The 72,089-nt window shown below is 37.0% G+C and overlaps 1 pseudogene; it reads right to left on the bottom strand.

Annotated features, from left to right (window-relative positions):
• Positions 1-15,486: 15,486 nt before the first annotated feature.
• On the bottom strand, positions 15,487-62,331 carry LOC138446795 (E3 ubiquitin-protein ligase Hakai-like; annotated as a pseudogene).
• Positions 62,332-72,089: the final 9,758 nt, after the last annotated feature.

The following is a 72,089-nucleotide window of genomic DNA, read 5'->3' as shown; positions in this document are numbered from 1 at the left end:
AAGAGGCAGGTCAGGTGGTATGGTATTCCCATCTCTTGAAGAATTTTCCGCAGTTTATTGTGATCCACAAAGTCAAAGGGAAATCCTTTTGATTTTTTGTTATTAGTTAATAGTATTGCATTGTAATTAGATAATGCAATATTTCTACCTGTTGAGTCAAATACAAAACTACTTTAAAATGCCAACCACCTTACGCATATTCATTTTATATAGTTAATGTATATATAGGTAATTTTCCATAATATACATGAAATCAATGTTTTAAAGTATATTCTTCAAACTTATCATGTTCTGTGTTTTTAAAATGATCTAGGAAAGATTTAATCTTTTGATTCCCTGGTGGCTCAGATGGTAAAGCATCTGCCTGCAATACAGGATGTCTGGGTTTGATCCCTGGGTTTGAAAGATCCCCTGAAGAAGGAAATGCCAACCCACTCCCTTACTCTTGCCTAGAAAATTCCATGGATGGAGGAGCCTGGTGAGCTACAGTCCATGGGGTCACAAAGAGTTGGACACGACTGAGCAACTTCACTTTATTTACTTTATTCCTTGAATTTATATTTTTTTGAATATATTTTTAACTATCTGTTCAAATTTATAAAACCTTAGAATTCATATATTCATTGTAAATTTTGCCCTTCAGTATAGCTCTCATAATTCCTTTTAAATTTTCTTTGAATTATCTTTTTGTTCACATTAATACTGAAATTACTACTTTATTGATTTTTTCCATAAATAAAAATAAAGCAAGTACACTATGTATTTGGATTTTATAGTCTCACCATACAAATTTTTGTCAGTTTTTGGTGGTTTATTATTTTATCTTATCATTAACTATTATGATTGATCTTAGTTCTCTGTGTTGGTTCTAACTTAGTGTTATATGATTCAGCATATCAAATTACATACAAATTGGTCACAGTGTGATTTACCACAACTGTAATGTGAACTTATGTTGTATGTATCATCTTCTGATTTTACTGTTATTTTAAAGAACTTAGCTAAAGTATTTTGGGCTTTCCCAGTGGTTCAGTGGTAAAGATTCTGCCTGCCATGCATGAGACTTGAGTTCAATCCCTGGGTAGGAAAGATCCCCTGGAGGAGGGCATGGTAACCCACTCCAGTGTTTTTGCCGGGAAAATCTCATGGACAGAAGAGCCTGGTGGGCTACTGTCCATAGGGTGACAAAGAGTTGGATGTGACTGAGCGCAAAGTATTATTTATGAATTAAAAGAATCAACAAAATTTATATTTTTGAGTTGATTATGCTAATTATATTTTTAAAGTTATGCTTTCAACATCCATGAAATAATACATTATATATTATGTAGAAAGGGTGTCCAGTTTTACATTGCTACCTGTTATGATTTCTGATGGACATATTGGAATATTAAGATCTTCAATATCAATTTATCTTTCATAGGTTATTTCTTTCCCTTTCCTGGTTGGTTTGTGTATTGGTTTTAATTTTAGTTAGGTAGCATTTTTCTCTCTTTTTAGTCACGTTCATGCGGTTTTGAGTTACTATAATAGTGTGTTTTCCCTGGTGGCTCAGCTGGTAAAGGTAAAAAATCTACCTGCCATGCAATGGTCTTGTGTTCAGTCCTTGGGTCAGCAAGATCCCCTGGAGAAGGAAAGGGCAACCCACTCTAGTATTCTTACCTGGGACATCCCATGTACAGAGAAGTCTGGTGGGCTACAGTCTATGGGGGTGGCAAGAGTCAGACACGATTTAGCAAACTAAAACATCACAATCACTTTGAAAACAATGGAATAAAACCAGTAATGTTTTGTGAACATATTTGGGCAATACAGAAAACTATTTCAATAAATGATAATAGAACAGCAGTTATACATAAAGGTAGGGCTTCCCTGGTGGCTCGGAGGTTAAAGTGTCTGCCTGCATTTGCGGGAAACCTGGGTTTGATCCCTGGGTGGGGAAGATCCCCTGGAGAAGGAAATGGCAACCCACTCTAGTATTCTTGCCTGGACCATGGGCGGAGGAGCCGGGTGGGCTACAGTCCACGGGGTCGCAAAGAGTCGGACACGACTGAGCAACTTCACTTTCTATACATAAAGGTGTATATATATATATATATATTTTTTTTTTTAATTTTTTTTTTCTCAGTGAGTATTTAACTTTAAGAGAAATCAGTGATATGTTGCCTAATTCATGCTGGTGATCCTGGTGTTCTGTCTGCAGTAATGCAATCAAAAAGAAGTATGAGGATCATTTTCAAATTGTAAAGGTAGTCAAAATTGATCAGACTTTTAAACTTGATCTTAATATACTGACTATTTTAATCGTTGGCTTAGATTTATCATGCTAATAGCATATTAGATACTGTAACCTTTTGCTGTTGTTAACATGAAACACTGCAAAGCTGTGATACAAAAATTATTTTGACAGACTAGAACAATAGATCACATTGACAAGTGACATTTAATAACTACAAATGAAAACCACAAAATTAATTTCAAAGTATCATGGCCAAAGAAGCAGATTGTATCAAAAATTCTTAGGGATTTTAGTTGACACAAATCTCAAATGACTTAATATTTTGATGCAAGCATCAAATAGCTCATGTGTTCCTAGTCTAAATTATTAGAAGCACAGTGGTCAGCATAAAATACATAATACATAAAATATAGTTTATTCTTAGAAAACATTGCATAATTATTTTGTTGTATTCTATTATTAACACTGGTAACACAAGATGTATTGTGGAGTAATTGGATTTAATGTAAGGGACTTTAAAGATTCCAGGAAACCAGTGACTAAGGGAACAGGACTAGCCTCCTCTGGGGGAAAAAAAAAAAATCAAACAAACCAGTAAATCCATATATTCAAAGAGAACCACAAACATTGGCACAATGCCCATAGTTTGATGAAACTGCAGAGAGTCCAAAGTTCTAGAGAAAAATCAGCTATCAAGTGGAATGAATAGACTGAATGAAGAAAAATTTGGAGAAAACGAGTGACTAAAATATCTTTCAATGGATCATAGTAAAGGAAAAAGTTTTCTAGGCAGATACTATCCTGCTTCAGATTAATAAATAGTATCAATTCTTCTCACATTATCCACTTGACTTTTCTTCATCCATTTTCACAATGTCTACAACACTTTAGCTCTTAATTATAGACCTTAGATATTAACAGTTTCTCTCTTCGTGCTGATTTCTTCTGTTTATTTAATATCTCATCACCAATGGAGTGAGGTCTGAATTATTAATAATGATGTAATAAGATACAGTATTCAATATAAAAATGAAATTATATAAGTCCTAGAGGGAGAAGGCGATGGCACCCCACTCCAGTACTCTTGCCTGGAGAATCCCATGGACAGAGGAGCCTGGTAGGTTGCGGTCCATGGGGTTGCAAAGAGTTGGACATGACTGAGTAACTTCCCTTTCACTTTCATGCATTGGAGAAGGAAATGGCAACCCACTCTGGTGTTCTTGCCTGGAGAATCCCAGGGACGGGGAAGCCTGGTGGGCTGCCGTCTATGGAGTCACACAGAGTCAGATATGACTGAGGTGACTCAGCAGTAGCAGCAGCAGTAGAGGGAAACAAACAAGCAAAATTTTATTTAAGTTTTATGTATGAAGATTCTTTAAAACTAAAGTCAGTGGGAAAAAATAAAAATTATAAATTTGACTACATAATTTTTAAAAGTAATAAATATTAAATAATAACTGGCAAGAACATATTTTCAACCTATGTCAACATAGGGGCTCCCCAGATAGCTCAGTTGTTAAAGAATCCGCCTGCAATACAGGACACCCCAATTTGATTCCTGGATTGGGAAGATCTGTTGGAGAAGGGATCATGGGCATCCCTTATGGCTCAGCTGGTAAAGAATCCACCTGCAATGCAAGAGACCTGGGTTTGATCCCTGGGTTGGGAAGATCCCCTGGAGAAGGAAAAGGCTACCCACTCCAGTATTCTGGCCTGGAGAATTCCATGGACTCTATAGTCCATGGGGTCACAAAGAGTCAGACATGACTGAGTGATTTTCACTTTCACTTTTCTTCTAATCAGTTCAGTTCAGTTCAGTCGCTCAGTCATGTCTGAGTCTTTGCAACTCCACGGACTGCAGCAACCCAGGCTTCTCTGTCCACCACCAACTCCTAGAATTTACTCACACTCACGTCCATTGAGTCAGTGATACCATCCAACCATCTCATCCTCTCATCTCCTTCTCCTTCTGCCTTCAGTCTTTCCCAGCAAAAGGGTCTTTTCCAGTGAGTAAGTTCTCCGCATCAGGTGGCCAAAGTATTGGATTTACAGCTTCAGCCCTTCCAATGAATATTCAGGACTGATATCCTTTAGGATGGGCTCGTTGGATCTCCGTAAATCCATAAAAATAAATGATATTCTATAGACATTACTTTGAAAATATTTGGTGGCTTTTCATTAGATCATAATTTTTTTTTTAATTGGAGGAAAATTGCTTTACAAGGTTGTGTTGGTTTCTGCCATACAACAGTGTGAACCAGCTGTAAGTATACATATGCTCCCTCCCTCCTGAATCTCCCTTCCACCCCTCTCACCCCATCCCACACCTCTAGGTTGTTACAGAGTATTGGGTTAAGCAGAGCAACTTCCTCAAGAGCTATCTAACTTACATATGGAAATAGATATTTTTCAGTGCTACACTCTCAATTCACCCCCATCCTCTCTTCCCACTGTATCTACAAGTCTGTTTTCTGTGTCTGTTTCTCTATTTCTGCCCTGCAGATAGACTCATCAGTATTATTTTTCTAGATTCCATATATATGTGTGCATGTTATTATACAACTTTTTTCTCTTTGTGACTTACTTCACTCTGTATAACAGGCTCTAGGCTCATCTACCTCAGTAGAACTGACACCAATTCATTCCATTTTATGGCTGAGTAATATGCCTTTATATAAATGTACCACACTTCTTTATCCATTCGTCAATGGACATCTAGGTTGCTTCTATGTCCTAACTATACATGATGCCATGATCATGTAAATAGTGATGCCATGACATGCTGCAATATGTCAGCAATTTTGGAAAACTAAGCAGTGGCCACAGGACCGGAAAAGTTCAGTTTTCATTCCAATCTCAAAGAAAGGCAATGCCAAAGAATGCTCAAACTACCACACAATTACACTCATCTCACAGGCTAGTAAAGTAATGCTTAAAATTCTCCAAGCCAGGCTTCAGCAATATGTGAACTATGAATTTCCAGATGTTCAAGCTGGTTTTAGAAAAGGCAGAGGAACCAGAGATCAAATTGCCAACATCCACTGGATCATCAAAAAAGCATAGAGAGTTCCAAAAAACATCTATTTCTGTTTTATTGACTATGCCAAAGCCTTTGACTGTGTGGATCACAATGAACTCTGGAAAATTCTGAAGGAGACAGGAATACCAGATCACCTGACCTGCCTCTTGAGAAACCTATATACAGGTCAGAAGCAACAGTTAGAACTGGACATGGAACAACAGACTGGTTCCAAATAGGAAAAGGAGTACATCAAGGTTGTATATTGTCACCCTGCTTATTTAACTTCTATGCAGAGAACATCATGAGAAATGCTGGACTGGAGGAAGCACAGGCTGGAGTCAAGATTAACGGGGGCAATATCATTAACCTCAGATATGCAGATGACACCATCCTTATGACAGAAAGTGAAGAAGAACTAAAGACCCTCTTGATGAAAATGAAAGAGGAGAGTGAAAAAGTTGGCTTAAAGCTCAACATTCAGAAAACGAAGATCATTGCATCTGGTCCCATCACTTCATGGCAAATAGATGGGGAAACAGTGGAAACAGAGGCTGACTTTATTTTTTTGGGCTCCAAAATCACTGCAGATGGTGATTGCAGCCATGAAATTAAAAGACACTTTCTCCTTGGAAGGAAAGTTATGACCAACCTAGATACCATGTTAAAAATAGAGACATTACATTGTCAACAAAGGTGCATCTAGTCATGGCTATGGTTTTTCCAGTGGTCATATATGGATGTGAAAGTTGAAGCTGAGCACCGAAGAATTGATGCTTTTGAAATGTCGTGATGGAGAAGGCTCTCGAGAGTCCCTTGGACTGCAAGGAGATCCAACCAGTCCATCCTAAAGGAGATCGGTCCTGGGTGTTCATTGGAAGGACTGATGTTGAAGCTGAAACTCCAATATTTTGGAGGGTACTTTGGCCACCTCATGTGAAGAGTTGACTCATTTGAAAAGACCCTGATGCTGGGAAAGATTGAGGAAAGGAGGAGAAGGGGATGACAGAGGATGAGATGGTTTGATGGCATCACCGACTCAATGGACATGGATTTGGGTAGACTCTGGCAATTGGTGATGGACAGGAAGGCCTGGTGTGCTGTGGTTCATGGGGTCACAAAGAGTTGGACATGACTGATCGACTGAACGAACTGAACTGATACTTGCCTGGAGAATCCCAAGCACAGAGAAGCCTGGTCAGCTAGTCCATAGAGTCACACAGAGTTGGACATGGCTGAAGTGACTTAGCACTCACACATGCGGGGTATATGCCCAGTAGTGGAATTGCTGGGTCATATGCAATGGCGACCCACTCCAGTACTCTTGCCTGAAAAATCCCATGGGTGGAGGAGCCTGATAGGCTGCAGTCCATGGGGTAACTAAGAGTCGGACACTACTGAAGGGTTTCACTTTCACTCTTCGCTTCATGCATTGAAGAAGGACATGGCAACCCACTCCAGTGTTCTTGCCTGGAGAATCCCAGGGACCAAGGAGCCTGGTGGGCTGCCATCTATGGAGTTGCACAGAGTTGGACATGACTGAAGCAACTTAGGAGCAGTAGCAGCATGCTGGGGTCCAGCCCCGGTGGATCCAGGGTAATTCGAAGGTGGGGGGATGGTGTTGGTGTCTTTGGAAAAATACATATTTAATTACAGATATATAGAGAGAATAGAAACAGATAGTGTAGTAGGAGATAGTGTAGTGGAGAAAAGGAGGCTGAATCTAGACGGGAATTCAGCCAGAGAAACGGGAGCAAGAAAGAAGCGACATGGGGGAATCAGTCTTTCTGGAAACTGATCAGATTTCTTTATTTTGGGGTTTGCTTATATATCTTTTGTTACACATAGGGATGAATACAGAGTCACGTGGGGGTCAGCAGTCCTGACCTTTATCAAAATCAGGTGCTTCACATAAATGTATAAAAAAAAAAGGTCTTAGGGATATTACATCATTTTCTGGCCATGAGTGAGACCTGCTGACATTTTATGATCCTTTCTTTCTGATAACCAAAAAACTTATTTTTTCCAAGCATGTTTTTTCTTAAACCAGGCACCACCCTCCAAATAAAGTTACATTCCTATAGGGTGAGTGTGTAGTGAGTTACAAACAAGAAAGGAATTTATTTAACCCAAGGTTAACATGATTAATCTCAAAGGTTAATACTTATTTCTCCTATATGCTTAAAGGTTAATACTTACTTCTCCTATGTGTTATATTCATTATAAGGGCAGGGAACATGGAGATTTAGCAGCAAACATCAGCCCAACAAGTAAAACTCCTTTCACCAATGCTCCCCTTAAGATCTATTTAGTCTTAAGATAGTGATAAAGTTACATTTTTACATAGCAAGGACACAGTGATTTATAACAAAGTACAGTGATCTATTACAAAAGAGAAAATCCATTAACTCAAAAAGTCTAGTATTGCTAACCCTAAAACTACTATATTTCCTTTTCTATATTCCAAATACATTGATTAATATATTCCCAGGTGCCTAAGGATATGGAGGCCTGGCGGCAATCATTGACTCAACAAGAAGAAAAAGCCCTATGCTAATTAAGACTCTCAAAATACTCCAAAACCCTCGTGCTGTGCTGTTTATGGTTGAGAGGTAGTAAACAATCATGTGCATAGTGGCAGGAATATGGATAATCCTGTTACACAAGCTAGTCTGTCAGCAGAGAGGTTTGACCTAAGACATCCTTGTCCCACTCAGAGCAGGGAATTAGCAGCAATTATTGACACAACAAATGAAAAACCCTTCACCAATATAATTCCTAACCAACCCACTATACTAATAATTTCTAACTCCCCAAAAGAATTTGCCTTTAGTAAGTCTAAAACATCTCGTGCCTCTCAGGTTGGGAGGCTGTAAACAATCACATGTGGCCTGATGAACCTATACAGGCGGGCTAGATAACCTTCAGAGGAGTCCGTAAGCTGAAACACTCTTGTCACGCCCAGGAATTTTTATTGCCTTGGAGCTGCACGTTTACTCCTTCTCTGAGAGAAACGGTTATGGGGGAGAACCCCCTGTAAAGTCAGAGGTGTAGGTGAGAGCATAAAACAGACTGTGGTTTTGGGGTTAGATGCTCGGGAACAGGGGGTTTCCTGAGGCTTGATCACGCCTTTGCGTATGGCAAGCCTCCTTCCTCATGACCTTTGCCGTGGGCGGAGTTCCTCACGCCGGCCCCCGGCAGCAGCATGGTAGTTTTATTCCTAGTTTTTAAAGAAATCCTCATATTGTATTCCATAGTGGTTGTATCAATTAACATTTCCAGTAACTGTGTAAAACTGTTTCCTTTTCTCCACATCATCTCCAGTATTCATTGTTTGTAGATTTTTTGATGGCCATTCTGACTGGTGTGAGGTGATGCCTCACTGTAGTTTTGATAAGTATTTCTCTAATGATGAGTGATGTTGAACATTTGTTCATGTTTGTTGGCCATCAAAATCGTTTCTTTATGTTTCAAATTGTATATAGAGATAGTATCTACTTCATATTTGCTATGAAAGTGTGAGAATGTTAGTTGCTTAGTCATGTTCAACTCGTTGAATCCCCACAGACTGGAGTCCAGCAGGCTCCTCTGTGCATGGAATTCTCCAGGCAAGAATATTGGAGTGGTTGCCATATCCTTCTCCAGGGGATCTTCCTAACCCAGGGATTGAACCCAGGTCTCCTGCATTGCAGGCAGATTCTGTACCATTTGAGCTACCTCTCTAGTGAGTATATTCTCATTATACCTTATTTTTTATTATAATGGTATATATAGAAGAAAATGCCTTTTGCCTTGCAATAACTAGAAATGTAAATTTCTGCAATGTAACAGACTTATCATAAAGTAGTTCATCAAATGTATGTCATTGTTAAGTGATTCTATGTGATAAAAATATAGCTAAATATTAAAGAAATGGGGGAATATATAACATGAAAATAAACTATAATTGTCAATATGAAAGTGACTTAAAATAATATTTATTACTTAATTTAAAAATCTTCTCATACATCCATAAATCTACCTCTCTTTCACTCTGTTGTTGTTCAATGGCTAAGTTATGTCTGACTTTGTGACCCCATGGGCTGTCTGTCTTTATATATAAAGCTGTATAAACAAGAGTTCATACTGACATCTCTAATGTATTTGATAAATATTTATACACAATATATTTACTTATTTACTAAACCCTAGAATATACATAAAATAATTTCAATTCTTAAATCAAGTTCTGAGTAACAAATGTACTAACAGAAGTACAATACTTGCATACTGTTCTTTTTGGCTTCAGCTTCACATAGATGCTCAGAATGTTCTATTCCATACTTATCTAAGTTTGTCCCTTCTTTCTGTTTATATGTGTTATGGTTATGTTATTTACTTATAATTGAATGATTTGTTTACTTCTATTTGAGTTCAATTTTGAGCTTTCTTTCCCTCTTTGATTTTTTTTTCAGTATGTAAAACATGAATATGATTCTAAAAGATCTGTATGCATATATATATATATATTCAGAAAACCATTATCTTCATTTATTTTCTATTATTTTATTATCAAGTCATAATTCACATGCTATAAAATTCATTCATTTAAAAGTGTACAAATCAGTGGTTTTGAGTATATCCACCTTAGTTCATTTTCTCATTCATTCCATCATGTCTCCTATCCATATCAAATATTAAAAAATATAATATATTATTTAATTTAATTCTATTGAGTATTACACTTTATGTCAACTACTTATTTTTATATATATAAATTTCATTTATAGATGAGAATCCTGAAATTAGGAGAGACTGTGTAACTTTTACAATATCTTAACACTGTGTTTATAAATTGGATTTAGAACCCAGGTCCTCTGAGGCCAGGATCCATGTATTTAATACCTCCCAAACTCCTCCTCTATTCCTATAATCCTGGTTCAGATTTCAAAATACAACACCTGGAATTTAGTAAATGCATCCAAATGGTGTCCTTGTTTCTGTCCTTCCCTCCCTTTAGTGTGATTTTTCCAATGCAACCACAATGATCTACTGAAAGACTGTCAGATCATGTCTCTTCACTACTTGAATCCATGCAAACTTTCCTATTTCAAAGAGAGTGATTTTATATCCTCCAACTTTACTATATTCATTGATTAGCTCTAGTAATTTTCTGGTGGAGTCTTTAAGGTTTTCCATGTAGAGGATCATGTCATCTGCAAACAGTGAGAGTTTTACTTCTTCTTTTCCAATTTGGATTCCTTTTATTTCTTTTTCTGCTCTGATTGCTGTGGCCAAAACTTCCAGAACTATGTTGAATAGTAGTGGTGAAAGTGGACACCCTTGTCTTGTTCCTGACTTTAGGGGAAATGCTTTCAATTTTTCACCATTGAGGATAATGTTTGCTGTGGGTTTGTCATAGATAGCTTTTATTATGTTGAGGCATGTTCCTTCTATTCCTGCTTTCTGGAGAGTTTTTATCATAAATGGATGTTAAATTTTGTCAAAGGCCTTCTCTGCATCTATTGAGATAATCATATGGTTTTTATTTTTCAATTTGTTAATGTGGTGAATTACATTGATTGATTTGCGGATATTGAAGAATCCTTGCATCCCTGGGATAAAGCCCACTTGGTCATGGTGTATGATCTTTTTAATGTGTTGTTGGATTCTGATTGCTAGAATTTTGTTGAGGATTTTTGCATCTATGTTCATCAGTGATATTGGCCTGTAGTTTTCTTTTTTTGTGACATCTTTGTCAGGTTTTGGTATTAGGGTGATGGTGGCCTCATAGAATGAGTTTGGAAGTTTATGAATATAGTAAAGTTGCAGGACATAAAATCAACACACAGAAATCCCTTGCATTCCTATACACGAATAATGAGAAAGTAGAAAAAGAAATTAAGGAAACAATTCCATTCACCATTGCAACGAAAAGAATAAAATATTTAGGAATACATCTACCTAAAGAAACTAAAGACTTATATATAGAAAACTATAAAACACTGATGAAAGAAATCAAAGAGGACACTAATAGATGGAGAAATATACCATGTTCATGGATCGGAAGAATCAATATAGTGAAAATGAGTATACTACCCAAAGTAATTTACAAATTCAATGCAATCCCTATCAAGCTATCAGCCACATTTTTCACAGAACTAGAACAAATAATTTCAAGATTTGTATGGAAATACAAAAAACCTCGAATAGCCAAAGCAATCTTGAGAAAGAAGAATGGAACTGGAGGAATCAACTTGCCTGACTTCAGGCTCTACTACAAAGCCACAGTCATCAAGACAGTATGGTACTGGCACAAAGACAGACATATAGATCAATGGAACAAAATAGAAAGCCCAGAGGTAAATCCACACACATATGGACACCTTATCTTTGACAAAGGAGGCAAGAATATACAATGGAGTAAAGACAATCTCTTTAACAAGTGGTGCTGGGAAAACTGGTCAACCACTTGTAAAAGAATGAAACTAGATCACTTCCTAACACCGCACACAAAAATAAACTCAAAATGGATTAAAGATCTAAATGTAAGATCAGAAACTATAAAACTCCTAGAGGAGAACATAGGCAAAACACTCTCAGACATAAATCACAGCAGGATCCTCTATGATCCACCTCCCAGAATTCTGGAAATAAAAGCAAAAATAAACAAATGGGATCTAATTAAAATTAAAAGCTTCTGCACAACAAAGGAAACTATAAGCAAGGTGAAAAGACAGCCTTCTGAATGGGAGAAAATAGTAGCAAATGAAGCAACTGAAAAACAACTAATCTCAAAAATATACAAGCAACTTCTGCAGCTCAATTCCAAAAAAATAAACGACCCAATCAAAAAATGGGCCCAAGAACTAAATAGACATTTCTCCAAAGAAGACATACGGATGGCTAACAAACACATGAAAAGATGCTCAACATCACTCATTATTAGAGAAATGCAAATCAAAACCACAATGATGTACCACTTCACACCAGTCAGAATGGCTGTGATCCAAAAATCTACAAGCAATAAATGCTGGAGAGGGTGTGGAGAAAAGGGAACCCTCCTACACTGTTGGTGGGAATGCAAACTAGTACAGCCACTATGGAGAACAGTGTGGAGATTCCTTAAAAAATTGCAAATAGAACTACCTTATGACCCAGCAATCCCACTGCTGGGCATACACACCGAGGAAACCAGAATTGAAAGAGACACATGTACCCCAATGTTCATCGCAGCACTGTTTATAATAGCCAGGACATGGAAACAACCTAGATGTCCATCAGCAGATGAATGGATAAGAAAGGTGTGGTACATATACACAATGGAGTATTACTCAGCCGTTAAAAAGAATTCATTTGATTCAGTTCTGATGAGATGGATGAAACTGGAGCCGATTATACAGAGTGAAGTAAGCCAGAAAGAAAAACACCAATACAGTATACTAACACATATATATGGAATTTAGGAAGATGGCAATGACGACCCTGTATGCAAGACAGGGAAAGAGACACAGATGTGTATAACGGACTTTTGGACTCAGAGGGAGAGGGAGAGGGTGGGATGATTTGGGAGAATGACAGTCTAACATGTATACTATCATGTAAGAATTGAATCACCAGTCTATGTCTGACGCAGGATGCAGCATGCTTGGGGCTGGTGCATGGGGATGACCCAGAGAGCTGTTATGGGGAGGGAGGTGGGAGGGGGGTTCATGTTTGGGAACGCATGTAAGAATTAAAGATTTTAAAATTAAAAAAACAAACAAACAAACAAACAAAGAGAGTGAAAGCCAAAGTACTTAACTGGTCTAATATTTCAATATGATTTTCCCACTCACACTTCTATGGTTTCATCTTCTAATACTCTATCATTGATGCATCAGCTGCACCAGAATTATTCCTAAACATCAGTTTCTCCTTTTTAAAGCTATTGATATTATTATTATTACTTATTTTTAATGCTCATATCCTCATGAGTTGTCCACTCTTCTTAAATGTATTAACTTATCAGGGAATCATTTTCAGACAAGAGTCCACTTTTGCCCTGTCCCAGCATTTTTTTAATCACCTCTCTTGTTTATTTTTCTCAGTGGCACTCATTACTGACATAAATTAAAAACCTATCTTCATTCTTCTGCCTCCACCATTAGAGTGTGGCCAGGGAATATGAGGGTTCTGTTCCTAACACTATCCCCAGTACTGCTGACATATACTCTTCCAACAAAGCAAAGATTAGGCTTTCACAGACCAAAGACAATGATGTACTATGAAGTGTGGGGTAGATTTGGTTTAACTGTCTACTTCAAAAATATCAAAAGAAAAGAAACAAAATAGAGTATAATAACATCTGGTATTGAACTGATTCTTATTATACTAATGACCTTGATATTGCCATTTTCTACCATACTGAAAAATAAACAATATCTTATTTGCATGTGAGTGTTAGGTATGTTAAATCACTCAGTTGTGTCTGACACTTGTAATCCCAAGGACTGTAGCCCTCCAGACTCCTCTGTCCATGGAATTCTCCAGGCCAGAATACTGGAGGGGGTTGCTGTTTCCTTCTCCAGGGGATCTTCCCAACCCAGAGATCAAACCTCTGTCTCCTGCATTGCAGGCACTTTCTAAGCAACTGAGCCACCAGGGAAGCCCATATCTAGGCATAAATTAATACAAATAAGAAGGTAAGTGAAAAATAACTCATGTAAATTATTGTGAACAATTAATTGTTTAAGATTTTATTGTAAAGAATTTTAGAACCCTACGAACTTTGATAAAATTTGCTTATTGAAGAAAAAAATACAAGAAGTTAATGAAGCATTCTATTGCTGGGCATATAGTTCTGAATAACAGACATTCGTTGCATGAAGAGCTTTAGCTAAACGTGGATTAACAAGGATCTTTTGGAAAACAGAAACTGCTAAATATTCAAAAGTTATTTGTTCACTTCTAGTTGAAAGGTAAAGTTGAAAGAAATGATGTTTAATAGACTCTGACAAGTATTTAGAATAAAAGCATGTCATGAATTATATTACAACTGTGGAAGTGCATGGAAGTGCTTATCACTGATGAACTAAAGATAAAATTATCTTCATTCCTTTTGATTGATAAAAGGAATATTAAGCATATTTCATTAAAAATGTACCTTGATTCTTTGCTTTAAAACATCTCATATGTGGAAATTTGACCTTTGCTAATGCATAGTGACAGAGCTAAGCTTGATATATTCCTCTACTTTGTTTTTTTTTTTAATTTAGACTTCCACAGTGGAGCATTTCAAATAACTGAAAAAAAAAAAAGTCAAGTATGTTGATGAATACTGTGTTTCGTTGTCTGCCTTAGTGTAATTTGTCTATTTGTGTTTGGTTAACACAATAGACTTTCAGATCAAAAAGAGAGAGAGGGATAGTAAAGCAGGGGATTGGCAGATTAAAAGTAAGGGAAAACAATCTTATAATTTTGTAGCATTTTTAATTCTATTCCATCATAATTTGTGATGCCTGATATAAAACATTTTAAAATGTCATATGAAAAAATGAAAGATTTTTATCATTAAAAACGTTTGAAAAACAGTTTTTACTCTAAGGAGGTGGAAACCCTAAGGCATGATGTGAGATTGCATACTATTTGGAAATGCTCAATTTTGATAGAAACAACATAAAAAATGACAAGATTAATAAGAAAAATTAAACACAGATAATAAGTAATCTCTTTACCCACAATATATAGATGCACTTATAGGATGCTTTATTTTGTCTATTTTCTTTTTATATTTTTACTTTTAGGATTTTATTGTATCTCTGAGAAATTAGTGGTAAAACACATGGTTTAAAAAACAATATGTGACTGCACTTGAATTCACATAAAATAGACTTTTACAGCCATAATAAAATTTAATCTTTTTACACAAATGAACAAAATGTTTCAAAAGAAAAATTAAAGGTTGAGTTTACCTTTGAAAGTAGAACAATGGAAATTTTTTTTTCAAAATTTTTACAAATGTTCACCTGTGGGTCAGTGTACCGCAACAGGGAAACAAAGATGTTAAAATATAGCTGTGTTCAACTTAGCTACTTATCCGCACTGTAGTATAGTACTTGATATCAACCCTAAGTCAAGATTTAAAACCACTTCAAGAGACAAGACCCTAAATGTTTTTAGCCACCTCAGTATGAGGTGTTCTCCTTCCCCAGTCAAGGCTTGGGGAAGTTTTGCTTCCTCATCATACCTTCAGTTCAGAATACTATTATTATTGGTAATACGGTCTATATCTTGTCTGATACGGATGATGTAGTTCAGAAAGTGGGGTTTGAGAAGGAGGACCCTGCATTTGTGGAGGAGGTGGCCCTCTTGGTGAAGGCTACATACCAGGGCTGGTTCCCTTGGTTGTATAAATAGAAGGCTCAGGGCTCCTTGATCTTCAGTGAACTGGGGTGAAGAGTGAAGGTTATAATGGTGAGGAGGAGGTACAGTTATAGGAGGACCTCCACGTTGAGGTGGGAGAGGTCCTGGAGGATAATTCATATAAGCTGGCATCTGGGCAATGATATGCCCAGGGGAGGGGTAATTGGTGGTGGAGCAGAGGTCATTGGTGGAGGTGGATCTCAGCTATACATCAAGTGAGGAGTACCTGTGGCCTGGGGAGGCTATGGCACTGAATGGCTTATTGGTGGTGGAGGACGTTGGGGTAGTACATATTGTGGCTGTGGAGGCATAATATGATAAGAGTGAGAGAGTCATTTCCTAGGCAGGTTGATAAGAAGTCTAGGGGTCCTCAAGGAGAGAGGGGTCTGGAATTCTCAAGGAGGAAGAAAGAACAAACATTTTTGTCCCTGTACATTCCTTAAGGTTATATAACAATAACGTATCCTGCTTGAAGACAGTCTCTGGAAAAACCTCTGGCTAATCCTGTCATCTTAAGGTGTAAATTATGGGAGTAGGTTTAGTGAGGTCTTTATAACCTCCAGACATTCTTTTGATTCACTGTAATAACTACTTAGAGAGTATATAACTCCATGGCTAACACTAGCAAGGGGATACTCTTTCTGCCCCCTTCTGATGCCTATGTCAGAAGCTTTCTCTATCTCCTTTATACTTTAATAAAACTTTATTACACAAAAGCTCTGAGTGATCAAGCCTGGTCTCTGGCCCCTGATTGAATTCTTCTCCTCCAGAGGCTAAGAATCCTGACATCTTTATGTTGTTCAGCAACAACCTTTCAAGAGTGTGAGACCAGTAGTTTACCTTGATATTCAGGATGATGGTGAGCAGATGCTAGAGCAGTAGGTGGTAGTTCTTTAGCACCTGAATTGGAGTCATCCTGAATCAGGAGAATTATTAAGTTGCTGTTGAATTTTGTTGAATATTAAATTCTTGTTCAATTAGGAAGATTTCTTGACTGAGCAAGGTAGAAGTGGAACAGTTCTGCTGGAGGAGCATGAATATCCTCGTGTGACTGATTATAGTGCTCATGGAGCACATGTTGCAGAGGAGGTGCTGGCATCATGATATGTTGCTTTGATAGAATATGGCTCATGTGGTGTTTGTCTCGTGGCATTATAAAATGATCAGGGATTTCAACTGGTGGGGGGACAATCGGAGGAGTATGGACATTTTCATCCTCCGAGATTCAGAATTGCCAGGAGAAATATCAATAACCTCAGATATGCAGATGACACCACTCTTATGGCAGAAAGAAAAGAACTAAAGAGCCTCTTGATGAAAGTGAAAGAGGAGAGTGAAAAATTTCACTTAAAACTCAACAATCAGAAAACCAAGCTCATGGCATCTGGTCCCATCACTTCATGGCAAATAGATGGGGAAACAATGGAAACAGTGACGAACTTTATTTTGGGGGCCTCCAAAATCACTTCAGGTAGTGACTGCAGCCATGAAATTAAAAGACACTTTCTCCTTGGAAGAAAAGTTATGACCAACCTAGACAACCTATTAAAAAGCAGAGACATCACTTTGCCAGCAAACATCCATCCAGTCAAAGCTATGGTTTTTCCAGTAGTCATGTATGGATGTGAGAGTTGGACCATAAAGAAAGCTGAGTGCTGAAGAATTGATGCATTTGAACTGTGGTGTTGGAGAAGACTCTTGAGAGTCCCTTGGACTGCAAGGAGATCCAACTAGTCCATCCTAAAGGAAATCAGTCCTGAATATTCACTGGAAGGACTGATACTGAAGCTGAAACTCCAGTACTTTGGCCACCTGATGCGAAGAGTTGACTCCTTGGAAAAGACCCTGATGCTGGGACTGATTGAGGGCATTAGGAGAAGGGGAAGACAGAGGATGAGATGGCTGGATGGCATCACCGACTCAGTGGACATGAGTTTGGCTACATTTAGTACAGTTCTATTTTGGCCACCAGCTCAGCTCAAAAAATTGGCAAGTTACAGATGTTGGTAAAGCATATTTTACTTATTTTTGTGCATCTTTGTAGTAAAAGATGTGTGTTATCGCTGGCCCAGCCATGGTTCCATCTGTTGGAATCCATTTGTTCAAATTTTATTTCTCATTCTTATACCCAAGCTATATTTGGAGAAGCTGTTGAGGAGGAGAGAGTAAAGAAGAGGCGAAAAGAAAGAGGGGAGGAGAGAGAGACTGAGAAGGAGTATAACCATTGCATATCTCAGGATTCAGATAGTATGATTCTTCCACCAATAAGTACTTTTCCCTGTGTGTTTATTCCCTTAGTATCTTTCTTCTTGCTTCTCTTTGTGAACTTCAATTTAGTTTGAGAAGTAATATGTTCTGATCACCTTAAATCAGTCTGTGAGTGAGTGTTTCTGTTCCATTGCATCTGGGATATTTTGCTAGTGCACTTGGAGGCAAGAATTTCGCCAATGCACCACTGTCTTTTTAGCATGGAGAAAGGTCATCTGCATAAGTCCCATGTTTTACAGTCTACTAGATTCCATTTCTACACATACCACTCCCCGTTGGCCAAGGGAAAGTTTCCACTTAGAGCCCGTGCCTCTACTTTTGGAATTCATACACGGGATACTTGAGAGTGAAATTCTAAATTCAAATGGTTCTAAGACCAATACCGGAGTTTGCATGGACATTTACCCCAGGTCTGTTCACAGACGTAGTGGCCAACTCAATTTGTTTTCAGGGTATATGAACAAAACTTGGTCTTATGGGCAACTGGCCCACCTGCAATATGTTCTGAGCTTCTCACAGTGCAGAAAGGAGCCATGGATGGGAACAGAATGTGGACTGCACTCAGGCTGACTCTCTACATAATATCATACTTTATTCTGGAACTATAAGAAGTCCAGTATTTTCAAATTCAATCCTGGATTTCCAGGACTTTATGAAGATATATTTGTCAAGGCAGAAGGATAGAATATACTTTATTTCACAATCTGTTAACTGGATTTTAACTTTTAAGTATCTGGACATATGGTAGGTGGGCCGCCATTTATACCCAACTTTCTTGCTAGTGCCAGGGCCTGCCTTTAGGCTTTTATTTATCTATATAAAGAAATAAAGTATAATAGCATGTGAAAGCAGAGTGGTTTTTTGAAGCAATAGAAGAATATTAAAATATTACATAATTTTCAAATAATTTCCTTCATCTAAAATCATTTAGCCAATAGGTTAAGTTTGGGAAGCATCTTAAAAAGAAAAAAAAAAAAAACTGGCTTTTAAGGAAAACCAAGTTTAAAATAGATAAATGATACAACAAAAACATTGGGCAAAACAGGGTTTGGTGGCACAAAGTAAGACTCTCCTGAAGAAAGGCTCTTCTGGAACAGGATACATTTTAAAACAGTGTATGGATAAACTTTGAGATATATATATATACAATATTTCAGTCAGTTATTCAGAAATCAAATCATACTGTTGACCAAAACAAATTCAGGGCAAAATTTATTACTTATCTACCTAGCATGCTACTTGTTATAGACTTCATTGTGCTTGTTTATGCTTGTGCTCACTTAGTCATGTCTCTCTGCTATTGTGACCCTTTGCAACTGTGACCCCCTGAACTGTAGCCTGCAAGGTTCTTCTGTCCATGGAATTTTCCAGGCAAGAATACCAGAGTGGTTTGTCATTTCCTACTCCAGGGGATTTTCCCAAACCTATTGAACCCATCTCTTGTGTCTCTTATATTGGTGGGTAGATTTTTACCATGGTACCACCTGGGAACCTCTATATAGATTTCAACAGCTACTTTTTTTTTTTTTTTACTTTCCACTGTTAATGTTATTTAATATGTAGAAAAGTAATGATCATATGTGCTTGTGAATTTTTGAATATGCCATGTAGAAAAGTGTTTACAAACTTTGAATTTCCTGACACTTTCTGCAGATGTTGAAGAACATGGTCATATTTGCCAGAAGTTTAAACCGTTGATCAGTCTTTATTAAAAAACTTAAAAATTAATTTTCTGTCTATGCTGCTGCTGCTGCTAAGTTGCTTCAGTCGTGTCTGACTCTGTGTGACCCCATAGACAGCAGCCCACTAGGCTCCTCTGTCCCTGGGATTCTCCAGGCAAGAATACTGGAGTGGGTTGCCATTTCCTTCTCCAATGCATGAAAGTGAAAAGTGAAAGGGAAGTTGCTCAGTTGTGCCCAACTCTTAGCGACTCCATGGACTGCAGCCTACCAAGCTCCTCTGTCCATGGGATTTTCCAGGCAAGAGTACAGGAGTGGGGTGCCATTGCCTTCTCCTTTTCTGTCTATAGTGTATCATTTTATCATCTGTTGTAGATACAAGAAAACTGAGAACCAATAAAAGAGAAAAACAAAACACAAAGAAACAAAGATAGTTTAAGGCACAGAACTTTGAAAAATATGAGCTTCTGAAAGTTTTCAGTGAATATTTTGCATAACTAATGACAAAGTAGCTTCTGTGAAAGAACGGTAACCTAAGAAACAGTGGGTTTGTGAATATTTTTAAAAGGTGTATTCTGTGTTCATTCCTCTTGAACAGATATATCTAAAGAATCAGTTGTATTATACAAATGATGAAAAATTTAAGTATAAAAATATGCGAACGTATATGGCTTACATTTAATTAGTTTTATTTTCAGAAAAAAACAACAAAGTATAAGAAAGGAACCAGAATAGGAAAAATAAACAAAGATAAATAAAATGTTACATTAAAATTTAAAGTCAGTCTAAGAAAATTACATATTTTTAAATGGAGAAACACTAGCAAACTGCCAAATAATTCTAATGAATTTTGGCATACATAATGACGTATCCAGGAAAAAATTCAGCATTCAAAAAAAAAAATCCAAATATACACACACTTACATATACAGGGCTTCCCAGGTTGCTCAGTGGTAAAGATGCCTGCTAAGCCATTCAAAAAACTAAGATCATGGCATCTGGTCCCATCACTTTATGGCAAATAGATGGGGAAACTGGAAACAATGGCAGACTTCATTTTGGGGGCTCCAAAATAACTGCAGGTAGTGACTGCAGCCATGAAGTTAAAAGACAGTTGCTCCTTGGAGGCAGAGAAGGCAATGGCAACCCACTGCAGTACTCTTGCCTGGAAAATCCCATGGACAGAGGAACTTGGTAGGCTGCAGTCCATGGGGTCGTGAAGAGTTGGACACAACTGACCTCCTTCACTTTCACTTTTCACTTTCATGCATTAGAGAAGGAAATGGCAACCCACTCCAGTGTTCTTGCCTGGAGAATCCCCGGGATGGGGGAGCCTGGTGGGCTGCTGTCTTTGGGGTCACACAGAGTCGAACATGACTGAAGCGAGTTAGCAGCAGCAGCTCCTTGGAAGAAAAGTTATGACCAACCTAGACAACATGTTAAAAAGTAGAGACATTATTTTACCAATGAAGGGGTGTCTAATCAAAGCTATTGTTTTTCCAGTAGTCATGGGTGGATGTGAGAGTTGGACTATAAAGAAAGCTGAGCCCTGAAGAACTGATGGTTTTGAACTGTGGTGTTGGAGAAGACTCTTGAGAGTCCCTTGCATTGCATGGAGATCCAACCAGTCCATCCTAAAGGAAATCAGTCCTGAATATTCATTTGAAGGACTGATGCTGAAGCCAAAACTCCAATATTTTGGCCACTTAATGCAAAGAACTGACTCATTTGAAAAGACCCTGATGCTGGGTAAAATTGAAGGCAGGAGCAGAAGAGGACAACAGAAGATGAGATGGTTGGATGGCATCACCAACTCAATGGACATGAGTTTAAATATACTCTGGGAGTTGGTGAAGGACAGGGAAGCCTAGCATGCTGCAGTGCATGGGGTCGCAAAGAGTCAGACACGACTGAGCAACTGAAACGAACTGAACCAAAGCCTTTGAGTGACAAACTATGAGGAACTTTGGAAATTAGTCTGTAAATTATCAAACCTACATCAATAAAATAAAAATATTTCATCCACTTCATCCAAGCCAAATGTTGCTGCCTTGGACAGAAGCTCCTGAGCTTCCCCAATAAGTTTTTTATAATATCATGGAATTTATGCCTAAAAGTCCAGCTTATTCCCTAGAAAAGGACAAAAAGTCAAATAATGAAGCCCATTCTGGAAGCAATAAGACATCAAAATTTTCAGATCATTTAAAATTGCACCTCTAAAATGATCATTATCTGACATAGATTATAGTTCACTTTTTATGAGCATATAGGATTTATACTCAAGATGTTCAATGAAAGTAGATTTAATGCAGCTTAAACATTAGCAGTCAGAAGTAACACAGGTATGACCTGGCAAGGTACATTCATCATTATGAAAATAAAATATTCTAAAAGTGAAGGTAGTTATCTGTGTAACCCAAATATGAAGAATGAAGACTCACTAATTTCTATTACATATGCCAAACAAATATGCAAAGCTTAAACATAGCATAGTGTGGAATGTATAGTAATTATTCAATAATTACATTGTTTAAAAAAAAGAACTGATTCTAGATCATTTGTATATTTTTATGCAGGTGTCACTGTAGTAATGGTGACATTAATTAAAATGAAATTTTGCCTCCTTAAATTCTGTCATATTACTGATACATGATAATTTGTATAAAGACATATAAGAATAGAGTAGTGAAAAACATACTACCTTTTAATAAAACTGCATAATGTGAAATTTTTCTTTAATATGATGAGTTTTCATCACGGGAGGAGGTAATGAGTGTTCAAGATATATTTCAAAGTCTATTTTATGTACTTGGGAAGATCTGTGCACACAACAATCAGTTATTTGGGAAATTACTATAAAAAGATTGCTTAAATATAGATTAATGCCCAATCACATTATGTTTACAGGGTTTTATGTAATCTTACATTATTAACAGCTCTCCAGCTGGAAAGTAAATCATGACAAGGTTAAACATTTCACTTCTCATTTCTGGATATAAAGGTATATAATGTGTACATTAACAATGTTTATTTATGGAGAAATATAATGAGAAATAAACAATGGGCAGTGATGTTGACAATTAAGAAAACTGCATGCAGCTAAGTCAATAGAAAACCACAGAAAATAGTACTGGTATGTGACTATCACAGCACAAAGAATTGCTGAAATGTAAACACCCAGAGGCTAGAGTGTAGTAGAAGATGCTGCAAGAGGAGGTGAATATGTGCTTTATATAATACGTGGAAATCTTGGCAAGCAGGAAATGGTGTCCAGTGTCTAGAGATGTGGGACTAGTGTCGAGAGATGCTGTTTCATCCCCATTTATGGAGAAAACACTAAGGTCACTTTCCTTTATATCAAGGCAAATCAAGTAGATACTTCTACACACAAACTGTGGGGCACTTTCTGGGCCCTTGAGAATCATAGAATAAACAGTGATTAGAGGATAATATACAGTAAGTCACTTAATCCTTCTGTATATTTTGATAATGATTAAAGTGTCAATGGCTGTACATTTTTCACTTCATTATAGTACCGAGGAAATCTGAAGCAAGAAAAGAGAAGAAAAAAAAAACAAAAACAAAAAAACCTGAAGTGATGAGAAAAAGCTAGAGAGAAAATGGATAGCAACTTCACCCTATTAAAGCTACTCTACCTTCACCCTGCTTTTGAGTAAATGTCATGTGTGCCATCTATGAAATAGGAGTGTCAGTATCCAGGGATGTAGGATCAAATGATAAGATGGGAATTTTCATTTAGGGCACAATAGAGAAAGCTGTAGGTCAAGGACTTCAGGTTCTACTCTGCTTCTTCTAGGGCTGAAAGGATTACTCATAATAACCCTAATTTATCACATTGCTTCAGATAATTTCCATTTCAAGGTTGTACTCTAAAACAATATTTATGCTCACTTTAACCTCATTTGGAAGACAAATTATAGGCTCAGCCTTCGTTTGGGGCTTGTCATGGCTCATGTGGACACAACGACTTGTAGAAAAATGGCAAAAGGATGAACTGACAGAAGTTGAACACTGGCCTTGCTCCCACTGTGTGTGTGTGTGTGTGTGTGTGTGTGTGTGTGTGTGTGTGTGTGTTGTGTCTAAGGAAAGCAAACTGGTTGGCATAGTAGTTTGGCTTGGAGGCAGGCTGAAAGAAGGAAATTCTCATCAACATGACAATGTACCTGGAAAGTAGAAGGGATTTTTAAATTGTGACAATTAAGAAACACAGTGTTCCATGGTCCTTCATAGAATAAGGATAACTATTTATTTCCACAATAGCACTTACATATACCACATAAGTACACTTGGCACTTTACCTGCATTACACATTTAACCCTCATGTGAAACCTGGGAGACAGGAAATCTTAGAAGGGTTATTTTCTGGAGGAGAAAACTGGAGCAGAGAATTCTGATTGTCCTATGTTACATGGTTGTAACTGAAAAGAAATATGTTAATGTAGCATCTTTGGCATTTCAGCAGGTACTTTCAAAAATAATCTCTCCCACAGCATTGCTTAATGTTTCTTCAGCAACGATGGAAATATTCCACCATGCTGTCCAATATGATAGTCACTGGCCATATTCAGTGATTGAGCACTTGAAATGTGGATACACTAATTGATAAATTTAAATGTAATTCTACTTCATTTAAGTATCAAATATGCTAGTGGTTACAGTATTGGGGTCTCACCAGAAAAATAATTTATTAATAAAAAATAATACATTTTGTGGATCTTAGGTTTTTATTTTCTCATGACATATTCCACATTATTAATTCAAAAACATTGGTTATCTGTATTTCAAACAGTAAAAACTCTTTTGAGGGCAGAGGATAATTTGTCGATTATGATGATATATCAAAAACACCTTTTTCTAAATTTATCTAATGAAAATATCTTTGTTAAGCACATACTTATTGGAAATGTATATGCAATGTTTGCATCCATATAGTTTACTAATATTTGTTTCAAAAATCTATAAAATTTAAAAGCCTAATTTTTAAAATTATAAATTTTTTGCCAGTTAAATATAACAATTTACACAGTATGGTAGCATTTTTTTTGTTCTATTTAATAAAGCCACAAACTACAAAATTATCATTTTTCCTCCAGGTCTTCTTAAATTATCCTTAATAATTAAAACATCTTTATTCACTTGGAATATACTAAATGAGTGAACTCCAAGAGTTGGTGATGGACAGGGAGGCCTGGCATGCTGTATTACATGGGGTCACAAAGAATCAGACACAACTGAGCGACTGAACTGAACTGAACTGAAATGATCATTTGATTAGTGTTTTTACAATATTGAAATGTGGAACGTTGGTGTTGGCTTTCTCTAACCATCTTGGAATAAAAATTTATTTTTTTAATTAATTTTTGTTGCAGGATAATTGCTTTACAGAATTTTGTTTTCTGTGAAATCTCAACATGAATCAGCCATAGGTATACATATATTGCCTCCCTTTTGAACCTCCCCCCCATCTCCCACCCCATTAACCCCTCTCGATTGATACAGGCCCCCTGTTTGAGCTTCCTGAGCCATACAGCAAATTCTCATTGCTATCTATTTTACATACGGTAATATAGTTTTCCATGTTGCTTTTTCTATACATCTCGGCATCTCCTCCCTTATCCCCATAAGTCTAGTCTCTATGTCTGTTTCTCCATTGCTGCCCTGTAAATAAATTCTTCAGTACCATTTTTTCTAGATTCTATATATGTGCATTAGAATACGATATTTACCTTTTCTGACTCATTTCACTATGTATTGTAGGTTCTAGGTTCATCCACCTCATCAGAACTGACTCAAATGCATTCCTTTTTATGGCTGAGTAATATTTCACTGTGTATATGTATCACAACTTCTTTATCCATTCATTTGTTAATGGACATCTAGGTTGCTTCCATGTTTTAGCCATTGTAAATAGTGCTGCAATGAACAATGGGATACATGTATCATTTTCAACCCTGGTTTCCTCAGGGAATATTCCTAGGAGTGGGATTGCTGGGTCATATCGTGGTTTTATTTCTAGGTTTTTAAGGAATCTCCATACCATCTTCCATAGTGGCTGAATCAATTTACATTCCCACAAGTGTGCACACCCTCTCCAGCATTTACTGTTTGTAGACATTTTAATGATGGCCATTCTGACTGGTGTGAGGTGATATCTCACTGTGGTTTTGATTTTCATTTCTTTAATAATGAGCGATGTTGAGCATCTTTTCATGTCTTTGTTAGCCATCTTTATGTTTTCTTTGGAGATATGTCTGTTTAGATTTTTTCCCCACCTTTTGATTGGGTTGTTTGTTTTTCTGGCATTGATTTGTATGAACTGCTTGTATATTTTAGAAATTAATCCTTTGTCAGTTGTTTCATTTGCTATTATTTTCTCCCATTCTGAGGGTTGTCTTTTCACCCTACTTATAGTTTTCTTTGCTGTGCAAAAGCTTTTAAGTTTAAACAGGTCTCACTTGTTTACTTTTGTTTTTATTTCCGTTACTGTAGGAGGTGGGTCATAGAGGATCTTGCTTTGATTTATGTCATCAAGTGTTCTGCCTATGTTTTCCTCTAAGAGTTTTATAGTTTCTGGTCTTACATTTAGGTCTTTGATCCATTTTGAGTTTATCTTTGTGTATGGTGTTAGTAAGTGTTCTAATTTCATTCTTTTACATGCAGCTGTCCAGTTTTCACAGCATCATTTATTGAAGAGGCTGTCTTTGGCTCATTACATATTCTTGCCTTCTTTGTCAAAAATAATGTACCCATACATGCACGGGTTTATTTCTGGACTTTCTATCTTGTTCCATTGGTCTATATTTCTGTTTTTGTGCCAGTACCATACTTTATTGATAACTGTAGCTTTGTAGTATAATCTGAAGTCAGGAAGGTTGATTCCTCCAGCTCCATTCTTTCCCAAGGCTGCTTTGGCTATTCACAATCTTTTGTGTTTCCATGTGAATTGTGAAATTTTTTGTTCTAGTTGGGTGAAAAGTGCCATTGGTAATATGATAGGGATTTCATTGAATCTGTAGATTGCATTTGGTAGTATAGTCGTGTTCACAATATTGATTCTTCCTACCCAGGAACATGGAATATCTCTCAGTCTGTTTATGTTGTCTTTGATTTCTTTCATTAGTGTCTTATAATTTTCTGTGTACAGTTCTTTCATCTCCTTAAGTTAGTTTATTCCTAGACATTTAATTCTTTTTGTTGCAATTGTGTATAGGTTTGATTCATTAATTTCTCTTTCTGATTTTTAATTGTTAGTATATAGAAATGCAAATGGTTTCTCTGTATTGATTTTGTATCCTGCAAGTTTGCTAAATTCACTGATTAGCTCTAGTAATTTTCTGATATTATCTTTAGAGTTTTCTATGTACAGTATCATATCATCTGCAAACAATGAGAGCTTTAGTTCTTCTTTCCTGATCTGGATTCCCTTTGTTACTTTTTCTTCTCTGATTGCAGTAGCTAAGGCTTCCAGAACTATGTTGAACCATAGTGGTGAAATTGGACATCCTTGTCTTGTTCCTGATCTTAAGGGGAATGCTTTCAGTTTCTCACCATTGAGAATAATATTTGCTGTAGGCTTACCACATATGGCCTTTACTATGTTGAGGTAGGTTTCTTCTATGTCCATTTTTTGAAGAGTTTTAATCATAAGTGGGTCCTGAATTTTTTCAAAGGCTTTTTCTGCATCTATTGAGGTTATCATATGGTTTTTATCTTTAAAGTTGTTAATATGGTGTATCACATTGATTGATTTGTGTATATTGAAGAACCCTTGCATTCCTGGAATAAACCCTACTTGATCTTGGTGTGTGAGGTTTTTCATGTGTTGCTCAATTCTGTTGACTAAAATTTTGTTGAGGGTTTGTTCATCTAGGTTCATCAGTAATATTGACCTGTAGTTTTCTTTTCTTTTTTTGTGTTGTCTTTGTCTGGTTTTGGTATCAGGGTGATTGTGGCCTTGTAGAATGAGTTTGGAAGGGTTCCTTCCTCTGCAGTTTTTTGAAAGAGTTTTAGAAGGATAGGCATGTTTGGTAGAATTCTCCTGTGAAACAATTTGGTCCTGGGCTTTCATTTTTGGGGGAGATTTTTGACCACAACTTCAATTTCAGTGCTTGTAATTGGGTTGTTCATAATTTCTATTTCTTCTATTGAACTTTTCTAAGAATCTGTCCATATCTTCCAGGTTATCCATTTTATTGCCATACAGATGTTCATAATAGTCTCATAATTATTTGTATTTCTGCATTATCTGTTGTAACCTCTCCTTTTTCATTTCTAATTTTGTTGATTTGATTCTTCTTTCTTTTTTTTTCTTGATGAGCCTGGCTAAAGGCTTGTTAGTTTTGTTTATCTTCTCAAAGAACAAGCTTTTATCTTTACTATTGTTTCTTTCATTTCTGTTCATGTATTTATGACTTGTTTCCTTCTATTAATATTGGGGATTTTTTTGCTCTTTTTCTAGTTGTTTTATGTGTAAAGTTAGGTTTTCTATTTGATGTTTTTTCTTGTTTCTTGAGGTAGGATTGTACCACTATAAACCTCCCTCTTAGAATTGCTTTTGCTGCATTCCATAGGTTTTGAGTTGCCGTGTTTTCATGGTCATTTGTTTCTAGAATTTTTTTGATTTCTGACTTCTTCAGGAACCTGTTGGTTTTTTAGAAACGTGTTGTTTAATCTCCATGTGTTTGTGTTTCTTACAGTTTCTTTTTTGTAATTGATATCTAGTCTCATAGCATTGTGATTAGAGAAGATGCTTGATACGATTTCAATTTTCTTAAATTCACTGAAGTTTGATTTGTGACCCAAGATGTGGTCTATCCTGGAGAATGTTCCATGTATACTTGAGAAGAAGGTGTATTCCTCTGCCTTTGGATAGAATGTCCTGAAAATATCAATGAGATCCATCTCATCTAATGTATCATTTAAGACTTCTGTTTCCTTATTAATTTTGTTTTGATGATCTGTCCAATGGTGTGAGTGGGGTGTTAAAGTCTTCCACTACTATTGTGTTACTGTCAATTTCTCTTTTTATGTCTGTTGATGTTTGTCTTACGTATTGAGGTGCTCCTATGTTGGGTGCATAGATATTTATGATTGTTATGTCTTCCTCTTAAATTGCTGTGTAGTGTCCTTCCTTATCTCTCATAATCTTCTTTATTTTAAGATCTCTTTTTCCTGCTATGAGGATTGCTACTCCAGCTTTCTTTTACTTCCCATTTGCATAGAATATATTTTTCCACCCTCTCACTTTCAGTCTATGTGTCTTGAGGTCTGAAGTGGGTTTCTTGTAGAGAGCATATATATGGTTTTGTTTTTTTTTAATCCATTCAGCCAGTCTGTGTCTTTTGGTTGGAGTATTTAATCCATTTACATTTAAAGTAATTGTTAATATATATGTTCCTATTGCCATTTTCTTTATTGTTTCGGGTTGATTTTGTAGGTCTTTTTTCTTCTCTTGTATTTCTTGATTATATAAGTCCCTTTAACATTTGTTGTAAAGCTGGTTTGGTGACACTGAATTCTTTTAACTTTTGATTGTCTGAAAAGATTTTTAGTTCTCCATCAATTTTGAATGAGATCTTTGCTGTGTACTGTAATCTTGGTTGTACATTTTTCCTTTTCAGTACTTTAAATATATTCTGCCATTCCCTTCTGGCCTATAGAGATCAGCTGTTAAGCATATGGGGTTTCCCTTGTATGTTACTTGTTTCTTTTTCCTTGCTGCTTTTCATGCTCTTTCTTTGTGTTTAGTCTCCATTAGTTTGATTAGTATATGTCTTGGCATGTTTCTCTTTGGGTTTATCCTATATGGGACTCTTTGTGCCTCTTGGACTTGATTGACTATTTCCTTTTCCATGCTGGGGAAATTTTCAACTATAATCTCTTCAAAAATTTTCTCATACCCTTTCTTTTTCTCTTCTTCTTCTGGGACACCTATAATTCAAATGTTGGTGCCTTTGATATTATCCCAGAGGTCTCTGAGACTATCCTTAGTTCTTTTCATTCTTTTTACTTTATTCTGCTCTTCAGAAGTTATTTCCACCATTTTATCTTCCAGCTCACTGATTTTTTCTGCTTCAGATATTCTGCTATTGCTTCTTTCTAGAGTATTTTTAATTTCAGTAATTGTGTTGTTTGTCTCTGCATGTTTATTCTTTAATTCTTCTAGGTCTTTGTTAATTGATTCTTGCATTTTCTCCATTTTGTTTTCAAGGTTTTTTATCATCTTTGCTATCATTAGTCTGAATTCTTTTTCAGGTAGTTTGCCTATTTGCTCTTCATTTATTTGGACTTCTGTATTTCTAGTTTGTTCCTTCATTTGGTTAGTATTTATCTGCCTTTTTATTATTTTCTGTGACTTACTGTGTTTGAGGTCTCCCTTTCCCAGGCTTCACGCTTGAATTCTTCCTTTTGGTTTCTGCCCTCCTAGGTTTGGTCCAGTGGTTTGTGTAAGCTTCACATAGGGTGAGATTTGTGTTGAGCTTCTGTTGGTTTGTTTGCTTTTCCTCTTATGAGCAAGGCTGAGTGTGGTGGTAATCCAGTCAGCTGATGATTGGGTTTGTATTTTGTTTTTTTTGTTGTTGTTTAGATGAAGCGTCCTGCACAGCGTGCTACTGGTGGTTGGGTGGTGCCAGGTCTTGTATTGAAATGGGTTCCTTTCTGTGAGTTCTCACTATTTGATAATACCTAGGGTTAGTTCTCTGTTAGTCTAGGGTCTTGGAGTCAGTGCTCCCACTCCAAAGTCTCAGGGCTTAGTCTCAAGTTTTGCATGGCTCTATATATTTTTTTCCTCTGATCAGGTGTGCCTGTCCACTCTCAGCTGGTGTTCTGCATGCACTTCTGTGTCTGAAGATGTATTCCTGATGTATCCATGGTGAGAGATGTACTCCATGTCCACCTATTCCTCCATCATGTTCTCTGTGAAAATTTATTTTTTACTTCATCTGATATATTGGAATATAGTCAATTTGTAATGTTATGTTAGTTTCAGGTATACAATGAAATAAATCTGTTATACATATACATATATTCATTGTTTTTTAGATCCTTTTCCCATATATGTCTTCTCTGGTAGCTCAGCTGGCAAAGAATCCACCTACAATGCAGGAGACCCTGGTTCAGTTCCTTGGTCTGGAAGATCCCCTGTAGAAGGGATAGGCTACCCTCTCCAGTATTCTTGGGCTTCCCTGGTGGCTCAGCTGGTAAAGAATTCACCTGCAGTGCCCTGGCAGGCCACAGTCCATGGGGCCACGAATAGTTGGACATGACTGAGCGACTTTCACTATCCCATATAGATCACCACAGAGCACTGGGTAGTGTCCCCTGTGTTATACAGTAGGTCGTTATTAGTTATCTATTTTATATAGAGATGTGTGTATATGTTAATCCCAATCTCCTAATCTATTCCTCCCCTCCCTTTTGAGTTTAACAAATTTGTTTTCTACATCTGTAACTCTATTTCTGTTTTGTAAATTAGTTCATTTGTACCATTTTTTGACTCCATATTTGTGATATCATGTAATAATTTGTCTTTCTCTGACTTACTTTCTAGTCCAGTCAGGTTGCTGTAACTGGCATTATTTCATTCTTTTTTTTATGGGTGAGTAATATACCACATCTTCTATATCCATTGCTTGATGGACATTTAAGTTGTTTCCATATTTGGCTATTGTAAACAGTCCTGCATGAACATTGGGGTCCATGTGTCTTTTTGAATTATGTTTTTCTCAAGCTATCTGCCCACAGTGGGATTGCTTGGTCATACAGTAGTTTTATTCCTAGTTTTTAAAGAAATCTCCATACTGTTCTCTATAGTGGTTGTACAGTTTACATTCCCACCAATAGGTTATGAGGGTTCCTTTTTTCCTGGAGTAAAATTTGATATGTGAAGATATTTTATACATACTGACAAGCTAGAGAAAGATTTCATAACTGAATTCATCTGAAAACTATTTGTTTTTGTGAGCTCTGCTACATGGTTCTTCCAGTGTTGCTTCTATAATTGTTATTGTTTTGTGACTGCTGGGTTGTTTTGCTTTCCTTTTTTATTTGGTAAGAATAAAATAATCTAAGATACAAATATTTTGGTATCAAATAATTCAATATTTTTAGTTAATAAAAAATTTTGCTCTGTTGGCAATAGCCAAAGGGTAAAACATGTGAAATTTTAAATTCATATTTCCCACCTCTATGCAAACTGTATGCATATTCATCATATATTTAATATAGCTCATCTAATATTTTAGGGAAAATACATATTTTATATATTCACATATATTGAATATATAAATAAACCTTTGTAAAATGAATGAATGACAGAACAAATATCATGTCATCATTCAATATTAGTGTGTATTAGTGTGGAATAATTTTTCTGCTAATAATGAGGAAAATTTCTTATTCTGTGACGTTTCAAATGAGTAGCAAAAGTGTAGATGTCATTTTGAGATGACTATCAAAATATGAAAAATACAGTTTCATTTTATATACTCAACTCTGCAGATGTGAATTTTGGAATGCTTAAAATAACATTCTGTCGTACTGTCATATAACAGAATATTACAAAGCTTTAAAATGAAATACTGAAGCATTCAATGAATTAAAATCTTATATGTGATTTTTAAAGCTAGGCAATGCTAATAGCTTGTAGCAGTAGGAGAGTTACTAAGCATACAATGAATAAGACGGAGTACAGGACAAAGCATTGTTCAGTTGAATATTAATAGTGCTAAGGTTGACAATCACTAGTCTAGATGAAAGAAAGTCAGTTATTAAACTTTTAGTAAAAAAATATAAGAACAGATATTTACCTTATGTCAGGCGACACTATTGTAATAGGATGACAGGCAGTACAATGAAAGAAGAAAAAAGCCACTTTGCTTTATAGAACATAAAAAAAAGTTTGATCTTCAATAGTCACCATTAAGAAAATGAAAGTGAAAGTGAAAGTCGCTCAGTCCTGTCCAACTCTTTGCGATTCCATGGACTATACAGTTTATGGAATTCTCCAGGCCAGAAGACTGGAGTGGGTAGCCTTTCCCTTCTCCAGGGGATCTTCCCAACCCAGGGGTCTAACCCAGATCTCCCGCATTCAGGCAGACTCTTTACCAGCTGAACCACAGGGGAAGCCTGAAATGGAAAAGAAGACCCAATTACAGACTGGGTTTCCCCAATGGCTCAGTGGTAAAGAATCACCCTGTCAATGCAAGGTGACACAGGAGACGCAGTTTGTATCCCTGGGTAGGGAAGATCTGCTGGAGGAGGAAATGGTAACCCACTCCAGTATTCTTGCCTGGAAAATTCATGAACTGTAGTCCATAGGGTCACAAAAACTCAGACACAACTGAGCAACTGAGTGCATGCGTGTACATACACACACAAACACACACAAACACGGATTAGGAGACAACATTTTTAAAAAATATGTAGCAAAATACTTGCAATGAAAATTTGTAAAAGAAAAAAAGCACACAGCTGACAAATGTGATATCACAATTAAAATTTAATTTGAACAAATAGATCTAGAGATAGATACATGAAATACATACTCATAAAAGATACATGAAGATAGTATTATTTAAAGAAATGCAAATTAAAAGAACAGTAAAACATCACCATATCTCTAATAGAGTAACAAAAATTAAAGAAAAAAATTAAAGACTGAACCTACCAACTGTTAACAAGAGTATTTTGTGAAATAGCTTGGACTCTTAGTACTGCTGATAGGAATCTAAATGGATGTAAATGTTTTGGTTCAGATATTGACAGTTTCTTAAAGTTTTAAGAATATATCTACCATATATATTCTAGTTCTAGGTGTATGACCAGAAGTAATAAAAATATATTTCCATACAAAGACATAGACACATACTTTTGTAGTAGCTTGATTTTAATAGCCATAAACTGGAAACAACCCAAACAACTAATGAGCGGTTACATAAACAACAAGGGGTGAAGCCTAAAATAGAGTACAGATACACCACTCAAAAGAACAAAGTAATGTTGCACTTAGCCTGGTAAATGACTTTAGAGGTAAATGGTGAGTAAAAAGAGCCAGACACAAGTAGTTCATACATTTTACTCAATTATTATTAAATTATTAAAATATATCAAGTTTTATTAAAGTGATAGAAATGAAGTTAGTCCTTACGCCCAGGAATTATTTCAGCTAAAGACACCTAGAAACTGAAGAACACAGTTTGAAAGATAGTAATGCCTTTATAATATTTTCAAATATGTCTGCTTTAACCATAATTAAATAGATATTTCAAAATTTTGCAATCACTGAATTCTAACATACACCTACGTGTACATAAACACATATATACAATTACTTTTTTCCTGATATAAATGGGCAGTTATGTCATAGTACTAATTCTTGAAAATATGTATCCTAAATAGACTGATGAAGCTAATGTGAAGAAAATTAAAATTTCAGTCCAGATAATAAAAAGAAGCATTTTCTCCTGAAAACATGGCTTCAACTTAATCTAGTATAGGCTAATAATGCCTCTTAAAATTAAATTTATTCCTTATTATAAAGCACTGAAGTATGAAAGAATTTCCACTTATAATTTGCAACTGAGATGGACACAAATAAATCATTTCATAGATAAATAGTGAAAGTATTGAGTATCAACTGGAAAGACTTTCAGAACTTACAAAATGATATACATAAAAATAGCAAATGCAGGAAATCAGTTACGCTGCTTGCTCTATCAGGTGCTTAATATTCTAACTGTTTGAGAAAGGCCAATATGCATACAATATTTTGAAAATGGAAATCATATACAAATATGGGAAATTTTCACTATTCTCTTTTAAATATTCAGTCCTATCTTAAATGAGATTGGTGCAACAGCTTAAAACTTGAAGTTTTTCCTGTGAAAAGGAACTGTTGTCTAATGAAAGAGATTTGTAATGTGTAGAATATTGTACATATGAAGTCCATGTGAAAATCTTGCAATGAATGGTGGAAGAGTTTTTGGAGAGTCTGAGGTCAGTGTTGTAAGGATAGTCTGTAGAAGCTTTATTAGAATATTCCTTGAGTAGTAGACTATTCAGTTATTTTTTATTCAATACTAAGAAAGAAAGTTAGAATTGAAGAAAGTCTAGTGGATGGCATTTTTAGCATTGTACTGTACAAAAATACACCCATTGTTGCATTGGTGTAACACACCACAGGTAGTATCATATTATTATGTGAATGTACTAAGTGTACAGCAGCTAATGATAATTTAGCAAATGCAAAAACACATACACTGCACTGTCTGTTAAAAAGTTTATAATATGGTATTATTTAAATAAAACATTTCTTGAAGAAAATTCAGATTCCCCTGGCTGCCATTTTGCAGCCCTGTGATTCAAAGACGTGATGTAGTTTCTGGCTCTCTGCATTCCGGTGTATGATACGATTCTCTTACTTGCCTTCATCTGGTAGGATGGAACTATGTGACTATTAGTGGTGTTAGAGCTAGTAGCAGAAGATATATGTATAAATCCCTTTTGACTGAGGTATTTATTTGAGGCAAGAAGGTAAAATAAGGTTAAGTGTATACAGGAAGTCTATACTGTTTCTAACTTTTTAAAATAAATCTAAAACTATTCTGAAATGTTACTATTTTTTAAATGTAGCAAATCAAATTAAACAGTATATAAAAAGGGTGGCTCAGATGGTAAAGAATCTGCCTGCAGTGTGGGAGACCCATGTTCGATCCTCGTCAGGAAGATCCCCTGGAGAAGGGACTGACTACCCACTGCAGTTTTCTTGCTTGGAGAATTTCATGGACAGAGGAGCCTGGCAGGCAACATTCCATGGGGTCTCAAAGAGTCAGACATGACTGAGTGACTAACACTTTTTTTTTTCCACTCTGACACACTTTTTTTTTCACCCCAACCAAGTGTTTTTATCACAGAAATGTGGAGTTGGTTTAACATTTGAATATTAATAAATACAACTCACATTACTAAATGAACAAAACATGACTATCTCACTAGATGCAGAAAAAACATTTGACAAAATTCAAAACTACTTTCTTGTGACAAACTGTTAGCAACTTATGAGTAAAAGGTAATCCTTTTATCTCATAAAAGATATTTTTATAAAACCTACAGCTAACATCAAGATAATTATTTTTTCTCCTAAGATAAGAAACCAACCTAGGATGTTGGCTCTCACAACAAATAGGGTGGTTGTAGCTAGTGGGATGAGGCAAGAAAAATAATTAAAGTCATCTGGGAAAAAAGTAAAAGTGTTCTTATGTTCTATGTAGAAAATTGTATTAAGTCTACAGAAAAGCTACTAGAACTTAAGGTTAACAAATGTGGTAGACAAGAACATTTCTGTATTGATTGTGATGTATCAAATCCAGTTTACAGTTTTGTTTATGCATGCTCCTATTTACAAAGTAGATGCTGTGCTACTCCATATCCTCTCTGAATCATTTTTCCCAATGCCTGTGTCTTCTGTCTTTCAGTTAACCTCTCATTTTCTCTCTCTCTCTTCCACAATCCTACTGCCTCCCTCCTTGTCTTTATCTCTCTCATTTTTCTATTTTTACATATTCATCATATTGATACTATTAATATACCTTATTAAGACTTTTAAAATGGAGATGAAGTTGAGCAAAGAGAGTTCAAGGGAATGAACGAGTTAAATTTTTGATCTTTTATTACAAATTATCTAAAATATTTCGACTGCAAGGGCTTTTTAAAACTTATTCTTATATAGCTTAAATGATTTGCAAATTACATAGGGTCACAATCTTCAATTTAAAAAACAGGTTTCAACTCACTTTTAGATCAGTTTTCATGAGAAATTTAATTGCAGGAGTTTAATATTAATGTATTCTCCATACATTTTATAGTGTTTTACTGGATTATATGAAAAAACTACCATATACTGTCAAGAATTGTTAGACAGCAATACTTTCATTATATTAGTGTAAAATGACAGGTGCTACTTTACAGTCTTAAATATAGTTGAAACATTGGGAGCTTATTTTGTTATATTAAAGTGAGGGTTTATCAAAAAAAATGAATATAAGTGCAATGTGGGGGTAGCACTTAATACAATCATTATAGGTTTTCAGAAATATAATAGCTAAAGAAATATGGGCAGAATAGTAATAAATTTGGTGATATATTTATTGTTTATCAAAAGCAAAATAGAGAGTAAAAATATGTCAAATTCTACTATAATAGAAATACAAAAACATAAACAAAAGTTTACAATTTATGTTAGTTTGTATAATTTATGAAGTTGTTTCACCTATTTTGCTTCATGTTATATATTCTATATAGATTGATTTTTAATCTGTAGAACTGGAGCATAAGTTCTATGATTTTATAGTGTATGAAAAGTATCAAAAGAATATTTGAGCCTTATCAAGGTCAATAAAAATAATTCTATTGCTAATTCAGATAATGTTAGGCAGTTTATTATGTTCAAGTTCGTTTAAAAAAATGTCCATTCTTTCAGGAATTAATTTGTACAAAAACACAGTGAGTTATTTCTGCTTCTCAACATATTGTTGTCATGCTTTTAATTAGAGGATACTCATTAATCATGTAAACCAATCTTTGTATTGATTCTTTGAATGGATTACAAATAGATAGTGATCATCCTGAAGGTCATTATTTCAAAACTGCAAAGAATCAGGCAATGATTATCAAGGTACAAGAGTGCTTGATAACATGATCAAGAATTTACATAATTCATTATGATCTCTTTATCCAGGAAGATGTAATGATAGCATGCAGTAGGGAGATAAATTATAGAAAATCATCTGCTTACAGCTTCATACATATTTAAAAGAAAGATTATTTTTCTGATAAACCAGGCCCTGCATTTTCAAGGCTGTTTTGTGCAAAGTTATTATGCTTCTATTGTTATAGACTCTAATGCTCACCTTGATCTTCTCAGCACTTATATATAAAAGTATCTTTATTAATATTGTTACTTGCAAGTATATATACATATAATGTGTATATAGTAAATTTTTAAAGTTTAAAATGATCACTAGTCATTCTTTTAACTAAAGCGAATGCACTCTTTTCTTTCTATATTTTTTGCCTGTCTTCTTTAATTATTGCTACTCATTCTAAAATTTCTTTAAAATCCTCAATGGAAAACATAATGATGAATTTAATAAGGTGGTTGAAGTTTAAACAATGGTATATGGTAGCAATCATTTGCATTTTAGTTCCAGCTATGACATGGAGCCTTTGATATTTTGAGCTAGCTATTTCTTCCTAATCTCAATTTAAAATATGAAATAAAAATTAAATATATAACTCCAAATTAGATTAACACAATCCCACATTATTTTAATATAATAAATGTTTTATTAAAAGGAAGACAGTCTTATTTTTCATTGTATATATATCAAATGTCAAATAGTAAAAACTGATGAAATGCTTTCCAGTTAATTGTATCTTAAAGCCTTTGTTATTGAATTTTTTCTTATAAATATGCATATTTGATATCTTGTTTTGCACCCCTGATATCTCCTAAGATAGTATGTGCACTATCTTGGATATGAATCATGCAGGTATCTTCAAAATAAATGCAGGTATCTTCATAATAAAACCATAAAACCACAAAACCACATAATAAAACCACAAAAACCACAATAACATCAATAATAATGCCATTTTTCTTAATTAATTTTGTCCTTGAAACACAGCGGGTTTTCTCTATATGATACTCAAAAAGATTTAAACCGTCCTCCAATTTTTCTTCCTTGATATCACCCCCTCTATCTGTTTTACTTTTTTGGTCAATTATTACAATACTTTTCTAAATTTTCAAACTGTTTGCATCCTCAAATCCTATGGTATTGCAACCAGAGATTAAACATCTAAATATATGTTTTTACATAAATCCTATGCTTACAATATTCCAGTAGTTGTTTCTTGTCTCAAAATAAATATGTCTACTTATAATGTAGCATCATACAATTTTATGACAAAACGCCTCTTTTGTTTTTTCCACTTTATACTCCATTCTTTGTTCTCTGGTTTGTCATCCATGTTTCATTTCTTCAACTGTCTCCTAACTGGCACGCTTGCACTTCTTCCTATGATATTTATAACTCTTTATTTTACCTTAAAGCGGAAACTTCCCCTTTGCTTAATAGCTTTGATTTCACATCTTCAGGTCACCTTATTTGAGTCCTAAAATCTGGACAGTAAATGGTCAAAATCTCTGTAATCCTTCAGAAATCCCTGTAAGTATTTCTGTTGAGAGATTATGTCACATATTTGGAATACTTGTTTCTCATTTTACTCCACTAATAGATGCACATATTCTATAAGGTACTAAAAGCCTCAAAGTGTTGTACAGTGACTAAATGAATCAAATATAAATTAACAGAGTAACTTATTATTGTCTTCTCTCCCTTCTTTCCTGAGAAATTAAATCTGGGATAAAAGCCCTTAAATTTTAATTCTAAGATGTATGTTTTGAAAATGAAAGAAAAATTCTCTTTCTTCTGTGATCCATTTTCTAACAGTGTTCATTTTGTCAAACAAATGAATAAGCATAATGGGCAGCCCATATTGAGAAGCCAAGACCAGGAAATTTTGATTTTGTGAGTAAATGAATAAAAGAGAAGAAAAATGAATGAGATACAGGAGCAGAGAATAGAGTTGTGAGATCCAAATTAAAACGTATATTTATGAGACAGTAGATCCTAAAAGCTCCTGTCATAAGAAACAAAGCATATATGTATAAACATGTGGAAATGTATGTTAACTAGACTTACTCTGGTGATCATTTCATAATATGTACAAATGCTACATCATTATTTTATAGAACTGAAATTAGTATGATGTTACATATCAAATATATATCAATTAAAATAAGAAAATATGTATGCTTACACTTGAAACAGAATCTTAATATTTCTTCTGTTCGTGGCTAATTCTCAGAAATGGGAAATAAGATAATCTCTAGTTATCCAAGATGTAAGTTCTGTATTTTAGACCTGTTCTGAACTCCTCAGTCTTTTTAATCATTTTCAAAAGCTAAAGGATGAATATTGACAGGGACCATTTAAATAGAGTAGTGAAAATCAGTTACTATATATGGAAGCTGCTGTGGCTCAGCGGGTAAAAGATCTGCCTGCAATGTGGGAGACCTGGGTTCAATTCCTGGGCTGGAAAGACACCCTGGAGAAGGAAATGAAAACCCATTGAGTATTCTTGCCTGGAGAATCCCATGGACAGAGTAGCCTGGCAGGCTACAATCCATGAGATCACAAAGAGTTGGCTGAACAACTTACACTTTCACTTTTTTCACACGGTAGTCAGATCACCTGTCTCTAATGAAATACATACAAATAGCAAATGTTTTTCAATGAAAAATAAATGATCTTGAAAAGTATCCCATTTAACCAGAGTACAGAAATAGCTACTGAATCTTACCATATGCTTATAAAGATTAAGTAATTTCAACCTTCTCATTACCCTTCATTGTATGGGGAAAAATTGAAAAGGAGAGGATAAGACAAACAAAAATTAGAAATGGCTGTAAAGTAGTAAAAAGAAAGAGGGGAGGATGGGAGATAAGTGATCAAAAGACCACTGTCTTTGATGGAGGAGCGGTTAGAGGAGATAGTTCAGGTAAATCCTTATTTTTTTTTTGGTCATATATCTGTATCATTACTGACCTGTATCTACCCTTGTTTTGATATAAGAAACCAATATTTATGCCACAAAATAATGTCATTTCCCAAGAATTCTATAGCAAAGAATTTGACTCACATGGTAAATGTGGAGATCATGCCATGAGCTATAATTTGATTCAAGGGAGGAATCAATATCCTGATTTCGGAGACTAAAATACATTGTGGTATCCTGGGGCACCTAAGGCACTTCTCTATAGTCTTTATAAATAGGGAGTGTTCCCTCATTTAAAATGACCTGCTCTAGTGCTAGGAGAGAAAGGCTAAGGATTGAAAACCCATCTGTCTTTGAGGAAAATTCTTTTTGTTCATTTGGAGAATAATTACTTGTGTTTACAGAGTATACAAATTAAAAAAAATTAAAAACAGAAAAATAAACATAGCCATCCTTTTTTATGGAACCAAGTAATAGCTAATTGTATTAATATATATATTTACTCATCTGAAAAGCAAATGAGTAAGTATACATTTTTGAGTGCATAAACAGATTAATCTCATCAATTAGAATTCTATATTGCTCCTTAATAGTGCAGTTAAAAAGTATTACAATAGAGAGGGCAATTAATGCTAATATGCCACAAGTAATCTAGATGTGTGACATCTAGTTCTGATTGAGAGCAAATTGACATTGGCAGAGGCACTGCAAATCATGGTTGGTATGCCCAAAATACCCAAATTTCCTCTTGTATTCCCTGGTGGCTCAGACAGTAAAGAATCCACCTGCAATGCAGGAGATCTGGGTTTGAACCCTGGGTGAGTAAGATCTCCTGGAGAAGGGAACAGCTACCCATTCCAGTATTCTTTCCTGGAGAATTCTATGGACAGAGGAGCCTGGTGGGCTACAGTCCAAAGGATTATAAAGAGTTAGACACAACCGAATGACTAACACTTTCACTTTTCATACTCCCTTAGGTTATAATAAATTTCAACAAAAGCATCAAATAACTTTCTGGATATTTGATATTGTTCTGTGATGTTATTTTATTCATGCTGTTTTATGTATCTAGGTCAGGTTTCTGGTCCTTTTTGCTTCCATCTGCTCAGTTAGTCATATAGGTCTATTAGAATTATGCTATTAGATACCATTGTTGCCGTTGTTCAGTCCCTATGTCTTTTCTGACTCTTTAGCCTGTAGCCCACCAGGCTCCTCTCACCATGGGATTTCCCAGGCAAGAATTTCCTTTTCCAGGGGATCTTCCCAGATCAGGAATCGAATCTGAATCTTCTGCATTGGAAGGTGGATTTTTTATGTCTGAGCCACCAGGGAAGCCCATTAGAGACATTACTGGTGCTCAAAATATACTAACCATTATTTTTTTTTGTTTTCAATCATATCTGAATCTATCAGATTACTAAAAAAACAAAAATTAAAAGCAACCACAGAAAAAACCCTGAACTTTTTTTTACCTACTTTAACGAATCTTTTCACGTGTTAGGCAAGTTTTGGCAAATAAAGCAGTATGTTATCTTTGTGAAGAAACAAAGCTTGTCAAAAAGATGCAACAGAATTTCTGCATGATTTAACATCTAATAGAAAGGAAAAAGGAAATTATAATTATTTTATGTATCAAATGAGAACCATCATGCTGAAACCTGAAGGAAATACTTACAGAGAACATTCAGTTCAATAATATTCTCCAATTCAGTAGATTAAGTCGTATTCTCTTTTTGGGTAAGCAGAATCCTCCTGGACTAAATATTTATATTGTTTAGTGTGAAACTGAATATTCAGTCAACTTGGAATTGTCTTTACCTACTTTCATATACTTCAGAGATTCCACAAATATTAATTTTATATTTATCATAAGAATTTTTAATCACCTACATCCTATAGATAAACTGGATAAATTAAAAGTGATGATTGACACTCTTCTCTCTTCATTTCTTGATAATATTCATCTCATATAATGAGATTCTATGATTTCCTTTAACACTCACATATAATCTGGAAGAGAGGCTAAAATTTCCCAAAATAACTTTCAAATTATTTCTGTCTTAATGTAATTGCTCCTGCAAATGTAATGCCCTGGTAGTTTATTGATCACAGTTATAATGTGCTTTTTATACTCCTGCACTGTACACTACCCTTCATTGCTACATTAACTTACACCATTTAAAACCCATTTTCTTTTCCCTTAACTTTGAGCTAATAAAGTCTGACGAAGTTATGAGTTCTCCTGTAATATTTTTTCCTACAGAACATGATTACTGGTATTGCATAGTAGTTAAATGGATGGGCTAGGGAATTAGATACATCTAGGTTGCCTTACAAATAGCTGTGAAAGGAAGAGAACTGAAAAGCAAAGGAGAAAAGGAAACATAAATATCTGAATGCAGAGTTTCGAAGAATAGCAAGAAGATATAAGAAACCCTTCCTCAGCGATCAATACAAAGAAATAGAGGAAAACAACAGAATAGGAAAGACTAGAGATCTCTTCAAGAAAATTAGAGATACCAAGGGAATATTTCCTGCAAAGGTGGGCTCTATAAAGGACAGAAATTGTATGGACTTAACAGAAGCAGAAGATGTTAAAAAGAGGTGGTAAGAATACACAGAAGAACTGTACAAAAAAGATCTTCATGACCAAGATAATCACGATGGTGTGATCACTCACCTAGACACAGACATCCTGGAATGTGAAGTCAATGGGCCTTAGAAAGTATCACTATGAACAAAGCTAGTGGAGGTGATGGAATTCCAGTTGAGCTATTTCAAATCCTGAAACATGATGCTATGAAAGTGCTGCATTCAATATGCCAGCAAATTTGGAAAACTCAGCAGTGGCCACAGGCCTGGAAAAGGTCAGTTTTCATTCCAATCCCAAAGAAAGGCAATGCCAAAGAATGCTTAAACTACTGCACAATTGCACTCATCTCACATGCTAGTAAAGTAATGCTCAAAATTCTCCAAGCCAGGCTTCAGCAATACGTGAATTGTGAACTTCCAGATGTTCAAGCTGGTTTTAGAAAAGGCAGAGGAACCAGAGATCAAATTGCCAACATCTGCTGGATCATGGAAAAAGCAAGAGAGTTCCAGAAAAACATCTATTTCTGCTTTATTGACTATGCCAAAGCCTTTGACTGTGTGGATCACAATAAACTGTGGAAAATTCTGAAGGAGATGGGACTAGCAGACCACCTGACCTGCCTCTTGAGAAACCTATATGCAAGGTCAGGAAGCAATAGTTAGAACTGCACATGAAACAACAGACTGGTTCCAAATAGGAAAAGGAGTACATCAAGGCTGTGTATTGGACTCTGGTAATTTAACTTGTATGCAGAGTACATCATGAGAAACACTGGGCTGGAAGCACAAACTGGAATCAAGATTGCCGGGAGAAATATCAATAACCTCACATATGCAGATGGCACCACTATTATGGCAGAAAGTGAAGAAGAGCTAAAAGCCTCTTGATAAAAGTGAAAGAGGAGAGTGAAAAAGTTGGCTTAAAGCTCAACATTTAAAAAAAAAGGAAGATCATGGCATCTAGTCTCATCACTTCATGGGAAATAGATGAGGAAACAGTGGAAACAGTGTCACTTTATGTTTTGGGCTCCAAAATCACTACAGATGGTGATTGCAGCCATGAAATTAAGACATCTACTCCTTGGAAGGAAAGTTATGACCAACCTAGATAGCATATTCAAAAGCAGAGACATTACTTTGCCAACAAAGGTCCATCTAGGCAAGGCTATGGTTTTTCCTGTGGTCATGTATGGATGTGAGAGTTGGACTGTGAAGAAAGCTGAGTGCTGAAGAATTGATGGTTTTGAACTGTGGTGTTGGAGAAGACTCTTGAGAGTCCCTTGGACTGCAAGGAGATCCAACCAGTCCGTTCTACAGGAGATTGGTCCTGGATGTTCTTTGGAAGGACTGATGCTAAAGCTGAAACTCCAGTACTTTGGTCACCTCACGCGAAGAGTTGACTCATTGGAAAAGACTCTGATGCTGGGAGGGATTGGGGCAGGAGGAGAAGGGGATGACTGAGGATGAGATGGCTGGATGGCATCACCGACTCGATGGATGTGAGTTTGAGTGAACTCTGGGAGATGGTGATGGACAGGGAGGCCTGGCGTGCTACAATTCATGAGGTTGCAAAGAGTTGGACACGACTGAGCGACTGAACTGAACTGAAGGTTCACATTTAAATGCTTTTGGTGTTAAATTTGGGAAGTTGGGTAATTTAAATTACTGCAACTGAACACCAGAGAAGACAGTGGCACCCCACTCCAGTACTCTTGCCTGGAAAATCCCATGGACGGAGGAGCCTGGTAGGCTGCAGTCCAAGGGGTTGCTAAGAGTCGGACACGACTGAGCGACTTCATTTTCACTTTTCACTTTCATGCATTGGAGAAGAAAATGGCAACCCGCTCCAGTGTTCTTGCCTGGAGAATCCCAGGGATGGGGGAGCCTGGTGGGCTGCCATCTATGGGGTCGCACAGAGTCGGACACGACTGAAGCGACTTAGCATCAGCAGCAGCAGCAACTGAACACTTCACTTCAAAAATGATAATTAGACTATGTCACCCTGGTGGCTCAGACAGTAAAGCCTCTGTCTACAATGAGGGAGGCCGGAGTTGATACCTGGGTCAGGAAGATTTCCTGGTGAAGGAAATGGCAACCCACTCCAGTATTCTTGCCTGGAAAATCCCATGGACGGAGAAACCTGGTAGGCTAAGTCTATGGGGCCACAAAGAATCTGACAAGACTGAGCAACTTCACTTTCACCTTACATTTTAAGTATTATATATATAATCTGTGAAAGTCATTTAGCCCACTCTTGCCTAAAAAAGTAAAGAAAGTGAAGTTGCTCAGTCATGTCGGACTCTTTCTGATTCCACGCCATAGACTGTAGCCAACCAGGCTTCTCGGTCCATGGGATTTTCCAGGCATGAATACTGGAGTGGGTTGCCATTTCCTTCTCCAGGGGATCTTCCTGACACAGGGATTGAATCCAGGTGTCCCACATTGTAGGCAGACTACCATCTGAGCTACCAGGGAAGCCCAGTCTTGGTTATTATGAGTCTAATTGCCTTCTGGATGGTGTTGTAAGCCTAAGCATTTGTGCATTTGGTCATCTGAGTAATATGATAGTTCCTAAATATTTTAATGAATAGAGAATTAAAATCATCTATGAATGATATCTATCTTTCTTACTACTTGTTTTCTATCATTTTATTTACTTTCATGGTTATAAATTTAAGCTGTTTGTTCTTGGTGGTATGATAAGGTAATGAAGCTTATAAATGGTTTACTGAATGGAAAATACAGTATAAATTTCTACTAAGATAGACTTTACTTCCAAATTTTCATTTTGTATAGTATATGAAAAATACCGCTAGGCAGTCCCATTTTATGAAGTCCAAAACAGGGAATATCTTTTAGTTTTCTCATGAAGATAAGTCATTGGGAAATGTTGACAAAATTATTTTAGTATAAACTGATCATGGTGATAGTGACTTAATATGAATTGAAAACAGAAAACAATAGTCTCTACAATGACAGTTGAGACATCAATTATTGAGTATACATCAAATTGAAATGTTAAGCAATTATTAATAGTTACTTGTTAATTTTTATAAAACCCAATGCACACTCATCTCTCCTAGGCTTTCAAAATTAGAACATGTGCACATTTGCTTTTGTAGATACATATGCATCTACCCTAATGAAGACAATTCAATGTATCTTTATAATAATTCTCATACATTATATTCAATAGTGACTTGGTAGACCCTACATAAATATGACTTCTAATACCAAAAAACCTTTAAGTTTATACAAGACAAAAGAAAGCTGATCACTCCCTATTAATGTAGATAATATTAAGAAAATTACTATGTCTAATTAATTATCAACTGTATTTCAGCCTGCTTTGTTGTATGATAAACATTTTAGTGGCATAAAATAATATCATTTAATTTTCATGTACATTTCTTTTTTTTAATTTTTATTTTTACTTTATTTTACTTTACAATACTGTATTGGTTTTGCCATACATTGACATGAATCCACCACGGGTGTACATGTGATCCCAAACATGAACCCCCCTCCCACCTCCCTCCCCACAACATCCCTCTGGGTCATCCCCATGCACCAGCCCCAAGCAAGCTGTATCCTGCATCGGACGTAGACTGGTGATTCAATTCTTACATGATAGTATACATGTTTCAATGCCATTCTCCCAAATCATCCCACCCTCTCCCTCTCCCTCTGAGTCCAAAAGTCCGCTATACACATTCATGTACATTTCTGTAAGTTGTCTGGTGTAAAGCTTATCCAGGTTGGACTCAGCTGGCTTTGGCTCCAAGATAAGGAGTGGAGCCAAGCCCACTTTAGATATTTATGTATTTATTTCATTATATGTATATATTTTCAATGTAATAAATTAAATATTTCAAATATGTGTATACTTAAATTATTTCAATAATGACAGATTGCTGTTTTATATTTCATGATATGGGCATACCCTAGGTTTACTTAATCAGTTTCTAACAATGTGTATTTATGTTTGCTTACATTTTCACTATTAGAAAAATATGTTTCCCTAGGCATTAGTGTACAGACATTGTTACTCTTACATAAGGCAAATCTTTAGAGAATAAAGGGAAGTAAAGTAATTCCTATGATATAAGATATGCACATTTCTAATGCAATAAGTTTTTTTCAAACTGCCTTTTATAGAGCAATTCAATTTCTACTCTCAACAACAGTTGGCATTATTAAAACCTGATGGCTAAAATATGCTAATAATGTTCTAATATGCATTCCTTTTTATTATTAATGAGATAATGTACCCTTTTATGGACCATTTTTATTCCTTCTTTTTTGGCTCCACTTCATAATTGCTTCCAAATTATTTAATTGAGTGGGTTTTATTTTCCTTCTTTGCTTTGTAGGAAATGTTTATATATCCTGGCTCTCAATACTCTGTATGATAAACATGTGGCAAATGTATATTTTCAGTTGCTGCTTGTCTATTAGCAATATTTATGGTGAATTAGAATTTTAATTTTGATATAACCAAGTTTATCAAAGTTTACTTTATGACTATTCCTTTTGATGTCTTGTTAATATTTTTCTCTCCAATAGACACAAATATTGCATACTAATTTTTATTCTAATTCTCCTAATATTTTTAAAGCATATACTGCAGAACCATAATCTTATGCTTACATCCTAGTATGCAGTTTAGCAGCTTTATGACATTGAGCAAGAAATAACCCCTCTGTGCTTCACTTTCCAAAACTAAAAATTAGAATTATACTAAACAGCAGCATATTTGCTACTAGTGGTGACTAAGAGCCAGCAAATTTGGAAAACTCAGCAGTGGCCACAGGACTGGAAAAGGTCAGTTTTCATCCCAATTCCAAAGAAAGGCAATGCCAAAGAATGCTCAAACTACTGCACAATTGCACTCATCTCACATGCTAGTAAAGTCACGCTCAAAATTCACCGAGATAGGCTTCAGCAATACGTGAACCATAAACTTCCAGATGTTCAAGCTGGTTTTAGAAAAGGCAGAGGAACCAGAGATCAAATTGCCAACATCTGCTGGATCATGGAAAAAGCAAGAGAGTTCCAGAAAAACATCTATTTCTGCTTTATTGACTATGCCAAAGCCTTTGACTGTGTGGATCACAATAAACTGTGGAAAATTCTGAAGGAGATGGGACTAGCAGACCACCTGACCTGCCTCTTGAGAAACCTATATGCAGGTCAGGAAGCAACAGTTAGAACTGCACATGGAACAACAGACTGGTTCCAAATAGGAAAAGGAGTACATCAAGGCTGTATATTGTCACCCTGCTTATTTAACTTATATGCAGAGTACATCATGAGAAACGCTGGTGTGGAGGCAGCACAAGCTGGAATCAAGATTGCCAGGAAAAATATCAATAACCTCAGATATGCAGATGGCACCACCCTTATGGCAGAAAGTGAAGAAGAACTAAAGAGCCTCTTGGTGAAAGTGAAAGAGGAGAGTGAAAAAGTTGGCTTAAAGCTCAACATTCAGAAAATGAAGATCATGGCACCTGGTCCCATCACTTCATGGGAAATAGATGGGGAAACAATGGAAACAGTTCAGTTCACTTCAGTTCAGTCGCTCAGTCGTGTACGACTCTTTGCGACCCCATGAATTGCAGCACGCCAGGCCTCCCTGTTCATCACCATCTCCCGGAGTTCACTCAGACTCACATCCATCGAGTCGGTGATGCCATCCAGCCATTTCATCCTCGGTCGACCACTTCTCCTCCTGCCCCCAATCCCTCCCAACATTAGAGTCTTTTTCAATGAGTCAACTCTTCGCATGAGGTATCCAAAGTACTGGAGCTTCAGCTTTAGCATCATTCCTTCCAAAGAAATCCCAGGGTTGATCTCCTTCAGGATGGACTGGTTGGATCTCCTTGCAGTCCAAGGGACTCTCAAGAGTCTTCTCCAACACCACAGTTCATAAGTATCAATTCTTCGGCCCTCAGCCTTCTTCACAGTCCAACTCTCACATCCATACATGACCACAGGAAAAACCATAGCCTTGACTAGACGGACCTTAGTCAGCAAAGTAATGTCTCTGCTTTTGAATATACTATCTAGGTTGGTCATATCTTTTCTTCCAAGGAGTAAGCGTCTTTTAATTTCATGGCTGCAATTACCATCTGCAGTGATTTCGGACCCCAGAAAATAAAGTCTGACACTGTTTCTACTGTTTCCCCATCTATTTCCCATGAAGTGATGGGACCGGATGCCATGATCTTTGTTTTCTGAATGTTTCGATTTAAGGCAACTTTTTCGCACTTCTCTTTCACTTTCATTAAGGGGCTTTTTAGCTCCTCTTCACTTTCTGCCATAAGCGTGGTGTCATCTCCATATCTGAGGTTATTGATATTTCTCCCAGCAATCTTGATTCCAGCTTGTGTTTCCTCCAGTCCAGCGTTTCTCATGATGTACTCTGCATATAAGTTAAATAAGCAGGGTGACAATATACAGCCTTGACCTGCTCCTTTTCCTATTTGGAACCAGTCTGTTGTTCCATGTCCAGTTCTAACTGTTGCTTCCTGACCTTCATACACATTTCTCAAGAGGCAGGTCAGGTGGTATGGTATTCCCATCTCTTTCAGAATTTTCCACAGTTTATTGTGATCCACACAGTCAAAGGCTTTGATAGTCAATAAAGCAGAAACAGACGTTTTTCTGGAACTCTCTTGCTTTTTCCATGATCCAGCAGATGTTGGTAATTTTAGAAAAGCTGCCTTTTCTAAAGCCAGCTTGAACATCAGGGAGTTCACCGTTCACATATTGCTGAAGCCTGGCTTGGAGAATTTTGAGCATTACTTTACTAGCAGGTGAGATGTGTGAAATTGTGCGGTAGTTTGAGCATTCTTTTGCATTGCCTTCCTTTGGAATTGGAATGAACAGTGACCTTTTCCAGTCCTGTGGCCAGTGCTGAGTTTTCCAAACTTGCTGGCATATTGAGTGCAGCACTTTCACAGCATCATATTTCAGGATTTGAAACAGCTCAACTGGAATTCCATCACCTCCACTAGCTTTGTTTGTAGAGATTCTTTCTAAGGCCCACTTGACTTCACATTCCAAGATGTCTGGCTCTAGATTAGTGATCACATCATCATGATTATCTGGGTCATCAAGATCTTTTTTGTACAGTTCTTCCATGTATTCTTGCCACCTCTTCTTAATATCTTCTGCTTCTGTTAGGTGCATACCATTTCTGTCCTTTATTTAGCCCATCTTTGCATGAAATGTTCCCTTGGTATCTCTAATTTTCTTGAAGAGATCTCTAGACTTTCCCATTCTGTTGTTTTCCTCTATTTCTTTGCATTGATCGCTGAAGAAGGCTTTCTTATCTCTTCTTGCTATTCTTTGGAACTCTGTATTCAGATGCTTATATCTTTCCTTTTCTCCTTTGCTTTTCACCTCTCTTCTTTTCACAGCAATTTGTAAGGCCTCCCCAGACAGACATTTTGGTTTTTGGCATTTGTTTTCCATGGGGATGGTCTTGATCTCTGTCTCCTGTACAATGTCACGAACCTCATTCCATAGTTCATCAGGCACTCCATCTATCAGATCTAGACCCTTAAATCTATTTCTCACTTCCACTGTATAATCATAAAGGATTTGATTTAGGTCATACCTGAATGGTCTAGCGGTTTTCCCTACTTTCTTCAATTTAAGTTTGAATTTGACAATAAGGAGTTCATGATCTGAGCCACAGTCAGCTCCTGATCTTGTTTTTGTTGACTGTATAGAGCTTCTCCATTTTTGGCTGCAAAAATATAATCAGTCTGATTTCGGTGTTGACCATCTGGTGATGTCCATGTTCACAGTCTTCTCTTGTGTTGTTGGAAGAGGGTGTTTGCTATGACCAGTGCATTTTCTTGGCAAATCTCTATTAGTCTTTGCCCTGCTTCATTCCGCATTCCAAGGCCAAATTTGCCTGTTACTCCAGATGTTTCTTGACTTCCTACTTTTGCATTCTGTGTGGTTTTATTTCTGGATCTAGGCACTCAATTTTTTCCATTTACCTATTTGTCTATCTAAGGTGGCCAACTGTCTGAATTAATTCCTGAATTTCATTTCAATGAACATATTTTGGATTTTAGTAAATAGAAACATGCTTACTTTTTTGTGTCTTTTGCCTTTTATTTTTTTCCTTATTAATCTCAACAATTAGTTCTAGTAGGTTTTGCTTATTTTTGTAGATTCTTTGGAACTTTCTCTGTAGACTGGAGTGCTATCATATGTAAAGACAGGATTATTCTTCCTTTCTAACAATCTGTTTTACGACTGAAAAGTTTTAAAATACTTCAGATTTTAAATACTTCTGTGATTTAGGAAGTTCTGACCTTGATATAATTAAAACTTTTCGATATATTAGTATACCTACAAATAAGCATTTGGAAGAAAAGTAAGTGTCTCACTAAATTCATCAATTAGCCTGACACAGTGTTCCCAAAGGTCTTTACAAAAATGAGAAAATATACTATCAATCAGTATACTATGACAATATAACAGGTAGTTAATAGTTTTCTTTTTTTTTTAATTTTAGTTTTTTATTTTTTAAATTTTAAAATCTTTAATTCTTCCATGCATTCCCAAACATGAACCCCCCTCCCACCTCCCTCCCCATAACAACTTTCTGGGTCATCCCCATGCACCAGCCCCAAGCATGCTGCATCCTGCGTCAGACATAGACTGGCGATTCAATTCACATGATAGTATACATGTTAGAATGTCATTCTCCCAAATCATCCCACCCTCTCCCTCTCCCTCTGAGTCCAAAAGTCCGTTATACACATCTGTGTCTCTTTCCCTGTCTTGCATACAGGGTCGTCATTGCCATCTTCCTAAATTCCATATATATGTGTTAGTATACTGTATTGGTGTTTTTCTTTCTGGCTTACTTCACTCTGTATAATCGGCTCCAGTTTCATCCATCTCATCAGAACTGATTCAAATGAATTCTTTTTAACGGCTGAGTAATACTCCATTGTGTATATGTACCACAGCTTTCTTATCCATTCATCTGCTGATGGACATCTAGGTTGTTTCCATGTCCTGGCTATTATAAACAGTGCTGCGATGAACATTGGGGTACATGCGTCTCTTTCAATTCTGGTTTCCTCGGTGTGTATGCTCAGCAGTGGGATTGCTGGGTCATAAGGTAGTTCTATTTGCAATTTTTTAAGGAATCTCCACACTGTTCTCCATAGTGGCTGTACTAGTTTGCATTCCCACCAACAGTGTAGGAGGGTTCCCTTTTCTCCACACCCTCTCCAGCATTTATTGCTTGCAGATTTTTGGATCGCAGCCATTCTGACTGGTGTGAAGTGGTACCTCATTGTGGTTTTGATTTGCATTTCTCTAATAATGAGTGATGTTGAGCATCTTTTCATGTGTTTGTTAGCCATCCGTATGTCTTCTTTGGAGAAATGTCTATTTAGTTCTTTGGCCCATTTTTTGATTGGGTCGTTTATTTTTCTGGAATTGAGCTGCATAAGTTGCTTGTATATTTTTGAGATTAGTTGTTTGTCAGTTGCTTCATTTGCTATTATTTTCTCCCATTCAGAAGGCTGTCTTGTCACCTTGCTTATATTTTCCTTTGTTGTGCAGAAGCTTTTAATTTTAATTAGATCCCATTTGTTTATTTTTGCTTTTATTTCCAGAATTCTGGGAGGTGGATCATAGAGGATCCTGCTGTGATTTATGTCTGAGAGTGTTTTGCCTATGTTCTCCTCTAGGAGTTTTATAGTTTCTGATCTTACATTTAGATCTTTAATCCATTTTGAGTTTATTGTTGTGTGCGGTGTTAGAAAGTGATCTAGTTTCATTCTTTTACAAGTGGTTGACCAGTTTTCCCAGCACCACTTGTTAAAGAGATTGTCTTTACTCCATTGTATATTCTTGCCTCCTTTGTCAAAGATAAGGTGTCCATATGTGTGTGGATTTATCTCTGGGCTTTCTATTTTGTTCCATTGATCTATATGTCTGTCTTTGTGACAGTAGTTTTCTTAAAAAGACTTGGTAGATAAATATAAGTAAATGAAAATATAACTATGATTCACTGATATCTTAAGTATATCACTTTGTATTTATTGTTGTTGTTTAGTCATTAAATTGCGTCCCACTCTTTGTGACCCTCATGGACTGTGGCATGCCTGGCTTCCCTGTCTTTCACTCTCTCCCAGAATTTGCTCAGACTAATGTTCATTGAGTCATTGATGCCTTCCAATGTCTCATCCTCTATTGCCTCCTTTTCCTCTTGCCCTCAATCTTTCTCAACATCAGTGTTGACTTTTTGCATCAGGTGGCCAAAGTATTGAAGCTTCAGATCAGTATCAGTCCTTGCAATGAATTATCAGGGATGGTTTCCTTGAGGATTAACTGGTTTGATCCTGTTGCTGTCCAAAGAACTCTCAAGAGTCTTCTCCAGCACCACACTTTGAAAGCATCAATTCTTAAGCACCCAGACTTCTTTATGGTCCAAATCTTGCGTTGTTACCTGACTACTGGAAAAACCATAGCTTTGACTATATGGACCTTTGTGGCAAAGTAATGTTTTGCTTTTTAATACCCTGCCTAGGCTTGTCATAGCTTTTCTTCTAAGGAACAAGTGTTGTTTAATTTTATGGCTACAGTCACTGTCCACAATGATTTTGGAGCCCAAGAAAATAAAATCTTCCATTGTTTCGATTGTTTCCCCAGCTATTTGCCATGAAGTGATGGGACCTGATGCCATGATCTTAGATTTTGAGCTTTTTAATTTTTCATTCTCACCCTCATCAAGAGGTTCTTTAGTTCCTATATGTTTTCTGTCATTCAAATAAGTTCAGTTCAGTCACTCAGTTGTGTCCAACTCTTTGCGACCCTATGGACTGCAGCACTCCAGGCCTCCCTGCCCATAACAAACTCCCAGAATTTACTCAAACTCATGTCCATTGAGTTGGTGATGTCATCCAATAATCTCATTCTCTGTCATTCCCTTATTCTCCTGCCTTCAATCTTTCCCAGAAACAGGTTCTTTTCAAATGAGTCAGCTCTTCACATCAGGCAGCCAAAGTATTGGAATTTCAGCTTCAGCATCAGTCCTTCCAATGAACACCCAGGACTGATTTCCTCTAGGATGGACTAGTTGGATCTCCTTGCAGTCCAAGGGACTCTCAAGAGTCTTCTCCAACACCACAGTTCAAAAGCATCAATACATCGGCACTCGGATTTCTTAATAGTCCAACTCTCATATCCATACATAACTACTGGAAACCCATAGTTTTGACTAGACTGGCCTTTGTTGGTAAAGTAATGTCTCTGTAATTTAACATGCTGTTTAGATTGGTCATATGCAATGTAGGGAGTGAAGAAATACCTGGAGTAATAGGCAAATTTGGCCTTTGAGTAGAGAATGAAGCAGAATAAAGGATAATAGAGTTTAGCCAAGAGAACACACTGGTCATAGCAAACAGTCTTTTCCAACAACACAAGAGAAGACTCTGAACATGGACATCACCAGATGGTCAACACCGAAATCAGATTGATTAGATTCTTTGCAGCCAAATATGGAGAAGCACTATACACTCAGCAAAAACAAGACCAGGAGCTGACTGTGGCTCAGATCATGAACTCCCAATTACCAAATTCAGACTTAAATTGAATAAAGTAGGGAAAACCACTAGACCATTCAGGTATGACCTAAATCAAATTCCTTCTGATTATGCAGTTGCTAAGTCACGTCAGTCGTGTCTGACTCTGTGTGACCCCATAGACAGCAGCCCACCAGGCTCCTGTCCCTGGAATTCTCCAGGCAAGCATACTGGAGTGGGTTGCCATTTCCTTCTCCAGTGCATGAAAGTGAAAACTGAAAGTGAAGTTGGTCAGTCCTGTCCATCTCTTCATGACCCCATGGACTGCAGCCTACCAAGCTCCTCCATCCATGGGATTTCTCAGGCAAGAGTACTGGAGTGGGTTGCCATTGCCTTCTCCAGATTATACAGTAGAAGTGTCAAGTAGATTCAAGGGATTAGATATGATATATAGAGTGCTTGAAGAACTATGGACAGAGATTCATGACATAGGAGATAAGGAGCAAGACCATCCTCAAGAAAAAGAAATGCTAAAAGGCAAAATGGTTGTCTGAGGAGGCCTTATAAAATAGCTGTGCAAAGAAGAGAAGTGAAAAGCAAAGGAGAAAAGGAAAGATATAAGCATCTGAATGCAGAGTTCCAAAGAATAGCAAGGGGAGATAAGAAAGCCTTCCTCAATGATCAAGGCAAAGAAATAGAGGAAAACAACAGAATGGGAAAGTCTAGAGATCTCTTCAAGAAAATTAGAGAAACCAAGGGAAATTTCATGCAAATATGGGCACAATAAAGGACAGAAATGGTATGGATCTAACAAAAGACGAAGATATTAACAAGAGGTGTCAAGATACCAGAAGAACTATCCAAAAAAGATATTCACGACCCAGACAATCATGATGGTGAGATCACTCACCAAGAGCCAAACATCATGGAATGTGAAGTCAAGTGGATCTTAGGAAACATCACTACAAACAAAGCTAGTGGGGTGATGGAATTCCAGTTGAGCTATTTCAAATCCTGAAACATGATGCTATGAAAGTGCTGCATTCAATATGCCAGCAAATTTGGAAAACTCAGCAGTGGCTACAGGCCTGGAAAAGGTCAGTTTTCATTCCAGTCCCAAAGAAAGACAATGCCAAAGAATGCTCAAACTACCACACAATTGCGCTCATCTCACTAGCTAGTAAAGTAATGTTTAACATTCTCCAAGCCAGGCTTCAACAATATGTGAATTGTGAACTTCCAGATGTTCAAGCTACATTTAGAAATGGCAGAAGAATCAGAGATCAAATTACCAACGTCCTTGGATCATCGAAAAAGCAAGAGAGTTCCAGAAAAATGTCTATTTCTGCTTTATTGACTATGCCAAAGCCTTTGACTGTGTGGATCACAATAAACTGGAAAATTCTGAAAGAGATGGGAATACCAGACCACTTGACCTACCTCTTGAGAAATCTGTATGCAGGTCAGGAAGCAACAGTTAGAACTGGACATGGAACAACAGACTGGTTCCAAATAGGAAAAGGAGTACATCAAGGCTGTATATTGTCACCCTGCTTATTTAACTTACATACAGGCTTCATCATGAGAAATGCTGGGCTGGATGAAGCACACGCTGGAATCAAGATTGGCAAGCGAAATATCAATAACCTCAGATATGGAGATGACACCACCCTTGTGGCAGTAAGTGAAGAACTAAAGAACCTCTTGACGATAGTGAAGGAGGAGAGTGAAAAGTTTGGGTTAAAGCTCAACATTCAGAAAACTAAGATCATTGCATCTGGTCCCGTCACTTCATGGCAAATAGATGGGGAAACTGTGGAAACAGTGACTGTCTTTATTTTTGGGGCTCCAAAATCACTGCAGATGGTGATTGCAGCCATGAAATTAAAAGACACTCCTTGGAAGAAAATTTGTGACCAACCTAGACAACATATTAAAGAACAGAAACATTACTTTGCCAGCAAAGGTCCATCTAGTCAAATCTACGGTTTTTCCAGTAATCATAATCTGAGAGTTGAAAGAAAGCTGAGTGCTGAAGAATTGATGCTTTTGAGCTGTGGTATTGGAGAAGACTCAAGAGTCCTTTGCACTGCATGGAGATCCAACCAGTTCATCCTGAAGGAAATCAGTCCTGAATATTCATTGGAAGGACTGATGCTGAAGCTGAAACTCCAGGACTTTAGCCATCTGATATGAAGAACTGACTCAGCTGAAAAGACCCTGCTGTTGGGAAAGTTTGAAGTCAGGTGGAGAAGGGGATGACAGAGAATGAGATGGTTGGATATCATCAATGACTCAATGGACATGAGTTTGAGTAAGCTCCTGGAGTTGCTGATGGACAAGGAGGCCTGGTGTGTTGCAGTCCATGGGGTCACGAAGTGTTAGACATGACTGAGCAACTGAACTGGCTGACAACTTAAAGGTGGCTTCCCCAGTGGCTCATTGGTAAAGAATCCCCCTGACAATGCAGGTGATGCAGGAGATAGGGATTCAATCCCTGGGTCAGGAAGATTCCCTGGACTATGAAATGGCAACCCAGTCCAGTATTCTTGCCTGGGAAATCCCATGGAAGGAGGAGTCTGGCAGGCTACAGCCATGAAGTCATTAAGGCATCTGGCATTATTTAGCAACAAAGCAACAATAGCTTAAAGAAGATTTTTCAGGGAGCTATATCCCATAAATTATTTCTTTCTAAATTTGTTTAATATAAGTAAATGTAGGCAAATGAGATTCAATCTGCTGAGAACTTTTATTCCATAGATTAGGATCCTTCCTTGAGGAAATGATATTCGCTTGTTTGCCAGGAATTCTGTTGTTTGTATGTATACAAGGAGATTAATTAAGCTATCTCCTTTTTATTCCAGAAGTGATCCCATAGTAAAAGGAGAGGATCAATAGCTATCTAACCATTTCTTCCTCATTGTTTAATACAGGAACTGCAAAAGTTGGGACAGTGGAAATGTGCATAAGTTTGGATTCTCCAGAGAAATATAACCAATCTAATCAGTTAAAAGAAAAGCTTTGAAAGCAAAAGTTGAATTTTCTGGAAAAGAAATTCTGCAAACTTGAGGCTACCCAAGCTCTGTACCTGCCAGCCTGCTATAGAAGATTTCAAATTTACCAGTCCCAACAATCATGTGAGCCCATTTCTTAACTCTTTTTTCCAAGGTCAATTTTTGCTCCTAAGGCTTTTCAGCCAATTGAATGAGGCCCACCCACATTATCTAAGGTAATCCTATTTAAAGTCAACTGATTGTGGGGGGTATACACACATACAAAACCCCTCCACCACAAAACTGAGATTAGTGCTCAATTAAACAACTGAGTGCCATAGCTAAGCAAAGTCTACAAATAAACCATCACAAAATGTGGGTCCTCGGCTGATACAAATGATTCTTTCATTGGAAAAGTATTCAAACCTTTTCCTAAACACAGGAATCTCACTTGATGATGGATTTCTGTTGACAAGCCTGATTTTATGTTATGACTGGTTAGAAACTACTCTGTTTAATATACCTAGTTTCAATCCATGCAGAGTCCATCTGGAAACTCATAGTCTACTGGTGTCTAAAATATTTTTTGAGAGATATCTCAAAAAATATTGCCTATATTGCCTATTATAGTGTGGCTTTGCTCTATCTGGTTTCCCTGGTGACTCATATGGTAAAGAATTTGCCTGCAATGAAAGAGCTGTTGTTCAGTCGCTCAGTTGTGTCCAACTCTTTGCAACCCCATGGACTGCAGCATGCCAGGCTTTTCTATTCTTCACCATTTCCCAAAGCTTGCTCAAACTCATGTCTACTGAGTCAGTCATGCCATCCAACCATCTTGTCCTCTGTTGTCCCTGCAGTGCAGGAAACCTGGTTTTAATTCCTGGGCCTGGAAGATACTCTGGAGAAGGGAATTGCAACCCACACCAGTATTCTTGCTTGAAGAATTCCATGGTTGGGGGAGCCTGGCGAGCTACAGTCCATAGGGTTGTGAAGAGTCAGATATGACTGATTGATTAACTTTACTCTGTATGGTGGTGCGAGTGATAAAGGACCCCCTGCCAGGGCAGGAGACACAAGAGACATGGGTTTGATCCCTGGGTCAGAAAGATCCCCTGGAGAAGGGCATGGCAACCCGCTCCAGTATTCTTACTTGGAGGAGCCTGGCAGGCTGCACTCCATAGGGTCACATAGAGTCGGACACGACTGAAGTGACTTAGCACACATATATGCCATATTGCATTTTCAAAAGGTGGCCACAGTAATATCATCCATCTCACATACATTCTACTTTGTTATCATGACATTTCTCCCACTGAGAATAATTTAGAGGAAAAAGCTATTATATAATTTTATCAAAATATTGGTTTTGGGGTGGGTAACATGTCTTAGTGTTAAGACATTTAGCATTTTAACAATCTAGTACATGTTGTTTAAATTGCAGATTTTCTCTTTATGTTTTTGTTATATATATATATATCCTTACTATCCTTAAAGTACTTAATCTAAAAATTTTAATATATATCTCTAGCTTTTTGGACTTGATTCTCAATGTCACTGTGCTGTGTGCTTATTACTATCTGACTCTTTTGAGACCCCATAGACTGTAGCCCACCAGGTTCCTCCAGCCATGGGATTATATAGACAAGAATGCTGGAGCAGACTGCGATTTCCTACTCCAGGCGATCTTTCTGACCCAGGGATCAAACCTGTGATTCCTGTGTCTCCTACAGTGGCAGGAGGATTCTTCACCATTGTGCCACCTGGGAAGACCCATGTGTCACCATCTCTAAGGTATTTTGTACTAGATGTTTTCAGGTAGCCCAAACTTTTCTGCTTTATAACTCTCTGTGACTATGAAAAGCTCTGAGCTTTTGGCTCCTAGTATCATTATCCTGTGGCAATAAGGAGTTCATGATCTGAGCCACAGTCAGCTCCCAGGCTTGTTTTTGCTGACTGTATAGAGCTTCTCTCTCTTTGGCTGCAAAGAATATAATTAATCTGATTTTGGTGTTGACCATCTGGTAATGTCCATTTATAGTCTTCTCTTGTGTTTTTGGAAGAGGGTGTTTGCTATGACCAGTGCGTTCTCTTGGCAGAACTCTATTAGCCTATGCCCTGCTTCATTCTGTACTCCAAGGCCAAATTTGCTTGTTATTCCAGGTATTTCTTGACTTCCTACTTTTGCATTCTAGTCCCCTGTAATGAAAACGACATCTTTTTGTGGTGTTAGTTCTAGCAGTTCTTGTAGGTCTTCATAGAACTGTTCAACTTCAGCTTCTTCAGCATTACTGGTCAGGACATAGACTTGGATTACTGTGATATTGAATGGTTTGCCTTGGAAACGAATAGAGATCATTCTGTCATTTTTGAGATTGCATCCATGTACTGCATTTCGGATTCTTTTGTTGACTATGATGTCTACTCCATTTCTTCTAAGGAATTCCTGCCCGCAGTAGTAGATATAATGGTCATCTAAGTTAAATTCACCCATTCCAGTCCATTTATGTTCACTGATTCCTAGAATGTCAATGTTCACTCTTGCCATCTCCTTTTTGACCACTTCCAGTTTGCCTTGATTCATGGACCTAACTTTGAGCTAACAGCCAGGTTCCTATGCAATATTGCTCTTTACAGCATTAGACCTTGCTTCTATCACCAGTCACATCCTCAAGTGTGTGTTGTTTTTGCTTTGGCTCCATCCCTTCATTCTTTCTGGACTTATTTCTCCACTGATCTCTAGTAGTATATTGGGCACTTACTGACCTGGGGAGTTCATCTTTCAGTGTCCTATCTTTTTGCCTTTTCATATGGTTCATGGGGTTCTCAAGGCAAGAATACTGAAGTGGTTTGCCATTCCCTTCTCCAGTGGACTACATTCTGGCTGACCTCTCCAACATGACCCATCCATCTTGAAGGCCCCACACAGCATGGCTTACTTTCATTGAGTGAAAGGCTGTGGTCCGTGTGATCATATTGGCTAGTTGTCTGTGATTGTGTTTCAGTCTGTCTGCTCTCTGATGCCCTCTCTCAGCACCTACAGTCTTACTTGGGTTTTTCTCTTATCTTGGATGTGGGGTATCTCTTCACAGCTGCTCCAGCAAAGTACAGCCGCTGCTCCTTACCTTGGACATGGGATAACTCCTCTCCGCCACTGCCCCGACCTTGGATGTGGCGTAGCTCCTCTTGGCCTCTGCCTCTGACCTTGGACGTGGAGTAGCTCTTCTCAGCTGCTCTGTTCCTGCGCCTTCGCAGCCACCGCTTGGCATTCATTAATTACAGCGCCAAACTGATTGTCAAAATTATTTACATTCCCTGTGCCATCCAGGGTCCATAATCGTAACCATTCTTTTATCTCATTCTCGCATACCAAGCCATTATTTCCCCTGTCCTAAATCACCCAGGTCCACCTCTGAGACAAACTGAAGACCACCCATATAGCTCAGAGCCCACCTACATTATTCAAATTATCAAATTGTAAGCCATTTCTTCTGCCCTATCCTGCCATTCTTGCAAAGACTCTGGCCTGGGGTATCCTTTGTTTCTCCTCTTTGCTTCCTGACCATACCCATGTGTCTCTGCATACCATAGTGAGCCCTCTCCATGCCATGGTGTACAGCCTCCTCTTAGGAAATTTCGGTAAGAAAAATCTTTCAATAACAGTTCTTCCACATCATCATTCAGGTACCTCTCTGAATTAAATATCCTGGTGATGCAATTGCCACACTGTCAAAAGACAGTGTTGTCATTGCTGGTGAGCATGAAAAGCATTTAAAAAAAAAGTTTTCAAAATGTGGGGACTTTGTTATAACAAAATCTGTATATACTTGTTTTAATCCATATAAAAGAAAAAATAATATGAAGACATTTAATCTTAGAATCAAATATTGATCACTAAAGCTAAATTAGGAAATATTTGCCAATATCTAACATAGAAAGATGCATTAAAATAAAGCTGTGAAAACTCTTAAGTTATTCGTCCATATCTTAAGTTATCACAAGTTATCCAATTTATTCCAATAATTTTTTTTACAAACATAGTGGAAATTATTGTAAGAAGCTGATAACACTATGTAATGAAGCTAATGAAGCAATCTCTGCATGAAATGTGGACTCTTTATCTGTTTCTAAATACAAGTATAGTCAATTATAAACTTTGATATGTATATATCATGATTTTATTCTGTAGAAACCTCTCTTTCTTCCACTAGTTCCCTCTCTCTCTCTCTCTCTCTCTCTCTCTCTCTCTCTCTCAATGTGGTCATTGAATTCGGGGGCAAGTGATATTAGAAAGAATATAATAATTAAAATGCATTACATGCCTGCATGTTGAGTTGCTTCACTTGTGTCTGACTCTTTGCAACTCCATAGACCTTACCCGTCTAGGCTCCTCTGGCCATCGGATTCTCCAGGAAAGAACACTGGAGTGGGTTGCTCTTCCCTCCTCCAGGGGATCTTCCTGAATCAGGGACTGAATCCATGTCTCTTTATGTTTCCTTCATTGGCAGGTGATTCTTTAATTCCAGTAATTTTTTATATGCTTAGTGGAAATTTTAAGGAGCTGATACACTGTATAATGAAGCTAATGAAGCAACATTTACATGAATTTTGGACTCCAACTCTTTCTAAATACAAGTAGAGTCAATATATAAAGTTTAATGTATACAATTTAAGGAAAAACATATGCCTGAGCAAGATGAGTTGTTTTGTTGTATAATCATTAGCTCTGGGCTTAAAGAAAAAAAAAAAGTTTTTTGTGACTAAGCAAAGGAATGTAGGAACAAAAAAAAAGTGTGTCCTTTTCTTCTCCTCAAGAGCTCTAGACCCCTTTTTCCCCTTGGGGAACCCCAGGCTTCTTATCAACCTACCTGAGAATGAACTCTCTGATTCCAAAATCACCCCTTTTTCTTTTCTTTTTAACCACTGGCCCAACCTGGGAAGCCCTACAAGACATTACGCTAATAATTAAATGAAGGAATTTTTAGAAGATAAATATCATCAGAACAGATAGTGTTGATAGAGGTACACATATAACCTTAACTCCATGGTAACTGCTGAACTTCTTTTGAGTCTGGTGTTAAGGTAAGTCTAAGAAGTTGGTTGTACACACACAATTAATGCCCAAGGATTTGGTGCAACACTTAGGGTTGGCCCTTGTGTGGCAGACAGGATACTAAAAAAATGAGGTCTACAGGAACGGCACCATTAGGGAATGCAGAATGAGTTTACCATTATTTCTCTTGACTTCACCCCTTCCTTTCTCTCTTCAGTTCTAAACTCTCCTACCTGGAAACATATGGCAGACATTTTGAAACATATGATAAGCACTTTGTGTAAACTTAAAATCTGATGCTGGTAATCTAAGGCACCCTACCTCACTGTGACTGACACACAACACCCAGACCCCAAATCAGTGTGGTTCTTCAAAGAGACATTTTTCAGAACCAAAGAAGAATTATAAATGCATGTCCAGAGACTTGCATTTTTTGTGTAAAAAAGTTTTCTTATAAAAAAAAAAAAAGCTCTGTCAAATAGAATAGCTAAAATCTTACATTATGTCTTCTTTAATTTTTACCTTTCTAAATGTGGGAAGGGTGCTATTTAACACTGCTAATTATGGACATTTATTACTATTCCACGAGACATGGGGATTTATAGAATTTACTTGATGGTTACATAAAATTTTATGCATATTCATAAGAACATAAGTAGAAATTAACTTTTGCAATGAGTAAACTAATGCTCAAAATTCTCCAAGCCAGGCTTCAGCAATTTGTGAGCCATGAACTTCCTGATGTTCAAGCTGGTTTTAGAAAAGGCAGAGGAACCAGAGATCAATTGCCAACATCCGCTGGGTCATGGAAAAAGCAAGAGAGTTCCAGAAAAACATCTATTTCTGCTTTATTGACTATGCCAAAGCCTTTGACTGTGAGGATCACAATAAACTGTGGAGAAATTCTGAAAGAGATGGGAATACCAGACCACCTGACCTGCCTCTTGAGAAATCTGTATGCAGGTCAGGAAGCAACAATTAGAACTGGACATGGAACAACAGACTGGTTCCAAATAGGAAAAGGAGTACGTCAAGGCTGTATATTGTCACCCTGCTTATTTAACTTATATGCAGAGTACATCATGAGAAACGCTGGACTGGAAGAAACACAAGCTGGAATCAAGATTGCCAGGAGAAATATCAATAACCTCAGACATGCAGATGATACCACCCTTATGGCAGAAAGTGAAGAGGAACTAAAAACCTTTTGATGAAAGTGAAAGTGGAAAGTGAAAAAGTTGGCTTAAAGCTCAACATTCCAAAAACGAAGATCATGGCATCTGGTCCCATCACTTCATGGGAAATAGAGAGAGAAACAGTGGAAACAGTGTCAGACTTTATTTTTTGGGGCTCCAAAATCACTGCAGATGGTGACTGTAGCCTTGAAATTAAAAGACGCTTACTCCTTGAAAGAAAAGTTATGACCAACCTAGATAGCATATTCAAAAGCGGAGACATTACTTTGCCGAGTAAGGTCCGTCTAGTCAAGGCTATGGGTTTTCCAGTAGTCATGCATGGATGTGAGAGTTGGACTGTGAAGAAGGCTGAGCGCTGAAGAATTGATGCTTTTGAACTGTGGTGTTGGAGAAGACTCTTGAGAGTCCTTTGGACTGCAAGGAGATCCAACCAGTCCATTATGAAGGAGATCAGCTCTGGGATTTCTTTGGAAGGACTGATGCTAAAGCTGAAACTCCAGTACTTTGGCCACCTCATGTGGAGAATTCATTCTCTGGAAAAGACTCTGATACCAGGAGGGATTGGGGGCAGGAGGAGAAGGGGATGACCACGGATGAGATGGCTGGATGGCATCACTGACTCAATGGATGTGAATCTGAGTGAACTCCAGGAGTTGGTGATGTACAGGGAGGCCCGGTGTGCTGTAATTCATGGGGTTGCAAAGAGTCGGACACGACTGAGTGACTGAACTGAACTGAACTGGGTCTTTTAAGATACATTCTTTGTTGTTCAGTCACTCAGTCATGTCTGATTCTTTGCAAGCCCATGGGCCACAGTACGCCAGGCTTTCCTGTCCTTCACTATCTCTCTGAGTTTGCTTAAACTCATGTTCATTGAGTTGATTATGTAATCCAACCATTTCATCCTCTGTCAATCCCTTCTCCTCCTGCTCTCAATCTTCCCAATATAATGGTCTTTTCCAGTGAGTTTGCTCGTCACATCAGGTGGCCCAAGTATTGGAGCTTCAGCATCAGTCCTTCCAATGAACATTCAGGGTTGATTTCCTTTAGGATTGACTGGTGTAATCTGGGCATTGTTTCCACTTTGGTTCGTCCCTTCATTCCTTCTGGACCTATTTATTCACTCGTTTCCCTGAGCATTTTGGACACCTACTGACCTGGGGGGCTCATCTTTCGGTGTTATATTTTTTTGCCTTTTCATACTGTTCGTCAGGTTCTCAAGGCAAGAATGCTGAAGTGGTTTGCCATTCCTTTCTCCAGTAAAATACATTCTAATATTCCACTTTTGGAATTTGCTTATTTAAGCAAAACAATATTGAATGAGTTTTGAGCAGTTTTTAGATAATCCAATTAATTATCAAATACTTTGAATAGCCTAAAATCTCTGTTTCTAGATCCAGTTTTCTGACATGATGTAAATATTCTGGGGTTTCAAAGAGGAATGCTAAAGTCTAGCTGGGATATTGAACAGTGAACTAAATCATATAGTATCTTCCAAATGTTTATGTTTAAAGTTTTTCGTATGCTGTCTACTTTACTTCAAAATAGATACAATTCTTTAGTGATGTCATAGAGAAGAAATCTAAAAGAAAGGGTATAATGAGGATGTTCAAGAATGCTGGAGAAAAATAAATTTCTAGGAAAGGGAGTTATAAAGTGGATAAAGTGCTTGAGGACCATGGGAGTTGAACAAGGTTTCAAAAATGGAAGAGGGACAGAAACATCGAGAAGGACACTGAACGTAGGTATCCAAGTAGCATCTCTTAAGGAGGCAGAAGGTTTTTTGGAGGAGTGAGCTGCAATCTTTGAAAACAATTTGTTAGTTAAAGAGGAAGAATTTTTTTAAGATGTAAAAAACACTGCAAAGGAGAGTGAAAGAGAGAAATGGGAAGATTGAAAGTTTTGCTAAGTAAAGAAAATTCAATTTTCTTGTGGACAGAGGTCCAGTGTGACTATTACATTTATCAAACATCATGAGATATGTATGACACCCTCCCTTATCAATTCTCCTTGTCCCATTGTTCCTGTTATTACCTTTCTCTCTCCTCTTTCATGAAATTCTGGCATTGGGTCAATATCATTTGGAAATTACTGCTGCTGCTGAATTTCATTTAGAGAAAGTGACAACACACATCTGTGACTATGACATTTAACCTACTAAATATAAAAGTAAAAGAGCATATTAACAAATGCCATCACCATCACAGGAATAAAGAGAAAATTGGCTCAGGTTATATTGAGAATATTTAAAAACACAAGTGTATTATAAGCCTGAAAATAGGCCCTACAGGAAATTATATTTTATTTATATGGTAATTTATTCACCTTAAGTGAGGAGTGACACACTGTAGATAGTTAATGGGTTTATAGTTTTGGTAATTAATTCTTTAAACTTTCATGACACTTTAGCTTCTCTGATTTTCAAATTATTTTGCATTCCATTAGAATCATACATTACTGAGTGGGGACAATCAGTAATCTATTTATATTGATTTATGTCAGAGAGGATATTGTTTTCATGTCTGAGGTGAAATGAAGCACTAGGAATCAACAAAAGCTAATTTTTTTTACTGCAGTCTTAAATAATTGTTCAATGTGAAGAAAATATGCATGTAATTCAAATATCTCATTCCTATTAATGTAGAAGGTAATTGAGTCATTACCACTGTCTCATCAATGGAGCTTTAGAAGCACTTGCCAGATAACTTCATTTATACAGCCAAGTTAAACTTTCTTTAGCCTTGACTCATTGAACAGTGCAACTTAGTACTTTGTAATAAACTGGGATTTTAAAAGGAAAATTGTATTGGTTTTCTACTTCTTGACACATATCTTTGGAATGGAAGACTGTTGCATATCAGGAATTCTCCTTCATAGGAGAGATGTCACTTATGATAAAAATAGTTGTTTAAGAGCCCCTTTTGAGCAGTTTCTCAGTTGTGTGGAATTCCATGTATCTTATTTAGCAATAGGTGCCGGGGTCCAGCTGCAGTGGATCCAGGGAAATTCGAAGCGTGGATGGCATAGGTGAGGAAAAACTTATTTATTTATTAATATAAGATTAGATTAGGAAGAAATAGTGTAGCAGGAAAACTTGGTTTACTTGGAAAGCCACTAAAGTTCCAGACAAGGAGCTTGCACCATCTACGTTAGGCCACCGGCGTCCTCTTGAATAGCGGGGGGTGCCCCACCTTGGGCTCCCTCTCACATGGATCTTAGAAGCTGGAGCGAGTAAGTAGACATGGCGAGCCTCCACGCCCCAGATGGGAATTCAGCCAGAAATTAGAGTAAAGAGAAGACATGGGGGAAACCAGTCCAGCGACTGGCCTGACCTCTATTGTCTAGAAAGGCCTTTTATACCTTTTTGATTGTACATAGAGATCAATGGATAATACAAAATTATGCAGCATCAGCAGCCCTGACTCTTATCAAAACCAGGCTTTCTCTTTGCACACCTAATTGTATACACAAGTCTTAGGTGATTTACATCATCTTCTGGCCAGAGGGCCAATTAACATTTTACGGCCCTTTTCTGATAAGGGTTTGTCAACCTGAAGACTTATTTGTGTTGTTCTTCCCAAAGTAGAGTGCCACTCTCAGAAAGCACTAAATAAAGTTACATTCTTTCATAGCAAAGATACAACAATTTATAACAAGTAAAAGGAGTACAGTGATTTATAACAAAGAAAAGTAATTAACTCAAAAGTCTAGTGTTGCTAACATCAAAACTATTATATGTCTTTTTCCATATCCCGTTTACATTGATTAACATCCTCCCAGGTGCCTAAAAGATAAAGAATATAGAGGCCTGGCAGCAATCATTGAATCAACAGTGAAATCCCGTCACCAATATGACTTTTAGCTCTTTAGAAAAGGCTCTGTATCTTAAGATGCTTTAAGCTTTGTGCCTCTTGTGATTGCGGGGCTGTAAACAATCCACAAATTGTGAACAGTCTGGGGGAACCTGTTAGGCAAGTTAGAGAGTTATCAGAGGGGATTTTAAGCCGAGACATTCTTTTGCAGGAGACTGAAGACCTGAATTAACTTTTTCCAGAGAGTGTCAGAAAAGTAGAAAAGTACAATAAGGCAGGCAGATTCTTATTTTGGGGGGTACATGCTCAGGAAATACCAGGGGGAAACCCTGAGGCCTGATTCATCTTGCCCATCAAGGCCTCTGCCACATGACCTTGTCACGGGTGGGATTCCTCACGCTGGCTCCCAACACTTAGGGTCTAAGAAGTGTATTTGTTTATAATTCCATTTAATATGATTAATGTAAAGCCAACTATAGCAAACCATACCAGTTTCTAGACTCAGAACATTTGTATATCCTCCTTAAAAAGCTAAAAAATTTTAGCTTTTTAACATTGAAATAGCTTAGAAGGAAAAAGCAGGGATGTGAATGAGACAGATCTCATGCATATTTCCTGCTAAAATTTTAGGTGGACAATTCTATCAACAATTTGCTGAACTGCTTTCTATTACTTAGCAACATATAATTAATAAAATATTACATAAGTCTGATTTAATCCTGCTGAAAATTCAGTTAAGCTTTTTATTAATCTTACCAAGTCTGACAGGAAAGAAAAGGCACAATCAAAAAGTTGTTTAAAGATAATTTAATGAAATGCTATTTACAGCAGTAGATGCAGAGTTGCTGTTGTTCAGTTGCTCAGTTGTGTATGACTCTCTGTCACCCCATGGACTGCGGAATGCAGACTCCCCTTCCCTTCCCTTCACCATTTCCCAGAGCTTACTCAAACTCATGTGCATCTAGTCAGTGATGCCATCCAAATGTCATCCTCTATCATCCTCTTCTCCTGCCTTCAATCTTTCCCAACATGAGGGTATTTTCTAATGAATTGACTCCTCAGATCAGGTGGCCAAAGTATTGGAGTTTCAGCTTCAGAGTCAGTCCTTCCAATGAATATTCAGGACTGATTTCATTTAGGATTGATTGGTTTGATCTCCTTGCAGTCCAAGAGACTCCCAAGAGTCTTCTCCGGTATCAGAGTTCAAAAGCATCAATTCTTCTGTGCTGAGCTTTCTTTATAGTCCAACTCTCACATCCATATGTGACTACTGGAAAAACCATAGCTTTGACTAGATAGACCTTTGTTGGCAAAATAATATGCCTGCCTTTTAATATGCTATCCAGTTTGGCCATAGCTTTTCTTTCAAGGAGCAAGTGTCTTTTCATTTCATGGTTGCAGTCACCATCTGCAGTGATTTTGGAGCCCAAGAAAGTAGAGTTTGTCACTGTTTCCATTGTTTCCCCATCTATCTCCCATGAAGTGATGGAATTGGATGCCATGACCTTAGTTTTTTGAATGTTGAGTTTTAAGCCACTTTTTTCACTCTTTTCACTTTCATCAAGAGGCTCTTTAGTTCCTCTTCTTTCTCCCACAAGGGTGGTGTCATCTGCATATCTGAGGTTATTGATATTTCTCCTGGCAATCTTGATTCCAGCTTCTACTTCATGCAGCCCAGCAATTCGCATGATGTACAATGCATATAAGTTAAATAAGCAGGGTGACAGTACACAGCCTTGATGTACTCCTTTCCCAATTTGGAACCAGTTCATTGTTTCATGTCCAATTCTAACTGTTGCTTCTTGATTTGCATTCTCTGGAGGCAGGTAAGATGGTCTGGTATTACCATCTCTTGAAGAATTTTCCACATTTTGTTGTGATCCACAGAGTCAAAGGTTTTAGCATAGTCAATGAAGCAGAAGTAGATGTTTCTCTGGAATTGTCTTGCTTATTTTATTATTCAGTGGATGTTTTCAATTTGATCTCTGCTTCCTCTGCCTTTTCTAAATCCAGCTTGAACATCTGGCCGTTTTTGGTTTGTGAACTGTTGAAGCCTAGTTTGGAGAATTTTGAGTATTACTTTGCTAGCATATGAGATGAGTGCAATTGTATGGTAGTTTGAACATTCTTTGGCATTGCCTTTCTTTGGGATTGGAATGAAAACTGACATTTTCCAGTTCTGTGGCCACTGCTGAGTTTTCCAAATTTGCTGGCATATTGAGTGCAGCTCTTTCGCAGCATCATCTTTACGGATTTGAAATAGCTCAGCTGGAATTCCATCACCTCCACTAGCTTTGTCATAATCATACATACTAAGCCCACTTGAGTTTGCACTTCAGGATGTCTGGCTCTAGGTGAGTGATCACACCATCATGGTTATCTGGGTCATTAAGATCTCTTTTGTATAATTCTTCTGTGTATTCTCACCACCTCTTCTTGATATCTTCTTCTTCTGTTAGGTACATAACATTTCTGTCCTTTACTGTGCTCATCTTTGCATGAAATATTCCCTTAGTACCTCTAATTTTCTTGAAGAGATCTCTAGTCTTTCCCATCCTATTGTTTTCCTCTATTTATTTGCATTGAACCCTTAGATAGGCTTTCTTACCTCACCTTGTAAGAACTCTGCATTTAGATAGATATATATTTCCTTCCATCCTTTTCTAAGCTATTTGTAAAGGCTCCTCAGACAACCATTTTGCTTTTTTGCATTTCTTTTTCGTAGGGATGATTTTGATCACCACCACAATATTACAAAACCTCTGTCCATAGTTCTTCAGGCACTCTATCAGATCTACTCCTTTGAATCTATTTGTAACTTCCACTATATAATCATAAGGGATTTAATTTAGGTCATACCTGAATGGCCTAGTGGTTTTCCCTACTTGTGTTGTTGGAAGAGGGTGTTTGCTATGACCAGTGTGTTCTCTTGGCAAAACTCTGGTAACCTTTGCCCTGCTTCATTTTGTACTCCATGGCCAAACTTGCCTGTTACTTCAGGTATCTCTTGACTTCCTACTATTGCATTCCAATCCCCCATGATGAAAAGGACATCTATTTTTGGTGGTAGTTCTAGAAGTTCTTGTAGGTCTTCAGAGAACCATTCAACTTCAGTTTCTTCAGGATGCATGGTTGAGTAGAACTGAAATGAATGGTAAGACTCCTAGGGACCTGCAGTAGCTATAATCTATGACCATACCTAGCTTACGGGGGAGAGAGTACTTTCATTAGAGCTTAGCATTACAGCCATTGATGTGCAGTCACCTGAATATCACTGTGACCATAGAGAATGCAGCCATTGACCAAACATGGCCCAGGATTAACAGAGCAGGGCTTCCCTGATAGCTCGGTAAAGAATCCATCTGCAATGCAGGAGACCCCAGTTGGATTCCTAGGTCAGGGAAGATCCACTGGAGAAGGGATAGGCTACCCACTCCAGTATTCTAGGGCTTCCTTGTGGCTCAGCTGGTAAAGAATCTGCCTGCAATGAGGGAGTCCTGGGTTTGATCCCTGGGTTGGGAAGATCCCCTGGAGAAGGGAAAGGCTACCCACTCCAGTATTCTGGCTTCACAGTCCATGGAGTCACAAAGAGTTGGACATGACTGAGTGACTTTCTCTTTCACTTTCAACTGTCTCTTTCCACCTACCCTTTGGCCAAAATTATAACTATTGGTCAAAGGATCTAAAGGTTAATCTAAAGTAGAGAGAAGTCAGAAAAGGGTGGAAAATAATTCTGCACAGCAACTCAAGTAAAGTTATCACAGAAGTATAGTAAAATTAAAAAATAATACAAATTTAAATACTAAATATTTAAGTTGGAAAAGCTCATATGCATATTGAAACTCTCTTGATAAAAAAATATTTCTTAAGGTTAAATGATTGCATACATAATTTTGAGATATACAAATAATAGCTCAAACAATTAAAAATATGTATTATATGTATTTTACTTTCAGTAACAGCCATTTAATAGAAGAATAAAATGAAGAGACTCATTCTACTTCACAAGTTATCTCAGAGTCCATTCCTATAAAGAAAATGGACAATGGAATATATTTCTAAATTTACTGTAAGAACTCTATGTGGTCATTAAACAAAATATTCAGGAAAAAATGCAATAAAATCTTAAATATATGTTATATAATATAGAAATAGCACTAATTGAAGATTTACTTTAGGCAATACGTCAGAGCAAATGTACTGGGAATCCTCTTACCATAAAAGGAATGGCTCTTGATTAATTACTAACTGTTAAAGTAGATGAATCTGTATCTAAGAAAAGTCAGCATAAAGCACATGAAGATGATGTAGTTTCATTGAAGGATGTAGAATTTAGAAACAATGGTTAGAGGCAGGCAAGGAATCAAACACAAATATTGAACTATATATTCAGAAAAAAGAAAACGTAGTTCAGTGTAAAACAAAAATAAAAACTCTCTCAGACAAAGAGAAACAGGAAATTAATCAATAAGAAAACTGCCTTTTAAAAAATGTTAAAAGAAGTTCTTCAGGAAGAAATAAATGATTTATTTATTTTAAAACAGGTTAAAAGAAAAACAAAAAACACTGAGCATCCGTGAAGAAAGCAAGAATTTTGGAGAAGGAAAAAGAAGGTAAAATAAAATATTTCATTGTTCTTATTCTTGAGATT

The sequence above is a fragment of the Ovis canadensis genome, chromosome 10 (genome assembly GCF_042477335.2).
Source record: "Ovis canadensis isolate MfBH-ARS-UI-01 breed Bighorn chromosome 10, ARS-UI_OviCan_v2, whole genome shotgun sequence".
NCBI classification, from domain to species: Eukaryota; Metazoa; Chordata; class Mammalia; order Artiodactyla; family Bovidae; genus Ovis; species Ovis canadensis.
Note: the sequence above shows the minus strand (reverse complement) of the source record. Positions and strands in the feature narration are given on the sequence as shown.